This window comes from Talpa europaea (genome assembly GCF_964194135.1).
Source record: "Talpa europaea genome assembly, chromosome: 11".
Taxonomy (NCBI): Eukaryota; Metazoa; Chordata; class Mammalia; order Eulipotyphla; family Talpidae; genus Talpa; species Talpa europaea.
In genome coordinates this window covers 43608661-43680749 of record NC_140078.1, presented here as the reverse complement: position 1 = coordinate 43680749, position 72089 = coordinate 43608661, and positions in this window count along the sequence as shown.

Below are 72089 nucleotides of genomic sequence, written 5' to 3'. Positions count from 1 at the left end.
TATGAAGAGTTCACTGTTTTTGTTTAGAAATAATTTATATCCCATAAAATTCACCTTATTCAAACATACCATTCAATAGTTATACAACTCTATGGGTTTAAATACGTCATGTAATAATCACTCAATCAAATTGTAGAACTTTTTAATCATCTCCCCAAATAAGCCCTATTTGTTCATATTCTCTTCCTATTCTTCCCTCACCCCAACCCCTGGCATTCACTAATCTTTATGTCCTTACGAATTTACCTATTCTGCACATTTTATGTAAATGAAATTATATAATGATGTGGTCTTTTATGTCTAGCTTCTTTGACTTAGCCTAATTGTTGTCAAGGGCACCCTGCATATGCCTTCCCTGAAGTGATGATGCCCAAAAGGAAGGTCAGCTGGCTGAGTGGGTGGCCAAGGAGAAACCCAAGAGGAAAATTGGCAAGGTTGTTGGCTAAAGCTGCTCTTGCAAAAGTGGAAATGAAACCACTTGGTAGCATGTGCCAGAAGTCATTCATTTTTATGACCAAATAATATCCCATTTCATGGACAAACCACACATTGTTTATATTTTCATCATTGATAAGCATTAAAGTGGTTTTCAGTTTTTGTCTTTTATGAATGATACTACTTTGATATTCATATACAAGCTTTTGTGTAGACACTTTTTTTTTTAATTTCTCTTTTGTATATACCTAAGAATAAACATACGGAATCATATGGTAACACTCTCTCTAACTCTTTGAGAATCTCCTAACCTGCTTTTACAAAGTGACCGTACCATTTTCTGATCCCACTGCTAATCCCACCAGCAGTGTATGTGTTTTTCCACATCATTGCCAACACTTGTTATTGTTTGTCTTTGATTATAGCCACCCTAGCACATATGAAGTAGTATATCACTGTGGTTTTGAATTGCATTTCCTTAATAACTGATGAGGTTGAGTAACTTTCCATGTACCTTGTTTTTATTTGTGAATCTTCTTTCAAAGAACTGTTATTCAAGTCCTTTACCTATTTTGAAAATATGTTTATTTGTTTTTGAGCTCAGGGAGGAGCAGAGAGCTCAGAGACCTCACAACCTCGGTGAAAAACAACTGTCAGCCCCCCCCCCCAAAAAAAAAAAAAGTTCTTGTATGGTAACACTCTGTCAGGACTCTGTCAGGCCCAGCACAGTCAGATGAGATGTGGGACACACCTCAGGGAGGTACACAGAGCACCCAGAAACCTCATGACTGCAAGAAAGTGCAGCTGCTGGCCTTGACCAGATCAGCAGTTCTCACTGACTTCTGGGTGGCTTCATCAGCCTCAGCCCTGTCAGTTACCAAGTTAGGGAGTAATATAAATTAACCAGAGGACTCATGACCACCTGTGATACCCAACCGCTTGTTCACCCAGATGGACACCCACTGGTCCCAGCAGCTGGACATCCACCTGGACACTAGTAGGGTAAGGAAAAAAGTATCAGGCTTTTCTGCCCTCCTGCCATTAGGATAGATGACGGAAACCTGTGGTCCCGAATGCATGCCTGATGGTGGGCCCCTAGAATAGGGTGCGGTCATAGGAAGATGGGATTCATCTGGGCTAAGACTGGGCTTTTAAGGGCTGTGTCATGGGGACGCCAGCAGAAGCCGAGAAGCAGCAGAACAAACAGAAGAGCAGAGAAGCAGAAGAAGGCCAGAGAGCCCAGATTGAGTGAAGACTTGCTGGGGGCTGGGAGGACTGCCAGCCTCCCGACCCCCCAGCACTCTTGCCTGCCATATGCCTGGTGTAGGGTAAGGAAAAATGTCAGGCTTTTCTGCCCTCCCACCATCAGGATAGATGATGGATCCTTGCGGTCCTGAATGCATGCCTGATGGTGGGCACCTGGAATAGGGGTGTGGGCCTAGGTAGATGGGATTCACCTGGGCTAAAACTGTGCTTTTAAGGGCGGTGTCACGAGGACGCCAGCAGAAGTAGAAGCAGAAGCAGAGAATGCCAGAGAGCCCAGAGAGAGTGCGGATTTGCTGGGGGCTGGGAGGACTGCCAGCCTCCAGGCCCCCCAGTACCCCTGCCTGCCACATACCCGCTGAATCCAAATAAAAGACCTGCAAAAAACCACTGAGGACTCTGACTCTTCCTTTACCCGGTCTGCATGGGATCAGAAAACCTGCACTGTGGTCCAATTCTGCCCCTACACCTGGTAATCTAAATAATCAGCTTGCAAAAACCACTGAGGACTCTGACTACTCCTTTACCCTGTCTGCTGGATCAGAAAACCTGCACTGTGTCCGTTCCTGCCTCTACAACACCCTACACCCAACAGAACAAAGCAGAACATAAAAAATGGGGAGAAAGCACAATACAAATGGTCAAGCAAGGCCTCCTGGGAACAATGCAACACAGAAAGAAAATCTCCAGAACACAAAAACACAGAAGAATTTGTATGCTTTACAAAATTGCCGTAATTAAAAACTTAAAGATAGAAGATTTAGAAAAAGAAAAGAATGCTGTAGGGTCAATGATTTGGTAAATGGTTTTCAGGCTTTTCTGCCCTCCCACTATTAGGATTGCCCTGCTTGCTGGGGTACCTGCAGTTATTACATTGTTGCAAACTATTGTTTACTTCTGTGGGCCATGGGAGGAGTATTGAGATAGTCATCAAGAAAAGCAGAAGCAGGAGGAGAGGCAGGAGAGAGAAGAGAAAAGAAAGCCAGAGAAACCCAGAGTGAAGACTTGCCTGGGACCTGGAGGCCTCACAGCCTCCTGACCCCCAGGCACCCCTGCATGCCATGTACCTGGTTGCCGCTCTATATGTAACAGCTCAATAAAAGCCTGAGAAAGCCACCGAGGGCGCCAAGACTTTCCTTTACCCATCTGCTGGATCATGGATAACCTGCCCAGTGCCCTTCCTGCCACCACGGATGCTATGAGAAACATAATCAACAAGCAGAATAGATTTAAACTTTAAATAAGAATATAAAGGAACTGAGCATGTTAAAAGATCAATGATGGAGTTAAAATTTTTGGAAAAAGCCATAAATACAGAATACATGAGATGTAAGAATTAATCAATACACTCAAAGATGCAAAAACGAATCAAAAAATAAAGGAAACAGATACAAAGTAAAAATAAATGAAGAAATAGTTCAAGAATTATCTGATACCGGGCCTCCCTGGTGGGGTTAATGATAGCACAATCAAGCTATTGCCAGCCACTGCATATGAGTTCAGTCGTGGCTGGCCAGGCACAACCCACATGGCACAGCAGTCCTCTCCTGTCTCGCCTGCTGATCCCCTCAGCAGCATATTTCAGTAGATCTGCCTGTTCTGCTCCCCACTCTCTCTGGTGAATCCTCTCACCCCCTGCACCTCTGGCTTATACCCTGGTTCTTGTATGTCTAAATAAATAAATTTAAAAATAAAGAATTATCTGACACCAAAAGTAAAGGAAAAATAAGTCAAGAATCGGAGAAGGATAAGAGGGAGAAAAGAGAACTGGAAAAAAAAAAACTATTCAAGGATACAGAGAACTTCTCAAAATTAAAGAAAGAAATGGAAATAGACATTCAGGAGGCTTGAAAGATGACAAACTACCATAAGGAAAGGAACACTATAGCAAAAAACTTAATAGTAAAGCTTCCAAGAATCCAAGACAAAGAAAATAATAACAAATGTGATGAAGGAAAAGAAATCGATAACTTTAAAGGAAAACCCATTAGACTGATATTAGACTTCTCTGAAGAAACACTATGGCTAAGAAGAGAGTGGCGTAACATATTCAAAAAATTCCTAGAAAAAAAAAAAGACAGCCAATAATATTCTATATTGCAAAGCTCTCCTTCCTTCAGGAGGAAAAAATAAGGACCTTCTCAGACAAACAAAATCTTCAGAAATTTGCTAATACTAAGCCCCCACTCTAAGAAATATTACAAGAAACCTCAAAATCCGAACCAACAAAGGAATGAGCAGGAAGAACTGAACAAGGTATTGACTATAACCACAAAACATTAACAAAATGACAATAATAGATTTCCATGTAGCAATAATCACCCAAAATATGAATAGACTAAAATCACTAATTAAAGACAGAGTAGCTTGTTAGAAAACAGTATCCAAACTTCTGCTCTCTCCAGGAAACACACCTAAATTCTGAAGATAAACACAGATTGTAATTAAAGGGTTGGAAAACAATTCTACAAGAAAATGGCCACCAAAAGAAGGCAGGGGCATCCATACTTACATCAGCTAAAATTGATAACAAGCTAAAACATAGATGGATACAACATCAAGGTGACAATGTGAGACCAGAATCAAGCCTCCTCAGTGGCAGGAGATGCCTCAGCAGCAGGGAACCAAAAGTAGCCATGGTGGTCTCTCACCCTGCTTCTCCACAACAAGCCACTTCTATCTGTGGCTCCTCAGAACTCAGCAGCTGCCCTTTTATGCATACTTCCTGGGTTGTGGAGCAGACCAATCAGGTGCAAGCTCTGTCATGATGTGTGGCAAGTGGTCCAGTCAGCCACAGGATTGAAAATTGATCCAATCAGATTTGTGAGTGTGGCACCCTGAAAGGGGTTATAAGCCAGGGTCAGAGGGAAATGACATAGATTGTTCCAGCCTTGAAGAAAGAAGACGGACCAGAGGCTGAAAGAGGATAGAAAAAATGGAGAAAGAAGGAATACTACTAAATACATTTTATAAAACTAACATTACACTAGTACCAAAACCAGACAAATATAATACAGAAAAAGAAAATTACAGGCTAATCTCCCTAATGAGTATAGATGCAAAATCCTCAATAAAATCTTAGCAAATTGAATACAACAATGCATCAAAAGGGTTATACACGCTGACAAGTGAAGTTTAGTCCAGGCACACAAGATGTTTAACATCCAAAATCCACTTAATGAATTTCAACACACCAACAAAAAGAAAAAGAAAAATCATATGGTCATATTGTAGATGTTAAGAGTGCATTTGATAAAGTTCAGCTCCATTTATGATGACAGCCTTCAAAATACTTAAAATGAATAAACTGTGATGTAGAAAAAGCATTTATGAAAAACCCACAACTAATGTCATTCTTAATGGTGAAAAACTAAAAGTCTTCCCTTTTAGATCTGGAACAGAAAAAGAATGTCCACTCTCACTACTGCTTTTCAATATAATACTTGAAGTCCTAACTAGAGCAATTAGGCAAGAGAAAGACACACTTGGGATCCAAATAGGAAAATAAGTAAAATTATCATTATTTGAAGGTAATATGATAATATGTAGAGAGAACCCTAAAGAAAATTCCATGGAAAATTAATTAAAAAAAATAAACCTGCTTAGTAAAGTAGCTGGATACAAAATCAATACACAAAAATAAGTAGCCTTCCTATATCAAGCAATCAGTCTAAAGAGGAAGAAATTATGAAAATCATGTCATTTTCAACTGTCTGCAAAAGAATTAAATACCTGGAAATAAACCTAACAAAGGAGGTGAATAACCTGTACAGTGAAAACTACAAAGCACTATTAAAATATATAAAGGAAGACACACAAAAAAATGAAAGGACATTGCCTGCTCATGTATTGGAAGAATTAACATTATCAAAACAGCCATCTTATCAAAAGCAATTTACAGATTCAATGTAATTGCAATAAAAATATAAAAAAATGAACCAAATTATTGCTGAAATTTTATGGAATCATAAAAATGCTCAAAAAACCAAAGTTCTCCTGACTGAAAGGAGGGAGTGTGGAGTAATTGCATTATACTCCCAGACTTCAAAATATACTACAAAGCCATAATAATAAAAACAAAATAGTATTGGACCAAAAATGAAAAAACCAACAATGGAACTAAATTGAAAGTACAAAATAAAGCCACACATATAGGGTGAACTAATCTATAACAAATGAGTAAAGAATTTACAAGGGAACAAATATAGCTTCTTAAATAACTAGTGGGAGGTGAAACTGGATGCCACATGCGTCCAGTTAAGAATAGACTATTACTTCATGCACACACAAAAATCAATTCAAGATGGATGAAATATGTGGATGTAAGACCTGAAACCATAATATATAGAAGAAAAACAGGCAAAGCATTTCATCACATACACCCCCAGAACATCTTTGAGGATTCATCTCCAGAAGGAAGGAAAAAAAAGGAGAAGATGAAGAGCTGGGATTGCATCAAATTAAAAAGCTTCTGGACAGCAAAAGAGACAGTAACCAAAATGAAGAGATTACCTACTGAATGGGAGAAAATGTTTGCACACCACACAACTGATAAGGGACTGATAGCAAAGATCTAAAAGAGCTTACATAACAAACTCAAAGCAAACAACCTCCTCAAAAAATGGGAAGAGCTAAAAATATACTTCTTCAAAGACTAAATGCAATTAGCCAACAGACATGTAAAAATGTTCAACATCACGTATTATTGTGGAAATGCAAATCAAAATCACCATGAGATACCACCTCATATCTGTGAGAATGGCCCACATTAAAAATAAACTGGCAACAGAGCAATAAGACAACAGAAAGACATACAAGGAATCCAAATAGGAAAGGAAGAAGTAAAACTATCATTTTCTCAGCTGATAGGATCATATACAGAGAACCCCAAAAACTCCACAGAAAAACTACTCAAAATAAACAGATTAATAAAGTAACAAGATACAAAATCAACAAGCAAAAAATCAGTAGCCTTCCTATACACAGACAATCAATCTGAAGCAGAAGAAATCAAGAAAACCATCCCTTTTATTATTGAAACAAAAAAATCAAATACTTGGGAATAAACCTAACAAAAGAGGTGAAAGACCCATACAAAGAAAATTATAAAACACTGTCAAAAGAAATTGAAGAAGACACAAAGAAATGGAAATACATCCCCTGCTCATGGATTTGAAGAAATAATATTATCAAAATGGCACCCTACCAAAAGCGATTTACAGATTCAATGCTATTTCAATAAAAATATCAATGACATTCTTCAAAGAAATAGAACAAATATTGATGAAATTCATATGGAGCCACCAAAGACCCCAAATAGCTAAAGCTCTCCTAAAAAAAAAAAAAAAGAAGAAGAAGAAGAAGGGAATGGAGGCATCACACTTCCAGACTTCAAACTATACTAAAAAGCCATAATAATCAAAACTGCAAGGTATTGGAACAAGAACAGACATGCAGACCAACAACACCAAATAGAAAATTCAGAAATAGGGCTTCCCTTGGTGGCACAGGCAGTTGAGTTCAGTACTGTGAAGCTGTCTGAAGCCTCTGCAGTGCCAGTTCAATCCCAAATGGCCAGCGAGGGTCCCACATGGCATGGCAGACCTCTCCTGCCCCACCTACTGCTCCCCTTAGCAGTGTATTTCATCAGTCTGCCTGTTCTGTTCCCCACTCTGTCTCTGGTGAATCCTTGCACCCTCCCTCGCATCTGGCCTGTACCCCAGTTCTTGTATAAATAAATAAAAATCTTAAAAAAAAAGAAAAGAAAATCCATAAATAAACCCACAGATTTACAGTCAAGTATTCTTTGAAAAAGGAGCAAAGAATATGCAATGGGCAAAAGAAGTTTTTTCAATAAAAGGTGCTGGGAAAACTGGGTTGCTATATGCAAAAGAATGAAGCTTGACTACTACCTCACACCATGCACAAAAAACAACTCAAAATGGATTAAAGAACTAGACATAAGACCTGAAATCATAAAATATATAAAAGGAAATACAGGCGAAACACTGCACCTACACCTCAGTAATATCTTTAAAGACATCACCCAAAGCAGTGATAGTGAAGGCAAAGATAAACAGCTCGGACTACATCTAGTAAAAGAGCTTCTGTACAGCAAAAGAGACAGTACCCAAAACAAAGAGACACCCCACCAAATTTCAGAAAATTTTTCCACACAACACTAATGATAAAAGACTGATCACAAAAATCTGCAAAGAGCTGATGAGACTCAACAAAAACAAAGTAAATAAGCCCCAGTCAAAAAAATGGGCACAACAGCTAAAAAGAAACTTCTCCAAAGAGGAAATGCAAATGGCCAACAGGCATATGAAAAAATGTTCAACATCACTTGTAATTAGGGAAATGCAAATCAAAACTACAATGAGATACCATCTTACATCAGTGAGGATGGCACATATTAAAAAATCTAGCAACAACAAATGTTGGCGAGGATGTGGAGAAAAAGGAACTCTCCTACACTGCCGGTGGGAGTGCAAATTGGTCCAGCCACTAGGAGTGCTGTGTGGAGATCCCTCAATCTGCTAAAGATGGAGCTTCCATATGATCCAACAATTTCAGTATTTACCCAAAGGACACAGAAACATTAGTTCAAAAGGGTACCTGCACCCCTATGTTTACTGCAGCACTATTTACAATAGGTAAGCTATGAAACAACCCAAATGCCCAAAAATAGGTGACTGGATCAAGAAGATCTGGTACATATACTCAATGGAATATTACTCAGAAATCAAAAAAGATAAACTCATGCCATTTGCAGCAACATGGATGGAGCAGGAAGGGATCATGCTCATCAACATAAGTCAGAAAGAAAAAGAAAAATACCGGATGGCCTTACTCATAGCAGGAATTTAGAAAACCTAAATAAGGGGCCAGGAAAAAGACTAATTATAATAAAGTAAAAGTCAAAGTGAAAAAGCACCTATAAACCAGAGACACAGTGCAGGGGGGAGAGAAGGGAATAGTATCAAAATAAGTGGGGCTGGGAATTGTATGGGGACTATAACCAAGATGCAAATGTATGCATTGTGCAAAAACAATAAATGATGTAAACTACATAAAATAAAATTAAATTAAAAAGAGGTTAACAACAAATGCTGGTGAGGATGTAGAGAAAAAGCAATCCCCTTAAACTGCTGGTGGGAATGCAAAATTTTCAAGCCACGATGGAATGATGTCTGGAGGAGTCTCAGAACACTAAAAATGGATTTACCTATGACTCAGCAATTCCACACTTTGGAAACTACCCAAAGGACACAAAAACATTAATTCAAAAAGAAACTTGCACTCCTGTATTTATTGCAGCACTATTTAAAGTAGCTAAGAAATGGAAACAACCTAAATGCTGCAAAACAGATGCCCGGATCAAGAAGATGTGGTATATATCCGATGGAATTCTTTCAGCAACCAGAAAAGAAAAAATCACGGCATTTGCAGCAACATGGATGGAGCTGGAAGGGATTATGCTCAGTGAAATAAGTCAGAAGGAAAAAGAAAATACCTGATGATTTCATGTATGGTAGAATATAGTGAAACTGAAAAAAGGGTCAGGAAAAGATCAATACTTGCAGACAAACTATATATCTGAGGCATACAGCATGGGAGACGGAGGGAGAGGGGTCAAAACAGTAAGGAAGAGCAAAACGGTTTATAGTGATGGTTCATGAGTGCTTTGGTGGTGGGAGAACTACAAAGACCACCCACAAGGGGAGAAATCAAATATTGTACAAAAATGAACAATGATGTAAGAAAATAATTAAATATTTTTAAAACAGGGAAAACTGACATTATAACTATAATGAGTCTTGAAATCTCGAATGTGATGTGTCGTTGAATATTGGTGTCTTCTTTAATTTCTTGCATCATTGTTTCACAGATTTCAGTATATATATACTGCATGTGTTTTGCTAGATTTATTCATATGCTGTCTAAATTTCATTTCCAATGGCAAGTGTATAAAAATACAATTGATTTTTATATGTTCGCTTGCATCTGAAGACTTCAATAAGTTCACATAATAGTTTTAGGAGCTTTTTCATAGGTTCTTCAGTATTTCATGCATAGGAAATCTACAAATAATGCATTTTATTTATTCCTTTCCAGTCTGTATAATTTATTTTGTGTGTCACAGTGCAATAAGTTCTCTAGTACTAGGCTGAATAGAAGTAAAGGAGACACCCTTGCCTTGGCTCCAACCATAAAGGAAAAAAATCATTCAGTGTTTCACCATCAAATATGCTGTTAGCTGTAGGGTTTTCTTAGATACCTCTTACCAGATTAAAGTTCCTGATATTTCTAATATGGTAATATATTTTTCATAAATGGTTAAAATTTTGTCATATTTTTTGTTTTACTAACAGATGTGTGTGTTTTTTCCCTTCTATCATTTAATATAGGTTAAACTGATTAGTGACTTTTAGACTAACCATATATTGCTGAGATAAATCCCATTTGATCATATTTTCTTATTGTTTTTATATATTGTATTTGATTTGCTGATATTTTGAAGAGATTTATATCTATGTTCATGAGTGCTGTTCATTTATAGTTTTCTTTTCTTGTATGAAAAGAATGTCTAGTTTTGTTATCAGGGTAATGATGGCCTTAAATATGTGGAAAGTGTTTTATTTTCTGAGAGAAATTGTGTAGATTTGATATGATATATCTAAATGTTTTGTAGAATTTCCCATTAAAACCACTTGGACATAGAGTTTTGTTTTGGGAAAGAACTCAATTTTGTTATAGATATAAGATTATTATAGAAACTTTTTCTTTAGTGAGTTTCAGTAATGTACAGCTTCAAGAAAATGGTATATTCTTTTTTAAAATTTTTTTTAAGATTTATTTATTTATTTATGCAAGCCCTGGGTACAGTCAGAAGTGCTGGAGGGTGAGAGAATTCACCAGAGCCAGAGCGGGGAACAGAACAGGTAGACTGGCGAAATACACTGCTGAGGGGAGCAGCAGGAGTGGCAGGAGAGGTCTGCACGCCATGTGGGACCCTCGCCTGTGGCGGAGGGATTGAAACGGTGCTGCAGAGGCTGCAGACAGCTTCGCAGCTCAGCGCTCAACCGCTGCGCCACCATGGGAGGCCTGAAAATGGTATATTTTTATCTTACTTGTCCAACTTATGAGCAAAGTTATTTGTAATTTTTTTAACTACTTTTAATCACTTGTTAAGTCTATAGTGATGTACTCTTTTACCCATGACATTAATCATTCTTGTCTTCTCTTATTTTTACCTTATTCAGTTTGACTGGACCAACTTTATTGATCTTTTTATTTTTTATTATTTTTTTAAAGATGGCAGTTCTAATTCCAGTGCCTTTTTAAAATTTTTTTAAAGATTTATTTATTTATTTATACAAAAACTGGGGTGTAGGCCAGAAGTGGTGAGAAAAAAAGAAACAGAATAGGGAGCAGAACAGGCAGATTTACTGAAATACACTGCTGAGGGGAGCAGCAGGCGAGACAGGACAGGTCTGCTGTGCTATATGGGTCAGCTCCCTGGCCTGATTTGAACTCAGGCCATAGAAGTGATAGAGCTGATACTTAATCCCTAGACCACTAGGGAGGCGCTCAAAATGAAACAATAAACTTAATAATTCTAATTTTAAAATATATTATTTTTTTCTATATTTTTGAGTTGTGAAAGTTCTTTATATAGCCTGTATCCATGTTCCTTATTGTTGCAAATGTAGTCTTCCATATACCTTGGATTGTTCTGTCATACTCTTAACAGTGTCTTGTGAAGCACATTTTTTTTTTTTTACCTTTGATGAAGTTCAATTGAACTGCTTTTTTTCTTTGTAGTTTATACTTTTGGTGTTATAGCTAGAAACTTTTACCTAATTAAAGGTCTAATATGTAGAGTATTATAGAGCATTAACCCTCCTTTAAAAAAAAATATTACAGGGGCTCCCCTGGTGGCACAGGTGGTGCTGTGAAGCTGTCTGCAGCCTCTGCAGCACTTGTTCGATTCCCAGCCAGCCGGCAAAGGTCCCACACGGCAAAGCAGACCTCTCCTGTCTTGCCCGCTGCTCCCCTCAGCAATGTATTTCGTCAGTCTACCTGTTCTGTTTCTGCTCTGTCTCTGGTGAATCCTCTCACCTTCCCAGACATCTGGTCTGTACCCTGGTTCTTGTGTAAAATAAGTAAATAAATCTTAAAAAAAATATATTACAGTGTATTTTTTCCAAAGTGGTAATTTATAGGGACAAGCACAGGAAAATATGGGAAGTAGTGATAACTTACACTCAAAGACTTGTACTATCTCCTTGCACCCTGCTCTTTGAGTAGCCTAATCTTGTTGTAGCATCTCTTGCTTTGTCAGGGTTAATTTCACTTGAATAGTTATATTAATCCAAGGGATGGAGTCTACAAAGAAGTGTCAGTTATTAGCATGAGGGGATGTTCAGGTGAAGGGTTGTGATCCCCAGAAAGTCTGAAACCTCTGTAGAGGAAAGGGAGGGCTTTGTAGACCAAAATACCTCCAAACCTGAGTTTTCAGCCAAATAGGAATTAGGAGAGTTGGGATGGGATCATGACAGAATTAGGTGGTTGATTCTGAGCCGTTTCAAGTTGAGGTTTCCTGTAGAAGTTCATAGTTGCTGAGTTCCAAAATGACAAGTCTGTAAGCTGAAACAACCCTACCTCCATAGTTGGATAATTTTGGATTACCTGCAGCACCTACCAAAATGTGATTTGTTTTTCCCTCATTAATAATAATTGGAATAAAAACAGGTATGCAGGGCCTCCCCGGTGGCGCGGCGGTTGAGCGCTGGGTTGCGAAGCTGCCTGTGGCCTCTGCAGCACCAGTTCAATCCCCAGCTGCTCCCTGGCCACCGGAGGAGGGTCCCACATGGCGTGCACACCTCTCCTGCCACCCGCTGCTCCCTTCAGCAGTGTACTTTGGTCCTTCTGCTTGCTCTGCTCCCCACTCTGGCTCTGGTGAATTCTCTCACTCTCCCATGCTTCTGACTGTACCCAGTGCATGTATAAACAAAACAAACAAACAAACAAATAAATAAATAAATAAATAAAAACATGCCTCTATTTAAAAAAAATGTAAGTTTAAAAAAAAACAGGTATGCAGATTGATGAAATAGAATTGAGATATCAGATATAAAACCACATATATATGGACAAGTAATTTATGAAAGAGGAGGTAAAAAGCATAACATGGAGAAAGTATTCTTAATAAATAGTGCCAGAAATTAGATAGCTCCCTGTAAAAGATTTGAATTAGACTACTATCTTACACTATATACTAAAATTAATTCAAAATGGATTAAAGACTTGACTGTAGGGCCTGAAATATAAAATATTCAGAAGAAATCATAGTTGTAAGCTCTTAGACATCACCCTGAGTGATATCTCTGTGTATTTGCAACCAATCACAAGTGAAACAAAAAAGAATATAAACATGGAACTACATCAAACTAAAAAAAACTAAACTACATCAAACTAAAAAAAAACTTCTGCACAGCGAAAAAGAATCCCCAAAACTAAAAAGTAGAATATGAGACAATATTTGTAATCATATATAAGAAATCATATATAAGGAAAAGTAATATTCAAAAATAAACAAAAAATATACAAATCAACTTAAAAATGGTAGAGGATCTAAATAGGCATTTCAGCAATGAAGACATACAGATGGCCAACATGTAACAGGGTGGTCCCCAAGAAAAGAGGAGCTTCCGGGTTCCCTGTCTCACCCAGTGAAAGGTGGAGCTGAGCAGGGAAGAAGAGAAGCTGGAGAGGAGACTGGGGAAGGAAGGAAGGAAGATGGAGAGTCAGAAGGAGACCTGGAGGAGGCACTAGGAGCAAAGAGACATTCGAAGAAGCTGTGATTGCTTCTTGGTCTTGGGATGGTTGAAACAGATGTGGGTGAGAGACCCGTGGGGAGATTAACAATGGCAACTTTTATTTTTATTTTTATTTTTCTCCTCTGTCTCAGAAATGCAGGCCCCTTCTGCCCCAATCCTATGTGTCCCCAACAGGAGGTGCCTTAGATTGCAGCAGACTTTCAGGCTTCAATGGCCCTGCTTTGGGTCAATCCTGTTTGTCTGGGCATTTACCCAGGAGGTGATGGGTAACTTTGGGTGCTTGATTTGTAAGTTAAACTCTTTCCCTTCTCTTTTTGCACACTAATTGTATTTAACTTCCTTTCCCTTGAAAGTCCTATACACTAGAGTATGTTTTGTTCATGTGCAGGGTAGCAGAATATATTTGGAGTTGGGTCACATGAAAACAGATGTATGAAAAGACATCCTATATTGCTTATAGTTATGGAAATGCAACTCACAATCACAATGAGATTTTTATCTGATACCACTTAAAAGGGCTATTATCAAAAAGTTAAGAAATTATATTGCGAGAAATAAAAGTTGGTGCAACCACTATGGAAATAGTATGGTGGTTTAAAAAAAAACACTGAGGGCCTCCCCGGTGGCGCAGTGTTTGAGCACTGGGTTGCGAAGCTGCCCGTGGCCGCTGCAGCGGCAGTTTGATCCCCAGCTGCTCCCCTGCCACCGGAGGAGGGTCCCACATGGTGCCCAGACCTCTCCTGCCGCCTGCTGCTCCCCTCAGCAGTGTACTTCGGTCCTTCTGCCTGCTCTGCTCCCCATTCTGGCTCTGGTGAATTCTCTTACCCTCCCGCACTTCTGACTATACCCAGTGCTTGTATAAATAAATAAAAATAAATCTTAAAAAAAACTGAATATAAAACTACCATATGATATAGCAATTTCACTTATGGTTATTTACCCAAAGAATATGAAAATATTCATTTGAAAAGATACATGTATGCCTATGTTCATTGTAGCACTAGTCAATGTAGCCAAAATATGGTAGTCAATTTCCCATTGACAGATGACTAGAAAAAGAAATGTGGTATAGTATACAATGGAATAATAGCCATAAAAAGATGAATTCTTGTCATTTGTGACAACATGGACAGATATTGAGAAGATTATGCTGAGTTAAATAAGTCAAAAGGAGAAAGATAGATGCCATATGATTTCACTCGCTTGTGGAATATAAAGAAAAAAAGGAAAACAACAAATCCTTAAACTCGGACAAGAAGTATGAGATGGATGGAACAGGTAGAGGAGACCAATTGGTTGGAGGTGTACAGTAACTACATTTGATGGTGAGTGCTGCTGAGGTGAGAAACTGTATACCTGAAACTTATAGTGTTGTAAATTATTTATTATGCAAACTCATTTGCTTTGCTGTATAGCCCACCTCCTCTAGCACCCCCCCCACCCCGGCAACCAATTTTCCTATGAACTATCCCAGCAGATGAACATTTTGTCAACAAATGTGTGCTTAACTCATTACACCACCAAGTGTAGGTCTGTATAACTTATTTTAATCACCAGCTGTTATCCTTTTTTTTCCTGGTGGGCTCACACTAAGAGATTTGCCTTCCCCTCATGTGCTATCAAAGGGAAGTGTCTACTTCTTTCCTGAGATGTTCAGCCTCTGAACATTTACAACATTGTGTTTGTACTCTTAGCCCACACAAGGATTATACAACTGGGTTTAAGATTCCTTGCAGTGTTTTCCAGAAATAAGAACCTGTTTAGAATACATGCACCTTTGGAATTTTGATGAATGAGGATTGTATGATTTGGGATTAGGTATATATGCTCTTTATAAATGATTTTCCCAATAACTTGCTTAGTTTTAAGCCCACTGTGTCCATTTTCCAGAATGTTGGTGTGGGCCTCTGAAGGATGTGGAGAGGACTCCAGGAGCCAATATCAGAGAGAAAAGTTTGCAAGTATCCAAGTGACTGATTTTGCTGCTGTTTCATCCTGGCAGGGAAAGCAAAGATTGAAGATCGGAGCAGGTGCCTCACTGAGCTGCATGAGTGTGGGTCTTCTGTCAGGTCGTTCAGATGCTTTAGCTGTTTTGAGTGTCACTGTCTGGTGCTGTGCTGGGTCATCTTGGCATCTCCAGGAGCATCTCCTCTTGTACTTCTGTTGTCTTTGTGAGTTGGATCCTGGCCTATAGTCTGGCTGCTGTATGCTCCAGGTCTCAGTGGCATCAAGACACCATCTTGGGCATGTGGCCTACTGTTCTGGAGAGAAGCTCAGCATCCTCAGTGGTGGGAAGATGCCATCTTTGATGCTTTTTGTTTAGACTTAAAAACACTGGACATGGACCTCCCTGGTGGCACAGCGGTTGAGCGCTGGGTTGCGAAGCTTCCCCCAGCCTCTGCAGCACCGGTTCGATCCCCAGCTGCTCCCTGGCCACCGGAGCAGGGTCCCACATGGTGCCCAGACCTCTCCTGCCGCCTGCTGCTCTCCTCAACAGTGTACTTAGGTCCTTCTGCCTGCTCTGCTCCCCGCTCTGGCTCTGGTGAATTCTCTCACCGTCCCGCGCTTCTGACTGTACCCAGTGCTTGTATAAATAAATAAATAAATCTTAAAAAAAAAATCACGTTAAAAAAAAAAAAAAAACACTGGAAACTGTGTCAGGTGAGGTGAATGGCCATTTTTGGCCTCAGTAACTCTATGTTTTTCCCTGGTTTGTTAAAGACATCCCATTGTTGTTCTATGAGCCTGAGTAGTCTTGCAATTGTTTGCATGAGTAAAAAACTCAGACAGTGACCAGCAAACTATTTGGGAAATGTCCCTGGCCAATTTTATTGCCCCTTGCTGCCCTGTATCAGAATGACCCAGTATTTTCACAATGCTCAGATCTGTGCTGCAGATATATCATCTGGATAAAGGTGATGGCCTCCAATAACCATCATTCAAATTTCCTTAGGAGGGTTTTCCAGCCATGAGTCCTACTTCATATTATCACCATATGATTCTTCCTTATGATTCTTCAATATCTTCCTATTCCCAAAAAAGGTCATGTTTAGACATTGTCTATAATACTTAAAGTTCTTTGTAAATTTGGCCTCCCCTTTATCTTGTTGCTATTCAGTAGAATTGAATACTCCAGATATGGCTTCCTGGTTACCCAAGTTGGGTTTATTCAAGTGCCATGAGTTATTTGTGGCAGAAAGTCCACTCCAATTTTAAAATGGTAGATTATTTAGATATATTAAGCCACCAAATAGCTACAAGGCAAATACAGTACACAAACTGCCAATTTTCAGCCTAGAAAAGGAGCATGCTAAAGATGAAAATTTTCTACATTAGCGTTTATTTTACTTCTAATCACAAGTCAGAAAACACAAAAATTCAATAATAGTTGAAACTCCTCCAGAAAATTAAAGAGGAGGGAATCTGTCCCAATGAGGCCAACATTCATCATAACCAAAATCATGAGGAGTAAAAGGGAATAAAAAAGAGACCTACAACAACAAACCCTGATGAACATAGATGAAAAAAATCTTAACAAAGAAACAAATGGAATTCATAATAAATAAAAATAAAAAATATACAATGTGATAAAACTCAGCAACCAAGTAGATTTATCCTAGGAATATAAATTTGATTTAATATTAAGAAATCAGTCAATACATTTCACCAGATTAATAAATAAGAACTCTATTATGCTCTCAGCGCAGAAAAAGCATGTGGTAAAATTCAAATATCTATTCCTGATTTTAAATAAATACACTTAGCAAATCAGAGAAACAGGTGAACATACTCAACTTGATCAAGATTTTCTGTGAAAAATCTACAGGTAACACCACACTTAATTGTGGAAGGATAAAATCTTTCCCCTTAAAATTTTGAATAAGGCAAGGATATATAATCACTACTATTCAATGGCTTATGTAGATTATATCCACTCTAATAAAGTAGTAGAAAGAAATAAAAGCTACCCAGATTGAAAAGGAAAAACATAAAATTTTCCTTATACGTAGATAGGATATACATGACTATAAAAATCCTATGAATTCTATAATAAAATCTCCATATAATAAGGCGGTTTTAGCAAGATTTTGGAATACAAATTAATATAAATAAATTCAAGATATTTCTATTTTCTGGCAACAAACCATAGAAAACTGGAATTAATAAAACAATACCTTTTGAAATAGCAAAAGACATAAACATTTTCTGTTCAACATCACTTGTAATCAGGGAAATGCAAATCAAAACTACAATGAGATACCATCTTACACCAGTGAGAATGGCACATATTAAAAAAACTAGCAACAACAAATGTTGGCAAGGATGTGAAGAAAAAGGAACTCTCCTGCACTGCTGGTTGGTGTGCAAACTGGTCCATCCACTAGGGAGAGCAGTGTGGAGTTTCCTTAATCTGCTAAAAATGGAGCTTCCATATAATCCAGCAATTCTACTCCTAGGTATTTACCCAAAGGACACAAAAACATTAATTAAAAAGGTACCTGCACACCTATGTTTATTACAGCACTATTTACAATAAGATAAGGAAACAATAAAAATGCCCCCCAAAAGATGACTGGATCAAGAAGATGTGGTACATATACACAATGGAATATTACTCAGCATTCAAAAAAGATAAACTCATGCCATTTGCAGCAACATGGATGTAGCTGGAAGAGATCATGCTCAGCGAAATAAGCCAGAAAGAGAAAGAAAAATACCAGATGGTCTTACTCATAGCAGGAATTCAGAAAACCTAAATAAGGGGCCAGGAAAAAGACTAATTATAAGAAAGTAAATATCAAAATCGACAAGCAACTATAAACCAGAGACACACTATGGGGGCGGAGGGAGAAGGGAATAGGATCAAAACAAGTGGGGTGGGAATTGTATGGGGACTATAACCAAGATGAAAATGCATACATTGTACAAAAATGAAAAATGATGTAAAAATACATAAAATAAAAAAAACCAAAATGAACATTTTCACGTTTACATTTTGAAAATATGAAGCAGATGCTTTGCCTGAGATGTGCTTGGCTTAAGGGATCCTTTGAGATCTCCTAGCAGGGTGTGTACTTATTTCAGTCCTTTGGCAGTGGCTGCCACACTACGTGAGCAAGATGTTGATCTAAATTAGTAGCTCTTCTAGCTTAAGGCCCAGAAAAGTGACATTTACACCCCAAGCCACTTACTCTGAGCCCTATCTGTGCAAGAGTTCAACAGGCATGCTGGATATAAGCAAAAATACTCTAGGAGGTCATCAGGTTCTAAAGACATCAGAATTAGGCTCTTAATTACAAGGGCATAGGGATCCCCCCCCGAAGTCTGGGTGATGTAGTGTATTCACAGGGGCATTCATAGAGAACCTATTTTAAGGAAGAGAGGTAGAAAATGTTTTACTGTAAGGTGATGCTTTTTGGTAGGATCCTGTTGTTGCCTCTCTGAGCTCTTTGGTTTTGCCCTGCAGTGGTTTATTCCAAGTGACTCTCAAGAGTAATAGCAATCTGAGGCATACATTTGATAATAGTGGCAACAAACTGAAGGTGTGGTTCATATTGGTGACTCTAGAATTTACCTGATGACAGTTCTTATTCTGGGAAAGTTGGAGGCAGTAGCCTCTGCTTACAAAAGCTCAAAACAAAATTAACTGTTGCTAAGAAGGGAGCCAAAGCAGTACACTTGAATGGGTGCTTGCCATTAGGACTGTGCCAGGGAGGAAACGGACTTGTGGGCTGAACCCCTCAAGCTGGTTCTGGGCAAAAAAAAAAAAAAAACAAAACCCAAAAAACAAAAAAACAATGCCAAGATCACTTTCTCTGCTCTTTGATTGTCCTTCTCAGCCATGATTGGCCAGAGTTCATTTGGGGGAAATGTTTCAATATGGGATTCAACCAGCCTCCACCACCATCTCCCTATGAAATCCCTTATATTTGTTTCCCTGCAGCTGGTACTCCACATTTTCTTTAATGGATGCCTAGTTCACTGGAAGAAGCTGCTGAGTTGTCCCATGTTCATTGCCCAACATATCTTTGTGGCCTGGTTCAGGTGTTAGGTTGCTGAACACTGTTCTAGCTTCTTCTGCCCTCATTCAACACAATGTACCACAAATGTTCCTTATATATCAGGAACATAATAGGCCAGGGAAGACAAAAATGAATCAATCAGGAAAGATACATCTCCTGCTACAATGAAGCAAAAATTTCTTCTTTCAGAATCTAATGTTTAGGTAGGGCTGGAGACCACACAGCAGCCTGCACACTGGTGCTGGACATCTCATAACTTGGATGATCTTACCTGCTCCATACGCTTACAATTAATTTTTGTAGGAGCTAGATATAACTGAGGGCCTATACACTGCGCTTTAGGATTAACCCAAAAGTTCTTTTATTATTTTACAAAGGAGGGGAGAATGTAAACCAGTGTGATTTCCCTGAGGAATGAGGGTGCTCATGCAAAGTCAACACCTAGCCATTGTACTGGAAACAGAGTGGGGGTGTCATATATCTACAGACTGCAGGTAAAGCCAAAAGCATGTTCTGGAAACTGGGTTCTGAAGGGAACACACTCTAAGTTAAGTAAACCCCTTCAAAATGGAGTTGTAAAGCTAAAGGGGTTAGCTAAGAAGAAGACATAGGAACAGGAGATGATGGAGCAGAAAAATGGGAGAAAGGGAACCACAACTATGAATGAATGAAGATACAAAGCAGAGTAGATGTGGAGGCTACTGCACCTCCATCCCCAGGATAAGACCCTCACAGCTGCAGGAAAAAGGCATTGGTTTCAGCAGGTGAGTCCCATGTTAGGATATAGTCAATGCATCCTGACAACTTGGGATACTGGCAGTGTCACTTCAGTGGCCTTTACCTAGTGTCCCTATTTTGAGACTTAGAAATACAGGATATACCATCTGATGCCTATTTCCACTCAAGACTGGTGAGTATGAAAGGGAACATGTACAAATCTCTGCAATGAAAAGCAAACAACACTGAAAGGAAAATCCCCTAGGAAGTTTCATCTAAACCCAGGGAGAGGACAGTATACCACCATCTTCTTAGCTGACTCCAGGGCATAGGGATCACCCCACCCTGTTCCAGCCCTATATCCCTCCCATCTGCCTCCCTCACCAGTAGGACCTTGACTTTGTGCCTTCTCTCCCTGGAAACCCCCACCAAGGAAAATGAGCCTCTTTATGTATGGGGCTACGTACCTCAGGGACCCCCAGACCACAGAGTTTCTGAGGGATAGACTGCCCCCCCAGGAGATAATTTTAAAATCCTTTCCAACCTCTCCTGATTTTCAACCCCTTCCTTACCTCTCTCTCTTCATTGTCTACCTTGCTCATGATTTCACGAGAGATTTATCATCAGAACAGAATTTCTCACTTCCCCAATCTCTCACTGGACCTGACTCTGTGCCTGAGAACCTGTATCTGTTAAGGAGGGCACTGGCATTCTGAAGGCCCCTCTCCCACCCTTGGCTGCTTTGTACCTGCAATGTTCAACTTTTCCCTCTATCATCACCATTTTCTCTTTGTATGGGATGGTTCCTATCAGCAAAACAACATAGTCCTTTTAAATTACCTCTCTCAGTATTCAATGTCCCCTATGCTTCTGTACTTTTTCTTTGCTCCCCTTTATAGCAACTACCTTGAGATAGTGGTCCATGTTCCTGCTCCCTTCACCTACTCCACTCTCTTCAGGCAACTCCAATACAGCTCCTGTCCAAGTCAGGTGTCAGCAAACACATTGTCACAGTGCTCTATGAAATGCATGTGTTTAAAATGACAAAAATGGGGACTCCCTTGGTGGCACAGTGGTTGAGCGCTAGGCTGCGAGGCTGCCTGCAGCCTCTGCAGCGCAGGTTCAATCCCTGGCCACCAGCAGGGGTCCCAAATGGCACGGTAGACCCCTCCTGCCACGCCCGATGCTCCCCTCAGCAGTGTATTTCGTCAGTCTGCCTGTTCTGTTCCCTGCTCTGGCTCTGGTGAATCCTCTCACCCTCCCGTGCTTCTGACCCAGTGCTTGTATAAATAAATAAATAAATCTTTAAAAAAAAAGTAAAATAAAATGACAAAAATGTAAAAAAGAAGGCATCACTAACACAAGGAAAGAATAAGGTACCCCAGAAAATGGCAGATTTAAAAGAAACTAAATAGAAATTCAAGATTTTTAGTATTCAAATAATATTTAGCAGGCCTCCCTGGTGGCACAAGGGGTTAAGTTGCATCACTATTAAGCTATTCGCGGCCACTGCAGCATCAGTTCTATCTCTAGCCAGGGAGTTGACCCACATGGCACAGCAGACCTCTTCTGTCTTGCCCACTGCTTCCCTCAGCAGTGTATTTCAGTCAATCTGCCTGTTCTGTTCCCCACTCTGTCTCTGGTGAATCCTCTCACCCCCACATCTCTGGCCTTTCCCCAGTTCTTGTATGCATAGATAAATAAATCTTTAGAAAAATAATATTTAGAAATGTTTGCAACTAATTTCAGATTTACAGACAAGTTGCAAAATCAGCACAGAGTTCTTGTGTAATTATATTGTATGATATATGTTATATAACAATAGCACCATTATCAAAACCAGGAAACTGATATTGGCAGGGTGTATTAACAAAACCACAGAATTTAACTGATTTCTACTGATGTTCTTTTTCTATTCCAGGATTCTAGTTCTGCATCCCACATTGCATTTATGTGTCATGTCACTACAGCCTCCTCCAGTGTTATTATTTTTTGGTAGTATATTTTTCAATTCAGTTTGTCTGATGTTTTCTTGTAGCTGTATGAGAACAGACTAATTACTATGTGGCAGATAGTATTCTAAGTAATTTTATTTTTTTAAAGATTTATCTATCTATCTATCTATCTATCTATCTATCTATCTATCTATCTATCTATCTATCTATTTATTTATAGAAGCACTGGGTACAGTCAGAAGCGTGGGAAGGTGAGAGAATTCACCAGAGCCAGAGCTGGGAGCAGAACAGGCAGACTGACAAAGTACACTGCTGAGGGGAGCAGCGGGCACAGGAGGAGAGGTCTGCGCACCATGTAGGACCCTTGCTGGCAGCCGGAGATTGAATCAGCGCTGCAGAGGCAGCGGGCAGCTTCACAGCCCAGTGCTCAACCACTGCGCCACCAGGGAGGCCCTCTAAATAATTTTAAAAAACATGTTACCTTATTTAAGATTTTCAAAAAAAAAAACAAAAACAAAAAACCTCTGTGAAATAATGATGTACTCCCACTTTACAGATGTGGAAATGGGGTTTAACTCATTGTGGGAGGCCTCCCTGGTGGCACGGGATTTGATGGCAGCACTGTGAAGCTGTCTGCAGCCACGGCAGTGCGCGTTCTATCCCCGGCGGGCCAGGGAGATACCCACATGGTGAGGCAGAACTCTCCTGCCTCGTCTGCTGCTCCCGTCAGCAGTGTTTTCAGTCTGTCTACCTGTTCTGCTTCCTACTCTGTCTCTAGTGAATCCTCTCACCCTCCCGCATCTCTGGCCTGTACCCCAGTTCTTGTATGCATAAATAAATAAATCTTTTTAAAAAATTACTGTGGGAGTTCAGAGTTAGTGGGACAACCTTGTGCTTTGAGCCGCACCTCCTACTCAGAGGCTTGTCCTTGGCTATAAGTAGGGCTGTGCCATGACCCTGGGTTGCATCTTGGTGAGGGAGAAAAGATGCTGACAGTGCTTAAGAGACGGAGGTGTTTTCGGAGTGTGAGCTCCTCAAGGATGTGGGCTTCAAGAAAAGATGAACAACCCTGGGCAATTCTAGTCCCACTTAGAGTCCATCCCAAAGTAAAAATAAACTATGGATAATACTGCTTAGACCATGTACATTCTTAGGACATAACTCTTCAACTTAGCTTTCTATCCCATTTGTGTCTAGTTCTATTTTTTTTTTTGGTGGGAGTGGTAAACTAGGGAGATGACACTGGGTTAGAAGATTTTTAATTAGGAGCAGTTAGGTGGAAAACAATATGAAATAAAAACTCATGTAGAGAAAATGAGAAACCTGTAGTGGAAGCTCCCAGTTCTAACATCTTTGAAAATTAATCATAATACTCATGCTACAGAAAACCTATCAATTAATTACCAGTGGAGCTTGTTAATGAATGGAGAGTGAAGATTATGCTATTCAACACTGTGCTTTTATGCAACAATTGAGTTACTTTCTCCTAGATGCAAGACACATTAATGATTCCTCGTGATTTTTTGTATTTACGTAACAAATTATCTAACATTCCATTAAATATTAACCTATATTACAATTGTGCTTGTATCTTTCTTATGAAATATCTTGAATAAGCAGCACTTCACAGATAGATACATTAGGTCACATGCATTCCAGTGCCACTGGCCTGAAGTATGTACCCAGAGAGTAGCTATCAAAGGATCAGTGTTACCTAGAGTCACAGAACAGGTGTTCTTCAGCAGTTGGGACTGGGCCCAGTATTGTTTAACCTCTTTATCAATGACCTGGGTGAGATGGAATGGAAAGCATGCTCTGTACATGTGCAACTGATAAACAGCTAGGTGGGGACAGTAGTGCTCTGGAACAGAGGGTTATAATTCAACTTGATCTTGGCAAATTGTAGCTCCCATAATTCAGCAAAACACATTGAATAGATACCGTTGGTAGAAAGGAGTTCATGAGAAAGAAGGAACTATAAAGAAAGCAGAAAATACTTTATGTTCTTTAGCAGTTTGCCATCTTACTGGGAAGCAAAGCAAAAATAGTAGTTCCAGAGGGCAGGTGATAGTTTATTACAGTTGTATCTACTTAGTGACTAAAGAAGTGATTGAATTGAATGAAGGAAAGTTGGACAAGGTGTAGGTGACTTGACAGAGAGATGATGCCTCCCAAGGTTAGTCTGGGAGGAGCAGAAACTGGGCTATCACTGGTGGTAATGGTTATACAACTGAATAATACTAAACAAGAGGGTATGCCTCCATGGAAAAGAAATAACAAAGGTAAGCAAAAAACAAATGAATCAATCATTTAAGCTCATGTAAAGTAAGTGCCAATGTAGATAACAAACGAATTATATACACAAACAGAACTAAATGTAAGTAAGGTAGAAAAGCTCTAGATGGGAGTTGACATGTAAGAGAACCAAGTCTCTGGTATGAAAATGGTGGAGGTAAAAGTCTACTGTGAGATAATGTTTATTTTTATTTAGTTATGTATGTATGTATGTATGTATTTAAAAAGATTCATTTATTTATGCATACAAGAGCTGGGGTACAGGCCAGAGATGCAGGGGGTGAGAGGATCCAGCAGAGACAGAGTGGAGACTGACTGAAATACACTGCTGAGGGGAGCAGCGGGCAAGTCAACAGAGGTCTGTCCCGCCATGTGGGTTTCTCCCTGGCTGACGAGGGATGGAACTCGTGCTGCAGAGGCTGTGGATTGCTTCATAGTGTGGTGCTTAACCCCTTGTGCCACCAGGGAGGCCCTGTGAGATGTTTATATTAAATTCATTCTATTTCCTTTGAAAGCTAAGCAAGGAAGTACATATTACATAAATATCTGTGTGTAGGGTGGGAGCATCTTCAACAGTTTTTAAATTGGCCTATAATTTACATATCATAAAATTCACCTTTTTTTAATTTTTTTAATTTTATATATTTTTACATCATTTTTCATTTTTGCACAATGTATGCATTTTCATTTTGGTTATAGTCCCCATACAATTCCCACCCTCCTTGTTTTGATCCTACTCCCTCCTCCGCCCCCGCCCCCCGTAGTGTGTCTCTGATTTATAGTTGCTTGCTGATTTTTATTTTTACTTTATTATAATTAGTCTTTTTCCTGGTCATTTATTTAGGTTTTCTAAATTCCTGCTATGAGTGAGACAGTCTGGTGTTTACCCAAAAGACACAGAAACATTAATTCAAAAGGGCACCTGCACCCCTTTGTTTATAGCAGCACCATTTATAATAGCTAAGCTACGAAAACTACCCAAATGCCCAAAAATAGATGACTGGATCAAGAAGATGTGGTACATATATACAATGGAATATTACTCAGCAATCAAGAAAGATAAACTCATGCCATTTGCAGCAACCTGGATGGAGCTGGAAGGGATCATGCTCAGTGAAATAAGTCAGAAAGAAAAAGAAAATCCACCTTTTAAAGCCTTTCTCTTTTTCTTTTTTAATTTTTTAATTTATTTTTTAAAGATTATTTATTTATATAAGCACTGGGTACAGTCAGAAGCCTGGGAGGGTGAGAGAATTCACCAGAGCCAGAGCGGGGAGCAGAACAGGCAGAAGGACCCAAGTACACTGCTGAGGGGAGCAGCGGGCGGCAGGAGAGGTCTGCGCGCCATGTGGGACCCTCGCTGGTGGCCAGGGATCCCAACCGGTGCTGCAGAGGCTGTGGGCAACTTCGCAGCCCAGGCTCAACTGCTGCACCACCAGGGCAGGCCCTAAAGTCTTTCTTAATCTATGGTTAGACTAAAGCACTTCTTGGTCTAAGACCGAAGTAACAAAAATAAATAAACAGGATTTGGTTAGCAGGGAGAGCAGAAAAGCCTTGACACAGAACATGGAGTATTTCCAGAGTAGAACAAAGGATTTTCTTTTTGATTTTTCTTGGCCTTCTGATGGAAAGTGTTCAACTGCACTTTCACCGAAGCAATACCATGCTTTTGGAGTGGATTTACTAATGTAAGGATTACTAAAGTAGGTAATGAAATTCCCCCCAATAAAAAGACTTTTGAAATTAAGATAAATTCTGATTTAACTGGCAAGGCATACCTGTGGTCTTATAAAACAGTAAGATTATCCCCTATGATTTTAAGCCTTAGTGTGTGTATTATTTGATTTTGGCATTTGCCAGTTCTCTGTTTGCATTATGTTGAAGTGTATAAATTCATAGACAGGAAAAATCTAACAGTAGGGAAACCAAATTGTCACTAGTTATTTGGGTCAGTACGAATGTAATATTTTCTTTGATTTTGACAGACTAGCCAAATCAGTCACTGAGTGTCTCTTCTGTCCTTCACTGGACAGTAATGCTCAGTGTCAGAGTTTTTAATCAGCTGTCATGAAGTCAGGTAATGCAATACTAAACATCAACTAACAGGGAGAGAACTAAACTGTTATCAATTTCAAGTGAACTAGATGGAAAAAAACAAATATTTTGGTTGTGTTCCACTGGTTGATGTGATGGGTGTCCTGTCATTTCTGATATTGGGGACACTACCTTCCTGCATTGATAAGATGCAGAAGGCGCCAGAGGGTGAGAAGATTCACCAGAGACAGAGTGAGGACCAGAACAGGCAGACAGACAGAAAGCACTGCTGAGGGGAGTAGCAGTTGTATGATAATCATCTGAGTACCCTATAATTTCCTATCTTTCTGTAAAAGGCGAATGTCGACAATGGTTGTGGGAGTACTTCACAGATGGTGTCAACTATTTTCAGGTCCCCTGCTGACAGGCATGGATGGCCCAATGGATTCAGTGATCTGTAAGCTGATGATCCCCCTTTTTGAAGTTACTCAGAGTTGAGGGAGCTAATGGCTCAAGGGAAAGGAGTGCTTATTTGAGGGAAGAGGGATGCGAACAAGAAAGATCAAGTAGCTCTTCATGTGCTGTTCACCTAAGGTGATCAGAAACTAGACTTTCTTTTTTATCTGTTTCACAAGTAAAGATGATTCTCAAATTTTCTGTTTAGTTAGATGAAAATAGAAAAAGCTGCCAATTCTCATTAAATTGACAAATGAACCTTCCAGAATTTGCACGTCCCTCGTTGCTTCTACAACCATCAACCTTCACTTCCTTCATTTCTTTATTAATACTATTACAAGGCAGGGAGAGGGGCAGTTCAAACCCCGCAAACCTGCCTATTCTAAATGGGTTCTGCCATCTGCCTCATCAACACAAAACATATGAGAATTTAATGGAAAGGAACTTTAATACAATTTGGAAACAATACAGGAAAGGCAAAGAATCTAATTTCTAAATCAAGCACCCAAAATTACCTGTCCCCTCGTGGGTAAAACTCCATCCAAATGGGATTGACCCAGAGCAAGGCCTGCCACAAGTCTAAAGCATCTTCCAGTGGGGACCCACAGAAAAGGGTCATTAACAACCAGACAAGCCCGGAAGGAAAAGAGCAAACTCAAAATCAAGATAAAAGCTGCCATTGTCACCTCCCCATGGATCTCACCCACATCTGTGTCACCCAGTCCACAACCAAAAGACAAGCGCAGTTTCTTCATGTGTCTCTAGGCTCCTTGCGCCTCCTCCAGGTCTCCTGGCGAAGAATGCAAAATATCCACCTAGTCAAAATGGGCCAAATTCCCTCTCCAGTTCAAAAACTGATAAAAGTGCAAAAATTAATAAAAATAAAATATTTTTCCTACTCCCAATAAAAGCAGAGAAAATTAGAGAAAAGGGTTTTGTGTGGCACTGCTATAGGATTTAGGCTGCTTTCCTTTTTTTGCTACAAAATAATCGCAATGATGGAACAAGATGATCTCTGGAGCTTCATGTAGACCTTTATCTACAGTTAAAGGGTTGATTAATGCTGATCAATTATGTTATGTGGCATTTCTAAAAAAGATTAGGTTATTGTTTTTCGGTGTTACATTTGTACTTTGATGCTTCTTTAATATCTCATATAACTTCTAACCAACTTCTGAAAAGCAGCTGCAGATTGGAATGGTTGTATTATATAATTTTGGCCTTAAAAATAAATTTCCACTAGAGAATTTGCACATGACACTAGAACCCAATCTGAAATAATTTGTTAGCAATTAAATACAATACAGACCAGGTGTATTGGCTATTTAGTAGACGGATTTTTTTTTCATACAGATTTTTTTCATTGAATTATTTTAATGATATATCCATTATCTCTAATAATGATCCTATTTGTGTAACTTTATATAATATGTGCCTATATATTTACACATACCTAAAAACATACATACATGGAGAGAGTTAAGCTCAAAGAAATGTTGAGAGTTTACTTCTGATGGTGGAATTTGTGACTTTTTTTTTTAAGATTTATTTATTTATACAAGCATTGGGTACAGTCAGAAGTGCGGGAGGGTGAGACAATTCACCAAAGCCAGAGCAAGGAGCAGAACAGACAGACTGAAATACACTGCTGAGGGGAGCAGCGGGCGGCAGGAGAGGTCTGCACGCCATATGGGACCCTCAAACTGGTGCTGCAAAGGCTGCGGGCAGCTTTGCAACCCAGCGCTCAACCACTGTGCCACCGGGGAGGCCCGGAATTTGTGACTTTTAAACTTATAAAACTTGGGTTTCCCCGGTGATGCCGCAGGTTGAGCACAGTGGGTTGAGCACAGCACTGTGAAGTTGTCCACAGCCTCTGCAGCGTGGGTTCAATTCCAGGCCGGCCAGAGAGATTCCCACATGGCGCGGCAGACCTCTCCTGTCGTGAGCCCGCTGCTCCCCTCAGCAGTGCTTTCTGTCTGCCTGCCTATTCTGCTCCCCACTCTGTCTCTGGTGAATCCTCTCACCCTCCAGCGCTCTGGCCTGTACCCCAGCTATTGTAAAAAAAAAATTCTTTAAGAAAAAAATAAACTTATAAAAATTATTCTACTGCTTGCAAAATTAAAGTTTTTTTTAACAAAATTAAAAAGTTATTTAAAAAATACTTGAAATTATCAAATAAGATCCACCCTTCTTCACTGTGATGAAACTAAGGTGGTGAATATATCATTGAGACATTTTAAAGTGTTCAAATTGAGGAAACAGGTGAAATTTATTCATTTATCCATCCTTCCATTGTTTAGAAGTTCATTTGTTGTCCATTTATAGTATGGCTACTACAGGTCAAAGACAGAATAACCACCATAAATTGGAGAAATGAAGTCTTACTAAAGACCTCATGAAAATACATGTACTTCTCTTAGTGAATTATAACACATCCTCAAATGACATTGTTTCTTTATCTAGTCAATGAGAACAAAAGAATCCTGGCTGAAGTTGAACTTGAGGACATTATTTTATTATTTCGTAATTTTGCATAGTTTTCTGTTCAATTAAAATTGATATTATAACTGAAGAAATGATTTTTACTTTGAAAGCAAAAGATGAAAAGAATTAAAAAAATTCATACAAGTCAGTCCATCTTGTTTTACCATCTTTTGTCCTTATCCCTTACAGATTGGTGTGGAAATTTTCCCATCTTAGACATCACTTGTTCTCTATTTGGGCAATAATTTCTCGTTACATATGTTAGAATTGTTACCAAGGGGTTGGTATGATCGTACACTCTTTTCATAGATAGTGTTAAAGAAATATGCATTTTGGGTGCCATGTGACTATAATAGGGTGCTTTTTTATGAAATTTTAAATTTGGTTTTTAGACATATGTTTCTGAATAAGTACAACTATAAATTATCTCTTCCTTTTGGTGGAAGTGAATTTGAGAAGATAGCAGGACATAGGATCTCCGGCTTCTCAGGTCTGAAATATAGTAATTAAATTCCATTCTTCTTACTAATATGTAATTTAAGCACATTTCCAAAGAAAAGGGGAACAGATTTGATTGAATGGAAGTAGTTATTAATTAGCAATTGCTTTACATTGATGCTAAGAATAAAAGAAAAACATTAATGGTCATGCTTCATCTATAATCTGGGCAGCAATTTGCATGATCTTAAGTGTATTCACTGAAACTCCATCAGGCCAGCAGCCTGCAAGTCAGAGATTCATGGTGAGCTTTGCAGAATAATGAGCACATAAAAAGCCCAAGTGTCTCTTTCTGAATCTGATGTTCCCATGACACACAATACAGTCTGTCCAGTGGCTGGGCTGCTCACTTTTCAGGTCTGAGCTATGATAGCACCTTCCAAATAAGGAAAAGGAGAGCAGTGTGCACATTGTGAATGCAGGTATTGAGTTTCAATCCTTGAGGAAGAAAATATAGGATCCCTCGTGTCAAGTTAGCCTTGGCATCCTGGTCCTTCCAGAAATTCCAGGACCCATGCAGGGACCTAATTCCTTGTTCCATGAGTGGATGTTTCCTTAGGATGGAACAGCCCTACATGTGGGTTACACTCATGTAATGTATACTAAATTATTTTCTTTTTGTGTGTGTTTCAATCTGTAATACATACTATTATCCACACTAGTAATACTGATTTAAAGCAAACTGTTACACGAATGATTTGGGTTGCAATCACCTGTAAATTGTGAGAAGATAAATAGACATAATAGATAGGGTTTTTGTTTGCTGGCAAAAACACTGTATTTGAAGTAAGACTTTTCCTGGCCTAACACATAGCTGTAATGATCAAGAATAGAACCTAGGGCACATCACATACAATTTAAAACATAAGAGACCAGAGGCACCCGTGTGAATCTTAGCTCTATTGTGCATGAATGCTCAAGTTTTACATTAATTTCAACATTGACATCAAGTTGGAAGCAAACTCAAGACTTATAATGTCTAAATCAAACCCTGTATGCTAAAATGTTATAGATTTCATAACTGCAGTCCAAAAAAAGGTGACTATCTTGTCCAAGGTCATATAGCTAGCTAGTATCAGACTCAGCCAGGAATCATGGGAAGTATACAGGGTATTCATACTTTGAACTGTTCCTAAGAACCTTCCAGTTAGACCATGATAGTTCAGCAAGCAAAATCAATGTATCATAAATGAATCTACCTGTCTATAGAAATTTCCTTAAAGGATGAAAATGGTTGAATGTCCAAGAATCTGGGCCCATTCACATATGTGCAGAGTTAACAGAAGCAGCATGCACATACTTCAGAGAACCTAGAACAAGGTCAGACCTTGTGAGATTTCTCCTACTATGTGACCCAGGACTCCTAGCTAAAATTGTGGCCTCAGGCTAAGTCAACTCCATGACCTTTGCCTTCAGGCTGATAAATTATCTCTTACTCCTTTTTTGCTAATCAATGTTGCTTACCCATTAGAATTTCCAACAAGATAAAAGATATGTCCTGTTGGATATGACTAACATCTTATTATTGATACCTCTCATCATAATTTAAGAAGTTGATATCTACTTTCTACACCTGCCTGTTGTGAATTTGATTAATGTGAACCATTCAACAAATCAGTGTCAAACTCACACATAAAAATTCCACTTGAAAGCCAATGATGAGATAGAACTGAGATGACTCCATAGTGGTAAAAGAGTCTTGAGAGGCCACAAATCACAGCCCATCCACCATCTCATGGACATCTTTCTGCAACTTTATCTGAATCACACTGATTACAGTCTAATCCTCTCTGCTCTGCCATTGCTTCCATTGTTCTTGTAGACAGTGCTTAGCCCTCATGAAACACTTTTCAACTGAATCTGATACTTTCCACTCACCATAGCCACTGCTAGTGTCATGGTCATGCTCCTCTTAGTACAAGATCCGTGAGACGAGACCTGTTTGCTAGCCATACTTCCCTGCTCTTCCTCTTGTATAGCTGTGCTCATAAGTCTTTACAGTTGGAATGTTGGAGCCATCTAGACATAGCTTTTGCACGGAGCAGTGGAATATTCAGTTATTAAACCAAAATTTCACTGCCATTGGATGGCATTGTGTCATTGGATAACTCTGTTTCTCTTTATCCACTACGGTCATTTAATTTACCATTGTTCACTGTGGTATTGCCAATTTGGAGCCAAAATCAAAGATTTCCTAATTGAATTAAAGCTCAGTTTGCAAGATTTCCCAACTGTATCAGCCTTATAAGAATTTAAACAAATTTTATTTCAGCCACAATATGAACTTCAATCCCAACACAAAGGTAGAATTACTTAAAAATAAAGAAATATAAAATGAGTGAAAGATCAAGAGAGCAAGAGAGCTAAGTATTATTTTGCGTTGTTTATACTATTGGTTTAAACTCACATCTTAATTTCAAAGTTCTGCCTCTTTAAGTTACTCCAAAATCAACTACCTATATAGTTATTGAATGCTGATAATATTTCAGAAACTCTTTTAGGCAGTCTGAGCTATACCAGAAATAGCTTCTGCCATAAAAAGGCTTCTGATCCAGTTTCATTGGCTCATTTTTATGGGGTTCTGTTATTCTGTTTTCAAGAAAAAAGTCTCTTTCATCTAACAAAAATTTTGTCTCACTCTACAACTTCTACTTACCATCTTATTTTTTTCTTTCAATTTTTGTTTAAAAATCATGTCAAATGCAGCTCTTAAATACACAACTTCATGAATTTTTATAAATGTGTATTCTTGTCTTTTAGGGCTTTCCAGTCTGTGAGACCCTGTGCCTCTCCCCATGATTGCACCAGGGGAAAAACTGTACCCTCTGCGTGTGGCCTCTTTTTGCCATGAGATTCACCTATGGAGCTCTGTGACTTATCCATGGAAGAGGATCTATCATTCACAGTGTTGCTTGAATCACTGATATATGTGAAAAAATAACTCGTGGAAGTTCATGTATCACGCATGGAAATGCTTGTTTTGGGAGCTTGGGTTAGTCTGTGCCTTTACCATTCTGGCCTTTGCCTTGGTTATCCTGTGTGTTGACTATTCTGTGCCTTCTACCCAGAATATGAACAGGAAAAGTTTGAGATAAGGAACCTCTCAGGACAAAAGTCCTGTCTTCATGCTGAAACATGTGCTGAAACAGCATGTGCTGAAAACAGCAGTAGGTATTGTGCTTAGAGTAGCAAAAACACTGAGGCTTCCCTTAACTCTCTTCCTGATTTCCCAGGCTTGGCTTGTTCCAGAGTGTTACTTACCCCCCACCACCACATTTATTTATTCCCTATTTGCCTGTTTTCTTCTTTGATCTTTTTTTTAAATATTTATTTATTTATTTATACAAGCACTGGGTACAGTCAGAAGTGTGGGAGGGTGAGAGAACTCACCAGAGACAGAGCAGAGAACAGAACAGGCAGACTGACAAAATACACTGCTGAGGGGAGCAGCAGGTGCAACAGGAGAGGTCTGTGTGCCATGTGGGACCTTCGCCTGGTGGCCGGGGATTGAACCGGTACTGCAGAGGCTGCAGGCAGCTTTGCAGCCCAGCGCTCAACTGATGAACCACCAGGGGTGGCCCTTCTTTGATCTTTTCTTAGTCTTCTGTTTGATTCTAAATAAAAACAAGACTGCCCTTGGAGCTGGGCTATACCTTCTTGGTATAGTTTCTCTAAGCATCTCATTGCTCCAAACCCACTTGAATGTTGAGTAATCTTTTTTCATCCTGGACCACATGGTTTTTATCATCCATGGAGTTTATGAATCACCCATGGAGGTATGTGTATCATTCATGGAAGTACATTTACCATTCATGGAGGTATATGGATTGTGCATAGGGTCATATTATCATCTATGGAGGTGCTTGTAGCAGCTGCTTATTATTATATTTCTTTATAGTATTCTATTACATAAACATATCACAATATATTTAGCAAATCTATTATTCACTCACATTGGGTTGTTTTTAACTTTTGACTATTATGAATCAGGCTGCTGTGCCCATTTCAGTATGTGCATTTTGGTGGATACTAACATCCATTTCTCTTAGTGTTACACTTAGGAATAAAATTACGGGTCATAGAGTAGTCATATGTTCAATTATAGAAGTTGCTGACTGTCTTCCAAAGTAACCATACCAATTCATTTTCCCATCATCAGAGTGTGAGTCAGTTGATCAATACTCCCATCAAAACTGATGATGACTGATGTCATCTTCTCCCAGTCCAGCCCACCGCAGGACACCTTTGCTGTGGCTTTGTCCCATCAATGCCCTTCTATCAACGTTGTGATGGCTAAATAAGAGGGCACTTAGTGAAACAGTAGAGTGGCTAAGCAATGTGGCTAGCAGCATTAACTATCTAACCAAAGAGTTTAAACTGATAAGGGCAGGAAACTCTGAGCATGTTTGAACAAAGGAGTGATGTAAAAGGGACCATGGTTTAGAAATATGGTGGAGTGGCAAAATGAATGAAGTGACACTTGGGTAGTGTTGCTGGTGGGATTGTGGAACAGGGTAGGATGATGCTAAGGGAAGTGAGCGGATTTGAGGCAGAGGGGAAGAATGAATTGTCTATCAACCTAGTGACTGATACTAAGAACATAAAAGAGGACTCTAAATAGAATTCTGGGTTTGGTTCTTAGGTGATAATTTGTGACTATGTTGGCTGAATTTGAAGACTGAGGTCCTAGAGACACTTTTCATTCACTCCCAGACATGGATGGTTTGTTTTCAAGATTAAACTTGATTTTTTTTTTTCAAATTACCTTGGACATTAAACAAATTTGTTTTTTTTTTAACCAAAATATACATATTGAATCTAAGGAAAAAAATAAAGTTTTAAAGATGGATCTTGAACATTAGCACTGCGGGGTGTAGGGTGATGGCTCCTGAACTTGGGAGGCTTGGATGCCTCCCTGCTTGAGTCCTACAGCATCATCTTTTATGAATTTATATATTTAGGTTTCAGGCAAGACTTCACTTGAAAATGAAGTTTCAAATATTAGCCTAATTGTTATTGCACTCTTAAGCTATAAACTAGTAAGAACAGTAACAATATGCTTTTCTGTTTTATTCCATCCCACTGCATATTCCTGGACATGGATACCAGTCACTACTTTTAATATGTTTTACTTGCAACATTCTGTAACTTTCTCTATATTGAGAAAAAGATAGTCCAGGACACACCTGTGCTAATGTTGTCTTTTAAGACAGAAAACATTTTAACTTCTTCCAAGCTCAAAGGAACTGTAGGGTAAATGAATTAATCAGGTTTTTTGCACCACTAACCTCTGTGGGTATCACTTGTGGCCTTGATCCTGTTGATGTAGAAGGCACTTGGGAGGGTGGGTGTGGGGCACACGTGACTAATTGTGTACACCTAAGCCCAGAGGCAGGGATAAAAACAGCAGTAGCAATGAAAGGACAGCATACTTTTAGAAGAGGTGAGACCACAAGATATGAGAATGCCCGAGAAAGCCCAGAGAAAGAGTGTAAATATTCACTGGGGGCTAGGAGGCTTAGTTGCCTGGCCTGTTGCCTGCCTCCTTGCATGCCAGCCTCCCTCCCTGGTGTGCATGTGTACCTGGGAGCATTACAGTCTGTAAAATCCACTGAGGGCTCCAGGACTCTCTTTATCCTTCTGCCAGAATCCATAGTGAACCTGCCCTGGGTGTGCTGGCACAATAGGATGTATCAAGCTATTTGATTCTTTCACTTAAACACAAACAAAAATATGTTTTATCTTATACAATTGTTGGGAACTTTTATTTTAGAAAAATAAAGACATTTTCTCTGTGTAAAAGCACATGTATATCTTACAGAGATATTTTGCTTTTTGTGTCTTTTATGAGGACTGTAATTGGTATTACATAGGCAGAGGCATAGTGTCAAGAACAGAGGCCCGCAGATGAGATGAAATGTATCACTGTGTGCTTTTTTTATTCAGGAATTTCTATAGTTTCCTCATCATAAAGTTGGCAATGAGAAGTGGCTTCCTGCAGCTGAAAGGAGGCATCTCAGGGCCACAGTAGCCCAGCTTTCAGGGATTCTCTCTTGAGGAATTGCTCCTAACCATGGATCTTGTCTAAATCAATCTCATCCTTTTTCTCCATACATAATTAATCACACTGTAATTGTGAGACATCTCATCTCTTGTTGCTTCCTTCATTCCTTATATTTAACTTTCTGTAATGCTTTGTACCTGGTTATTCATTGCCTGGATGCAGCCTCTGGGCAGACAGCTCTCTTAGAAAACCAGTTACCTCTCACCTGCCCACTTCTCCTTTCTAGAAAACCGTAACCATGTAGATGGAGCTCTAAAGGTAACTCAGTTTCCTTGGAAATGTTATCACCTCATTCTTTTCTCTTAAGATAAAAGGACTAAACTTGATCATATTCTCCTTTACATTTTCTTGCATGCATTTTAACTCATAAAAACTGTAGGGAATACTTTGTCTGCCATTTGGATAAATATGGTAAGTACATAGTGGGTCTAACTCTTTTTCACTCATTTTGAACATGTTACTATTCAAATTGCTACTCTGGGGGGCCAGATCTTATGGATTACATAATGAAAAAAGATGTTAGTACAGTCTCGGTGGGATGGTCATTCTGGGACAGAACATCGACTCCTCATCAGTTTATCAGATTATGTTTTAAACTATTTTTTTTTATTTTTAAAAGATATTCAATATGAAAAAAATATATTGGCCTCTAGTGATCAAGTTTGCAAAAACTCAACCACCAAAGTGTTTCCTAGATATTTTGAGACTATATTTTAATCAGGCTCAGTGGTCTGCCCTGATCATATGATGGGGATGGGTTGTTGGTGGGGGGCATTTGGAACATGATGATAGGGATTGGCATTTGCCACATGACAGGCAGGGGGTGCTATGATTCCAGGACTTTCCATTAGGAATAAGAGGCCCTCATGGCAAGCACTGTAGTAGTAGTAGAGACCCATATCCTACTGTGGGCAACCACCGGAGAGTTTTACAATCCAACCAGTGATGATCAGGGTCACCCTCACTGCTCCCACCATGAGAGGAATGGGGGAGATGACATCTAATGATGTACATTTTATAAAAGGAGTATACTCCAAGAGGTAGTTGTTCATTTAAGACCATAGAAAGTGGAGCATACTGAGGTTGAAAAGAAGTGGTCTAAGTCCAGGGAGGCCAATCAGTTTGATGTCCTGTTAAATATGATACATGGCCAATTAGATATGTAGTGAGGATGGTAAGGCCTTTTCCAGACAAGGTGAGGAGGAGCACATACCACCCAGCTTCCTGCCACAGATATCCCAGAGATGCAGTAGATCAGTGTTGTCAAGCATGCACCAAACAGGCAGGTGTGGCTGATTAGTGTGAGCTGCAGTTAGGCCAGGGGTTGACATCTTAGCACCTTCACAAATCATATATGCTGGGCCAAGCTTCCCTTCAGGAACAGAACTGTCAATGGGGACAGCAGGAAACCCACCTGAGGACACAAAGCATGTTCAAGCAAGGAGGTTAGAATGTGTGTCTGAGCAAGACAAAGACCAGCCCAGCTGGGACCAGAGTTGAGGAATGGGGCAGACACACAGATTCCACACTTGAAGGTAAACCTGAGGCTGGAAGCTCAGGACCAAGCCCTACTCCACAGGCAAAGCTCAGGAATCCTCTGATGCCAGGGAGGTATTTGCTGACAAGACTTGCCTGGACAGGCATAGGCAGCCCTTGTCCATATGTCCCATGTAGCAACCACACCCCAGCCTGAGCACTTATTGGAAGTTCCTTGTAAGGGCAGGAATGACACAGTGCAGATTTTCTGATCCAGCAGACTGGGTAAAGGAGGAGATAGTCCTGGAGACCTCGGTGGCTTTTGCAGGTCTTTCATTTAGATTTACCAGGCATATGGTAGGCAGGGCTGCTGGGGGACCGGTGCAGTCCTCCCAGCCCCCAGCAAATTTTCACTCTTTCTGGGCTCTCTGGTGTTCTCTCGGCTTCCGTTGGTTCTTGGCTTCTGCTGGCGTCCCCGTGATGCCGCCCTTATAAACTCAGTCTCTCAGCCCAGGTGTACCCACTTTAGGTACCCAGCATCAGGCATGCATTCAGGACCACAGGTTTCCGTCATCTATCCTAATGGCGGGAGGGCAGAAAAGCCTGATACTTTTTGTTACCCTACATTCCTCCTCTGCCATGTGGATCAATAATATGTTGGTTTCAGAGGGTTTTTCTGAAGTAGGGAAAAATTAGTATGTGTGCGCACCAGACCAAGCCTTGACAAAGTTAGCACTTAGTACTTCTGAGACCTGTGCATTAGGTTGCAGGGGACAGACAACTCCCACTTATAGGAAGAAGGAAGAAGCAAGTTGTTCTAAGGAATAGGGATCATGCCTGATGCAACAATGGGATAAGTTGAACTTGTTCCCTTGCACCTCTGACAGCAAGAATTTGAGCAAGAACAGTGCCTCCTCAGAACACGGGAAGCTCAGGCTGAGAAGCCACCTCCATCTAGTGGTCACAGGGGCATACTGCAGGCTGGGGAATGCAAAGCTTTCTAGCAGTGCAGGTGAGTCATGAGTCTTTTCCTGGGCTCTCCTTTCTTAGGGCTGCGTGGTTCTCCAGATGAGCCCATGAGGAAAATCACTGGCATCAGTATAAAAACCCATCAGTACAATGCAGATAATCATAAAGGCAGGTTAATAATAGATTTATAGATAAGCAACAAAGCACGAGTGGTTGTAAATCTATTTTAGATTAGGCAATAAGTGAATTATAAATAATACAACTAAACCTATTTAATAATGACTGCAGGCTGTCCTTTCACAGCTTGGAAACACAGACATCCCATTTGGTCAGGAGCATGTTTGAGCATTTGTGCATTTGAGTAGAAGTGATTCTTGTACTTACTTTGGTATTCATAAGGGAAATTCTTAAGCACAGCAAGCCAAATTCTCCCCCCTTGCCAACCTGGCACCTAGCAACTGCACTCTAGCTAGGATATCTTTGTACTCAGTGTGATATTAAGAATCTGCATTCCATCACAGGGCAGGACTATAGATAAAACTTCATTTCCTTTTGCTTCATTTTTTCTAAGGCTAACCATTCTTTGTTCTTCCTTTCCTTTTCTTAAATCCATTATGCAATTTTTAAGAACTATCTCCCTGTCCCACACCCATTATTCCCATAATGACTATTTTTTATTTTATATATATTTTACACCATTCTTCAATTTTGTACAATGTATGCCGTCTCCTCTTAGGTGTAGTCCTGTGAAATTCCCACCACCATTTCACCAATGTCCTGTCACCATAATCCCTTGTGCTCTTCCCACCCGTTTTGATCCTTCTCCCTCCTCCTCCCCAGCAGAATTTTATAGTCACCTATTGATTTTGATTTTAATTTATTAAAATTACTTTCCCCCCCATCCCTTATTTGGTTCCCCTATATTCCTCCTATAAGTGAAACCATCCAATATTTTTCTTTTTCCTTTTGACTTATTTCACTAAGCAAAATCCCTTCCAGCTCCACCCATGTTGCTGTAAATGACATAAGTTTATCTTTTTTGATTGCTGAGAAATATTCCATTGTGTATATATACCACATCTTCTTGATCCAGTCATCTATTTTTGGGCAATTGGGTTGTTTCCATAGCTTACTTATTGTAAAAACTGTTTCAATAAACATATGGCTGCAGGTGCCCTTTCGGATTAATGTTTTTATGTCCTTTGGGTAGATTCCTAGGAGTGGAATTGCTGGATATGTGGAAGCTCTATTTTCAGTAGACTGAGGAACCTCCACACAGCTTTCCACAGTCATTGGACCAGTTTGCACTCCTACCAGCAGTCTAGTAGAGTTCCTTTTTCTCCACATCCTTGCCAACATTTGTTGTTGCTAGCTTTTTAAATATGTGCCATTCTCACTGGTGTAAGGTGGTATCTCATTGTGATTTTGATTTGCATTTCCCTGATTATAAGAGATGTTGAATATTTTTTTTTATATACCTGTTAGCCTTCTGCATTTCCTATTTGGAAAAGTGTCTTTTTAATTCTGCTCATTTTTTTTACTGGATTGTTTGCTTAGTTTTTGTTGAGTTGTGTAAGTTCTTTGTACATCTTTGTGATCAGTCCCTTATCAGATGTATAAAGTGCAAATATTTTCTCCCAATCAGTAGAGTGTTTCTTTGGTTATTGCCTCTTCTGTTATATAGAATTTTTTTAGTTTGATGTTATCCTACCTCTTTATCTTTTCCTTCACTTTCTTTGCTTTAGGGATGAGTCTTTAAGATGTTTCTGAGATGTATGTCAAGGAGTGTTTGCCTATGTTTTCATAAATCCATATTTTATGGTAGTAGGCCCTATGTTCAATTATTTTATCCATTTTGAGTTGGTTTTGTACATGGTGTGAGGTAGTAGTCTCGTTTCATTCGTTTGCATGTGGCAGTGCAGTTTTCCCAGCACCATTTATTGAACAGACTATCCTTGTGCCATGGCATATTCTTTGCTCCTTTGTCATAAGTACTTGTCCATATACATGTGGGTTATCTGGGTTTTAAATTCAATTCAAATTGTTCTGTGTGTCTGTTTTTGTTCTTATACCATACTGTTTTAATTATGTCTTTGTAGTAAGGTTTAAAGTATGTGAGTGTGATGCCTGCATTCTTCTCTTTATCAGAAGAGCTTTGACTAGTCATGGGTTTTTTTTTTGGCGATTCTTTATGAATTTTAGCAATATTTGTTCTATTGCTTTGAAGAATTCCATTCAGATTTTTATTGGCATTGCATTGATTCTGTAAATTGCTTTCAGTAGGATGGACATTTTGATTATGTTAATTCTTCCTATCCATGAGCAGGGAATGTCTTTCTATTTCTTTGTGTCTTCTTCTATTTCTTTTAATAATATTTTATAATTTTCTTTGTATAGGTCTTTCAAACCCCCTTTGTTAGGTTTATTTCCAGGTATTTGAACATTTGGGATGGATTTATAAAATTTCTTCCTCTTCAGACTGATTGGTTGCATATAGGGAGGCTACTGTTTTTTGTGTGTTGATTTTGTATCCTGCTACTTTACTAAACTGGTTTATTGGTTTAATTGGTTTTTCTTTAGAAGATTTAGGATTTTCTATGTATGTTGTGTATTCTGTACATATATCTACAAATAATGATACTTTTATGTCTGCTTTCCCTATTTGGATTCCTTGCATGCCTTTCTTTTGCCTTATTGCTCTAGATAGGACTTCCTGTATTATATTGAAAAGCAGTGGTGAGAATGGACATCCTTGTCTTGTTTCAGATCTTAAAGGGAAGGCTTTCAGCTTTTCACCATTGAGGATTACATTGGCTGTGGGTTTGTCATATATGACTTTTATTATGTTTCAAAGTCTTTTATCATAAATGGATTTTGAACTTTGTCAAGTGTTTTCTCAGCATATATATATATATATATTTAAAGATTTATTTATTTATGCAAGCACTGGGTACAGTCAGAAGCGTGGGAGGGTGAGAGAATTCACCAGAGCCAGAGCGGGGAGCGGAACAGGCAGAAGGACCGAAGTACACTGCTGAGGGGAGCGGCTGGTGGCAGGAGAGGTCTGCGCACGCCATGTGGTACCCTTGCCCAGCGGCAGGGGATCGAACTGGCACTGCAGAGGCTGCAGGGGATCAAACTGGCGCTGCAGAGGCTGCGGGCAGCTTCGCAACCCAGCGCTCAACTGCTGTGCCACTGGGGAGGCCCTCAGCATATATTTATAATATCATATGGTTTTCATTTTCCCTTTTGTTGATGTGTTGAATTACATTAATTGATTTTCAGATGTTGAACTATCATTGTCTCCCAGGAATAAATCCTTCTGGGTTATGGTGTATTATCCTTTTGATGCATTGTTGGCTTCAGTTTGCTAGGATTATTGAGGATTTTTGCATCTGTGTTCATTAGGAAGAATGGCCTGTAGTGTCGCCTTGCTGGTAGCAGCATTGGGAGCAGTGAAGCACAGAGGAAAGACAGACCAAAGTCCAAAGAGAGAAAGAGGCAGAGGGAGGGAGAAAGGGAAGGGGGAGGACAGCGAAGGGGAGGGGGAGAAGAAGAGGAAAGAGACACCCCTAAAAGGGTTTACACCCCAGCGAGCATAGCACCTATTTCCAGGGCAGTCTCACATTTATTCATTTATTGGAAATCAGATTCAGGGAAAGTGGGCAAGTACTTGGAAGAATGTGTGGAGGAATGTGAGTGGTGGGGATGTGGACTGGGGATGTGTAACTGGGCCCCTAGCTGAGGCACAAGCTAAGGGGCAGTGAATAGGGGCTGTTGCCTGGGGGCTCCATTGTTGCTGCTGTTCAAAACATCCTATATCTAGTCCCTGTTTACACTTAACTTCCTGTCAAGGTACTCTAGCTGGTTATGCTAATATGGCCATAAAGTCTGCCTGCTGTTTTCAGCAGATACCTGTTTTCCAGTATGTTACTCACACCAAGACTTTTATCCTGGTAAGAGGACCCCTGCCTGACTCCACATTTTAGCTTGACAAGCAGGAACTCTGAGCAGCAAGAGAATATTTCAAGAACAACAGGGACTGGGGTATCGACACTGTAGTTTTCTTTTTTTGTGTTGTGTTTGTTTGGTTTTGGTATTTGTGTAATGTTGGCTTCATAAAACATATTTGGTAGTATTCCTTCTTTCTCAGTTTTTTGAGAGTTTTTGTGGGATTGGCACCAATTCATCTTTGAATGTTTGGTAAAAATCATTGAGAAACTGGTCCTGAACTTTTGTTTTGGGGGAGGGTTTTGATTACTGTTTCAATTTCATTGCTTGAAATTGGTTTGTATTGGTTTTCTGTTTCTTTCCAATATCTTCTTTTCTGAAATGATAATAAATGTCTAATATATTTTAGTGCTTCTTCATTTGGTGAGTATATATATTGATGAGTGTTATATCCTCCGGGTGTACTGTCCCCTTGATCATAATGTAGTGACCGTCTATGTCTCTTATACCTTTTTCAGTTCTATTTTATCTGATATAATCATGGCTGTTCCTGCCTTCTTTTAGGGTGCTTTTGCTTGTAGAATTGTTTTCTAGCACTTTACTTTCTTTCTTTTTTTTTCATTTATACTTCCTTTCATTAGAAAATGGGAACTGGAAAGTCCAATGATGTTACCTAATGAGAAGTTCAAAACATATTTGTGTTGCATTCCTTCAAGGGGTCAAGTCTACATCCCTATCAATCTTTATTTTCCTATTCTATTGAAAAGTATTTCAACATTATGTTTTTGATTTTTAATTTATTATAATTAGTCATTTTCCTGGTCCCTTATTTAGGTTTTCTAAATTCCTGCTATGAGTGAGACCATCTGGTATTTTTTTTTCTTTTACTTTGTGGCTTATTTCACTGAGCATGATCTCTTCCACCTCCAACCATGTTGCTGCAAATGGCATGAGTTTATCTTTTTTGATTGCTGAGTAATATTCCATTGTGTATATGTACCACATATTCTTGATCCAATCATCTATTTTGGGGCATTTGGGTTGTTTCCAAAGCTTAGCTATTGTAAATAGTGCTGCTATAAACATAGGGATGCAGGTGCCCTTTTGAGTTAGTTTTTGTGTCTTTTGGGTAAATACCTAGGAGTGGAATTGCTGGATCATATGGAAGCTCCATCTTTAGCAGGTTAAGTAATCTCCACACAGCTTTCCATAGCAATTAGACCAATTTGCACTCCTACCAGCAGTGCAGGACAGTTTCTTTTTCTCTACATCCTCGCCAACATTTGTTGTTGCTAGTTTTTTTTTTTTTAATATGTGCCATTCTCACTGGTGTAAGATGGTATATCATTGTAGTTTTGATTTGCTTTTCCCTGCTTACAAGTGATGTTGAACATTTTTTCATATGCCTGTTGGCCATTTGCATTTCCTCTTTGGAGAAGTTTCTTTTTAGCTCTTCTGCCCATTTTTTTGACTGGGTTATTTACTTTGATTTTGTTGAGTCTCATCAGCTCTTTGTAGATTTTTTGTGATCAGTCCTTTATTATTAGTGCTGCATGCAAAAATTTTCTCCCAATCAGTGGGGTATCTCTTTGCCTTGGTTACTGTCTCTTTTGCTGTGCAGAAGCTCTTTAATTTGATGTAGTCCCTGCTGTTCATCTTTGACTTCACTATCACTGCTTTGGGTGATATGTCTTTAAAGATGTTACTGAGGTGTATGTCATGTAGTATAAAGGACCTATACAAAGGAAAACATAAAACACTGTTAAAAGAAATAGAAGAAGACACAAAGAAATAGAAAGACATTCCCTGCTCCTGGATTGGAAGACTTATCATTATCAAAATGGCCATCCTACCAAAAGAGATTTACAGATTCAATGCTATTCCAATAAAAATTTCAATGACATTCTTCAAAAAAATAGAACAAATATTGATGAAATTCATATGGAACCACCAAAAACCCTGAATAGTCAAAGCTCTCCTGAAAAAAAAAAATAAGAAGGGAATGGAGGTATCACATGCCCAAATTTCAAACTATACTACAAAGCCATAATCATAAAGGTATCACATGACCAAATTTCAAACTATACTACAAAGCCATAATCATCAAAACTGCATGGTATTAGAACAAGAACAGACACACAGACCAATGGAACCAAATAGAAAATCCAGAAATAAACTCACAGATTTATGGTCAACTAATCTTTGACAAAGGAACAAAGAATATGCACTGGAGCAAAGAAAGTTTGTACAATAAATGGTGCTGGGCCTCCCTGGTGGTGCAAGGTGATAAGCACCACACTATGAAGTAATCCATAGCCTCTGTAGCATGAGTTTGATCCCTGACTGGCTAGGGAGAAACCCACATGGTGAGGCAAACCTCTTCTGTCTCGCCCGCTGCTCCCCTCACCAGTGTATTTCAGTCTGTCTGCCTTTTCTGTTCCCTGCTCTGTCTCTGGTGGATCCTCTCATCCCACACATCTCTGGCCTGTACCCCAGCTCTTGCCTGCATAAAAAAATAAATCTTTAAAAAAAATGGTGCTGGGAAAACTGGATTGTTACATGCAAAAACTGGAAGCTTGACTATTACCTCACACCATGCACAAAAACAACTCAAAATGGATTAAAGAACTAGACATAAGAACTAAAACCATAAAATATATAGAAGGAAACATAGGCAAAACTTTACTTTCTTTTTTAAAATTTTGTTAAAGATTTATTTATTTATGCATATAAGAACTGGGGTACAGGCCATAGGTGCGGGAGGGAGGGTGGCAGGTGAGAGGATTCACCAGAGACAGAGGGGGGAACAGAACACGGAGAATGACTGAAATACACTGCTGAGGGGAGCAGCGGGTGAGGTAGGCGATGTCTGATGCGCCATGTGGGTGTCTCCCTGGCCGGGTATTGAACTCATGCTCTAGTGGTTGTGGATAGCTTCATAGGTTGTGTCTTAACCCCTTGCACCACCAGGGAGGCCCCTCTAGCACTTTACTTTCTTTTTAAAAAGATTTTTATTTATTTATTTATACAAGCACTGGGTACAATCAGAGGTGCAGGAGGGTGAGAGAATTCACCAGAGCCAGAGTGGGGGAACAGAACAGGCAGACAGATGAAATACACTGCTGAGGGGAGCAGCGGGCACAGCAGGAGAGGTGTAGAGCCATGTGGGACCCTCGCCAGCAGCTGGGGATCAAACCAGCGCTGCAAAAGCTGCGGGCAGATTTGCAGCCTAGCGCTCAACCACTGTGCCACCAGGGGAGGCCCACCAGCCCTTTACTTTCAATCTATGTTTGTCTTTTGCAGTTAGATGTGTTTTCAGTAAACAGCAGAAGGTTGGATTCTGTTTTTTTATTTTTTTAATCTAGCCTGCTATTCTGTGTCTTTTTATTGATCAGTTTAGTCCATTTACATGTAGGGTTATTATTGATACCCTGGAGTCTGTGCTGGCATTTTGTTCATCATTTGGTGGTTCTGTTCCACAACTTAGTTTGTTCTTCCTATTCATTTCTCTGTTGGTTTAGACTTTAAGGTTTCTTGTAATATTTTTTGGAGTGGGAGTTTAGTGCTAATGAATTTCTGAACATTTTGTTTGTCTGAGACAGTCCTTGTTTTTCCCTCATAGAGGAAGGAGAGCTTTGCAGGTTAAAGTATTCTTGGTTGGCCTTTTTTTTTTTTCTTAGAGTTTGTTGAATATGTTATTCCGTTCTTTTCTTGCTCATAGTGTTTTTTTCAGCGATGTCTGATGTCAGCCTAATTGGTTTTCTTTGTAGGTTATCTGTATCTTTCTCCTCATCTGTTGCATTATATTTTCCTTGTCTTGGACTCTTAGAAATTGTGTGTCTGTAAGGTAAGGTGAAAAGTATCAGTTCTTTCTGCCTTACCACCATTGGGTTTGATGATGGAACCCTGTGGTTCTGAATGCATGCCTCATGGTGGGCACCTGTGCTAGAGTGTGGGCATACGTAAGTGTGTACACCTGGGCTGAGAGGCTGGGCTTATAAGGGCAGCGTCATGAGGATGCCAGGAGAAAAGCAAAGCCAAAGAAAGAGAGAGCAAAAGGAGTGGAGGGCCACGAGAGAACATCGGTGAGCACAGAGAGAGTGAAGACTTGCTGGGAGCTGGGAGGCAGGCCACCCCTGGCACCCCTGCCTGCCATGTACCTGGTAAATCCCAATAAAAGCCGGCAAAAGCCACCAAGGGCTCCAGGACTCTCCTCCTTTACCATGTGCGCTTTAATCATAGAGCTCCTGCTCCTGTCCCTGTCCTGCTGCTACAGTATCTTGCTGTAGTTTTCCTTTACAGCCACCACTATGTAGTCAAGCCTGGGGTAGTCAAGAGTCTTGTGTGCACTATCAAGCACATAGCGAACCACAATCTACTAGGAGGGATGTACTTTTGTGCTGGTGTTCTCTCGAACCCTCTGCTTCTCTGCTGGTTCTCCTTCTGATGGCTCTGCTTTGTTCCACTCCCCTGGTATCCCATGATGCCACCCTTATGAGCCCAGTCTCTCAGCCCAGGTGTACCCACCTACATATGCCCACACCCCACTCCAGGTGCCTACCATCAGGCATGCATTCAGGACCATAAGTATCCATCATCAATCTTAATGGGAGGGGGGGCAGAAAAGCCTGACAATCATTTACCCTACAATGACCCAGTCTCAGACTCAATATTCCTGAATGTTCCAAGGTAAAACTGCTAATCTGGTTTTTGGTGGCTGGAATTGTCTTCAAGTCTCCAGATTTTCTCAGGTGGAACTAGAGAACTTAAGATTTTTGCTTTTTTCCCCTAATTATCTACTTGTTTCTGCTTTCACATAAGTTTACTCCAGAATAGACTTAAGACAGCTTTCACAAAGAAGAGGAAATAAAAATTGTATTAGCAAGTGGGACTATGAAGACCAAATGTATTGCATATGTCAATGGAAGAACACAGCCACATTTATTTACTAAACAGCTCCATAATGTATGTACTAAGATGCCTAGAAGCATTGCCTCTATATCTTTGAACAGACTGTGGAGCATTAAAGTGCACAACCTTTTAAGTATGATATTTTGTGCAACTGATAAGACTCACAACCACCTTTTGGTGTTCTAGCTCCATCACATCTTTCCTCTTACTAAAGATAATTACTCTCAACATCTGCGATAAACAATTCCTATTTTGCCTTGTATCATTCTTAGTGATGGAGGGAGTGACCATGTGAGAAGGATATCACTTAAAAATCTATTTTACAGGGCCTCCATGGCACAGGTGGTTGAGCGCAGTGCTCTGAAGCTGTCTGCAGCCCCTGCAGCGCCTATTCGATCCTGGCCAGCCGGCGAGGGTCACACATGGTGTGGCAGACCTCTCCTGTCTCACCCGCTGCTCCCCTTAGCAGTGTATTTCAGTCAATCTGCCTGCTCTGTTCCCCACTCTGTCTCTGGTGAATCCTCTCACCCCCCACACCTCTGGCCTTTACCCGAGCTCTTGCATAAAAAAAAAAAAAAATCTATTTTACATCTCTCACAGTTTTACTTTCACATTATCTTCCTAAAATTTGACAAAATTGGAGATCACATTGATACCAGATTAAAATTATTAACATTTCTTCTTGAAAGAATGCTGAACGTTATGTTCTAGTATCAGCTGTCACCACTATAGTGCACACATGATAAGAACAGCAATTGAAACGACCTGAGTCACACTTACTGACCAGTAGTAGTGGTTTGTGCTTCATAATTAACTATGTTTCTTCCAGGAAACTTTTTATTTTATTTTATTTTACATATTTTACATCATTTTTCATTTTTGCACAATGTATGGATTTTCATCTTGGTTATATTCCCCATACAATTCCCACCACCCTTATTCTGATCCTAATACCTACTCCTCCCCCCCTCCACCCCCGTAGTGTGTCTCTGGTTTATAGCTGCTTGTTGATTTTGATTTTTACTTTATTATAATTAGTATTTTTCCTGGCCCCTTATTTAGGTATTCTAAATTCCTGCTATGAGTGAAATCATCTTGTATTTTTCTTTTTCTTTCTGGTTTATTTCGCTGAGCATGATCCCTTCCAGCTCCATCCATGGTGCTGCAAATTGCATGAGTTTATTTTTTTTTAAATAATAAATTTTATTTTTATATTCCCCCATACAATTGCAACCCCCCCATTCTGACCCCAATCCCTCCCCTCCCGCCCCCCTCCCACCCAAAAATTGTCTCTGGTTCATAGTTTTTTGTTGATTTTGATTTTCACTTTCTTATAGTTATTCATTTTCCTGGTCTCTTATTTAAGTTTTCTAGATTCCTGCTATGAGTGAGACCATCCGGTATTTTTCTTTTTCTTTTTGGCTTATTTTGCTGAGCATGATCCCTTCCAGTGCCATCCATGTTGCTGCAAATTGCATGTGTTTATCTTTTTTGAATGCTGAGTAATATTCCATGGTATATATGTACCACATCTTCTTGATCCAGTCATCTATTTTTGGGCATTTGGGCTGTTTCCAAAGCTTAGCTATTGTAAACAATGCTGCTATAAACATAGGGGTGCAGGTTTTCTTTGGAATTGATGTTTCTGTGTCCTTTGGGTAAATACCTAGGAGTGGAATTGCTGGATCATATGGGAGCTCTATGTTTAGTAGGTCCAGAAATCTCCACACAGCTCTCCATAGTGGTTGGACCAGTTTGCACTCCCACCAACAGTGCAGAAGAGTTCCTTTTTCCCCACACCCTCGCCAACATTTGTTGTTGCTAGTTTTTTTAATATGTGCCATTCTCACTGGTGTAAGATGGTATCTCATGGTAGTTTTGATTTGCATTTCCCTGATGACAAGTGATGTTGAACATTTTTTCATATGCCTGTTGGCCATTTGCATTTCCTCTTCAGAGAAGTTTCTTTTTAGCTCTTCTGCCCATTTTTTTGACTGGATTCTTTTCTTTGTTGTTGCTGAGTCTCATCAGCTCTTTGCAGATTTTTGTGATCAGTCCTTTATCATTAGTGTTGTGTGCAAAAATGTTCTCCCAGTTGGTGGGGTTTCTCTTTATTTTTGTTATTGTCTCTTTTGCTTTGCAGAAGCTCTTTAATTTGACGTAGTCCCAGCTGTTTATCTTTGCCTTCACTATCACTGCTTTGGGTGATGTGTCTGTAAAGATGTCTTTGATGTGCAAATCATGTAGTGTTTCGCCTATATTTCCTTCTATGTATTTTATGGTTTCAGGTCTTATGTCTAGTTCTTTATGTTTATCTTTTTTGATTGCTGAGTAATATTCCATTACATATATGTACAACATCTTCTGTTCCAGTCATCTATTTTGGGGCATTTGGATTGTTTCCATAGCTTAGATATTATAAATAGTGCTGCTATAAACCAGATAGAGTGAAGACTTGCTGGGGGCTGAGAGGACTGCCAGCCTTCCGGCCCCCCAGCACCACTGCCTGCCATGTACCAGCTAAATCCCAATAAAAAGACCTGCAAAAACCACTGAGGACTCTGATTCCTCCATTACGCGGTCTGTTGGATCATAGAACACCTGCACTGTGTCTATTCCTGACCCTACACATCCTTCCTCCAGTGCAAGCCTGAAACTCTCATAATGAATTCTTGCATATCTGAGTAAAATTTTTTTTTTTATAGAGGCATGTTTTTATTTATTTATTTATTTATTTATTTATTTATTTGTTTGTTTGTTTGTTTGTTTATACATGCACTGGGTACAGTCAGAAGCGTGGGAGGGTGAGAGAATTCACCAGAGCCAGAGCAGGGAGCAGAGCAGGCAGAAGGACCGAAGTACACTGCTGAGGGGAGCAGCGGGCGGCAGGAGAGGTCTGCGCGCCATGTGGGACCCTCCTGTGGTGGCCGGGGAGCAGCCGGGGATCGAACCGGCGCCGCAGAGGGCGCGGGCAGCTTCACGACCCTGCGCTCAACCGATGCGCCACCGGGGAGGCCCTCTGAGTAAAATTTTGCAATGATGGTGAGCCAAGGTGCATAAATCTACAATTGCATAACATATTGCTTTCTGGTCCAAAGGTACAACTGAGGACAAAGCTGAGGTCCATGTTCTTTCTCAGTTTGTCTATAAATGTCCAGGAAAGCAGAATGTCCTACCAGTTCAGTGTACTTAGGCAAGCTGAAGAGAAACCAGGGATTGGTAATTTTTTCAATAATTAAGGCACAAAAAAGATACAGGCCATCTGAGAAATGATATGCTTAGCTGGCATAGTACAGGTAAGGGTTTTGATTCATCATGGGTTCAGTTGTTTCTGCATCATTGGACAGCAGAAATGAACAGCAGAAGCATCACTTAGAAAAACTCCATGTATTAATGACATTACGTTAGTGCTTTGCTTACTTTTTATTCTTAAATCAGAGCTTCATCTGTTATCGTCATGCTTATGGATTCAAATACATTTATGTAGTGGCAGGATGGCACAGAGCGGGTTTTCTATGATTGGAGCAGATGGGTAAAGGAGAGTCCTGGAGCCCTCAGTGGCTTTTTCAGGCTTTTATTGAGTTTACTAGATACACGGCAGGTAGGGGTGCTGTGGGGCCAGGAGGCTGGCAGACATCTTAGCCCCTAGTGAATCTTCACTCTTTGTGTCTCTCTGGCATTCTCTCATTGTAGGATAAGGTAAAAAATCAGGCTTTTCTGCCCTCCCGCCATCAGGATAGATGAGGGAACCCTGTGATCCTGAATGCATGCCTGATGGCAGGCACCTGAAGTGGGTACACCCGTGCTAAGACTGTGCTTTTTAAGGGTGGCGTCACGGGGATGCCAGCGCCAGCAGTAGAAGCCGAAAGAGAAGAAGCCCGAAGCAGAAGCAGAGAACGCGAGATAGCCCAGATAGAGTGAAGATTTGCTGGGGGCTGGGAGGCTGGCAGTCCTCCCAGCCCCCCAGCACCCCTGCCTGCCATGTACCCGCTGAATCCCAATAAAAGACTTGCAAAAACCACTGAGGACTCTGACTCCTCCTTTACCCGGTCTGCATGGGATCAGAGAACCTGCACTGTGGTCATTCCTGCCCTTTACACTCATGGACTCTCATTTTCTGCTGGTTCTCTTTCAGTCTCTTGCTTGTTCTCCTTCTGGTCTCCACTACGCCGCCCTTATAAGCCCCATCTCAGCACAGGTGAATTCCATCTATGTATGCCCACACCCTACTCCAAGTGCCTGCCATCAGACATGCATTAAAGAGTGCAGGGATCCATCATCAATCCTAATGATGGGAGGGCAGAAAAGCCTGACATCATTTACCCTACAATTTATGTGTTTGTGATAACAATTTGAGGTGATGATGATCTTGGTTTTCAAAATTTGAACAAAGATCCCTTCCAGTGAGAATCCCCAGGTGTTTTCCCAGATGCAGTGCAATCTGGCTTTAATGGATAGGGCACCAGTCTATGCCTGTCATTCCAGATGAGCTGCATGTGAGGCAAACCAATACAGTGCACTGATGGTGGTGATTCTACAGAAAAAATAAGCTCTTAATTTCCCTACCTAAACACCAAAATTTATAAATAAAAAACAAACACCAGTCTATTAACCTTGTTATAGTATGTATTATGCTGATAAAGAACAATCAGCAGCCCTGGTGGCGCAGGCGGTTGAGCGCCGCACTGTGAGGCTGTCTGAAGCCTCTGCAGCGTGGGTTCGATCCCTGCCGGCCATCGAGAATCCCACATGGTGAAGCAGACCTCTCCTGTCTTGCCCGCTGCTCCCCTCAGCAGTGTATTTCTTCAGGCTGCCTGTTCTGTTCCCTGCTGCGTCTCCGGTGAATCCTCTTACTCTCCTGCGCATCTGGCCTGTACCCCGGTTCTTGTATAAAATAAATAAATAAATTTAAAAAAAAAAGATGTGGTATGGTATATATGGTATATATACATAGTGGAATATGATTCAGTAATCAAAAAAGATAAATTCATGTCATTTATAGCAACATGGATGGAGCCGGAGGGGAAGTAAGTACTCAGTGAAATAAGTAAGAAGGAAAAAGAAAAATAGAGGATGGTTTCATTTATTGAAAGAATATAGGGAAACAAAGTAAGGGATCGGGGGAAAATACAAAAATAGAAGGCAACTATAAATCAGAGACATTGGGCAGTAAAGGGGAGGGAGAATGTTCAAAACAGGGCCAGGAAAAGCACAAGAAACTATGGTGATTTTTCAAGGGGAATGACTTTTTGTCAGTTACGCAAATATGGTGCACTCTCCCCTCCCCTTTTGGCACTTATTAAAATATAGAATTATGAACCTCCCAATGCTGTTTGAGCTTCCCTGGGTGTCAGTCAAGTAAAGGACCAATCAGGTAAAAAATGTGGGCACCCAGGAGAGTATTTAAGTCAGGCTCCAGTCAACTTGAAAGGGGTATATGAAGAAACTTGGAAGAAACCTTGAAAAAGACTTGAAGAGGCAGCTGGAACAGCAGTCAGATTCATCTTGAAAACATTTGCTGAGCTATATGACCCTGTCCTTCTCAAGTCTGAAACAGTGTTGAAGCACAGAGCAACACAGGTAAAAGGACAGTGCCAAGAATGGGACAGCTCACTGTCAATGGGTTCCTCCTCATGTACTCAAATGCAAGACCACTTAGGCTCAGGATTGAACTCCAACAGGGTTTATTTACACCATAGCAAAAGAGAAGTTGGGAGAGAAAGAGTGGCAAGACTAGAAGCATTAGCAATGGTTCAAACATTATGGAGGTGTCAGGTCACAAAGGTCTCATGTCATGAAGATCTCAAAGTTCTCAGTGAAGGTGGGTGGCATCAGAACAGTCAGCAACAGGGCCTCCCTGGTGGTGCAAGGGGTTGAGAACTGCACAATGAAGCAATCCACAGCCTCTGCAGCACAAGTTCGAAACCCGGCCAGGGAGCAACCCACATGGTGCAGCAGACCTCTCCTGTCTCGCCCACTGCTCCCCTCAGCAGTGTATTTCAGTCAATCTGCCTGTTCTGTTCCCCACTCTGCCTCTGGTGAATCCTCTCACCCCTCCACACCTTCGGCCTGTACCCCAGTTCTTATATGCATAAATAAATCAATCTGTAAAAAAAAAAAAAAATGAACAGTCAGCAACAGCAATCCAAATGCAAAGAATGGGCCAGGCAGCACTGAATACCAGATAACACCTGGGGATGATGCCAGATATGTCAGAGGCAGGGACCTGAGTTATTGCTCTCAGAGAAGCTAGGCATAAATACAACAACAAACAGCTCTTTTAAGGACACCTAGCACAGGACCAATGATGTCATTCAGTGTGGAATGTCATGTCCGAGGCAGCATATATCCTGATATACTGATATAAAAGGGAAAAGCTTGACCTGAGCCCATACTGGACTGAGCCTTAGGGAAGGCTCCTGGTCTGGAGAGCCCCAAGTAACTGAGTGGCCTCAGCAGGGCCAGAGGCAAACTGCATCTGACACCCCTCAGGGGGCTGGGCCTAATAATTAAGGGGTCCCTGTGTCAAGGGCCCTTCTTCATTCCCAGAATACTTTTCATTGTCCTTTCCCCAGGGGACAGCAAATCACCCACATTATCAAGTCCATCAACTGGATTATTTTCTAAAGTTTTATTTTATTTTATTTTATTTTATTTATTTTTTTTTTTAAATAAATTTTATTGTTATATTCCCCATACAATTGCAGCCCCCCCATTCTGACCCCAATCCCTCCCCTCCCGCCCCCCTAAAAGTGTCTCTGGTTCATAGTTTTTTGTTGATTTTGATTTTCACTATCTTATAGTTATTCATTTTCCTGGTCCCTTATTTAAGTTTTCTAGATTCCTGCTATGAGTGAGACCATCCGGTATTTTTCTTTTTCTTTTTGGCTTATTTCGCTGAGCATGATCCCTTCCAGCGCCATCCATGTTGCTGCAAATTGCATGTGTTTATCTTTTTTGAATGCTGAGTAATATTCCATGGTATATATGTACCACATCTTCTTGATCCAGTCATCTATTTTTGGGCATTTGGGTTGTTTCCAAAGCTTAGCTATTGTAAACAGTGCTGCTATAAACATAGGGGTGCAGGTGTTCTTTGGAATTGATGTTTCTGTGTCCTTTGGGTAAATACCTAGGAGTGGAATTGCTGGATCATATGGAAGCTCTATGTTTAGTAGGTCCAGAAATCTCCACACAGCTTTCCACAGTGGTTGGACCAGTTTGCACTCCCACCAACAGTGCAGAAGAGTTCCTTTTTCTCCACACCCTCGCCAACATTTGTTGTTGCTAGTTTTTTTAATATGTGCCATTCTCACTGGTGTAAGATGGTATCTCATGGTAGTTTTGATTTGCATTTCCCTGATGACAAGTGATGTTGAACATTTTTTCATATGCCTGTTGGCCATTTGCATTTCCTCTTCAGAGAAGTTTCTTTTAAGCTCTTCTGCCCATTTTTTGACTGGATTATTTTCTTTGTTGTTGTTGAGTCTCATCAGCTCTTTGCAGATTTTTGTGATCAGTCCTTTATCATTAGTGTTGGGTGCAAAAATGTTCTCCCAGTTGGTGGGGTTTCTCTTTGTTTTTGTTATTGTCTCTTTTGCTGTGCAAAAGCTCTTTAATTTGATGTAGTCCCAGCTGTTTATCTTTGCCTTCACTATCACTGCTTTGGGTGATGTGTCTGTAAAGATGTCTTTGATGTGCAAATCACGTAGTGTTTCGCCTATATTTCCTTCTATATATTTTATGGTTTCAGGTCTTATGTCTAGTTCTTTAATCCATTTTGAGTTGATTTTTGTGTATGGTGTGAGGTGGTGGTCAAGCTTCATTCTTTTGCATGTAGCGACCCAGCTTTCCCAGCACCATTTATTGAACAAACTTTCTTTGCTCCAATGCATATTCTTTGCTCCTTTGTCAAAGATTAGTTGACCATAAATCTGTGGGTTTATTTCTGGATTTTCTATTCGATTCCATTGGTCTGTATGTCTGTTCTTGTTCCAATACCATGCAGTTTTGATGATTATGGCTTTGTAGTATAGTTTGAAGTCTGGGAGTCTGATGCCTCCATTCCCTTCTTTTTTTTTCAGGAGAGCTTTGGCTATTCGGGGTTTTTTGTGATTCCATATGAATTTCATCAATAATTGTTCTATTTCTTTGAAGAATGACATTGAAATTTTGATTGGAATAGCATTGAATCTGTATATTGCTTTTGGAAGGATGGCCATTTTAATAATGTTTATTCTTCCAATCCATGAGCAGGGGATGTCTCTCCATTTCTTTGTGTCTTCTTCTATTTCTTTTAACAGTGTTTTATAGTTTTCTTTGTATAGGTCCTTTACCTCTTTTGTTAGATTTATTCCCAAATATTTGATTTTTTTTGTTTCAATAACAAAAGGGATGGTCTTTTTGATTTCTTCTTCTTCAGATTTATTGTTTGTGTATAGGAAGGCTACTGACTTTTGCGTGTTGATTTTGTATCCTGCCACTTTACTGAACTGATTGATGAGTTGAATTAGCTTTTCTGTGGAGTTTTTGGGGTTCTCTATATATAATATCATATCGTCTGCAAATAGTGATAGTTTGACTTCTTCTTTTCCTATTTGGATTCCTTGGATGTCTTTCTCTTGTCTTATTGCCCTGGCTAGGACTTCCAGTATTATATTGAAAAGCAATGGTGAGAGTGGACATCCTTGTCTTGTTCCAGATCTTAATGGAATTGCTTTCAGCTTTTCACCATTGAGAATGATACTGGCTGTTGGCTTGTCATAGATGGCCTTTATGATGTTGAGGTATGTTCCTTGTATCCCAAGAATTTCAAGGGCTTTTATCATGAATGGGTGTTGCACTTTGTCGAAAGCTTTCTCAGCATCTATTGATATTATCATATGGTTTTTATATTTCTTTTTGTTGATGTGTTGGATAACGTTGATTGATTTTCGGATGTTAAACCATCCTTGTGCCCCTGGAATGAATCCAACTTGGTCGTGGTGAATTATCTTATGGATACATTGTTGGATTCTGATAGCTAAAATTTTATTGAGGATTTTTGCATCAGTGTTCATTAGGGAGATTGGCCTGTAGTTTTCCTTTTTTGTGTTGTCCTTGTTCGGTTTTGGTATTAGTGTAATGTTGGCTTCATAAAACGTGTTTGGTATTATCCCTTCCTTCTCAATTTTTTGGAAGAGTTTGTGAAGGATAGGCACTAATTCGTCTCTGAATGTTTGGTAGAATTCATTTGTAAATCCATCAGGTCCTGGGCTTTTGTTTTTGGGGAGGTTTTTGATTACCATTTCAATTTCGCTAATTGTAATTGGTCTGTTTAGGTGTTCTATTTCTTCTTTATCTAGCTTTGGGTGATTGTAGAGTTGTAGGAATTTGTCCATCTCCTCTAGATTGTTGAACTTGTTTCCATATAACTGTTCATAGTAGTTACTGATTATTCTTTTGATTTCTGCTGTGTCCTTATTTTATTTTATTAAGATTTATTTATACAAGAACTGGGGTACAGACCAGATTTGCAGGAGGGTGTGAGGATTCACCAGAGACAGAGTGGGGAACAGAACAGGCAGACTGACGAAATACACCGCTGAGGGGACCAGTGGGCGTGACAGGAGAGGTCTGCTCGCCACGTGGGACCCTCGCCAGCCAGCTGGGATCGAACTGGCTCTGCAGAGGCTGCCGACAGCTTTACAGCGCTGTGCTCAACCACCTGCACCACCAGGGGAGGCCCACAACTGGATTATTTTCTTTGAGGTAACATTGATTGACATCATTGTTTTAAAAGTGTAAGATCTCCCCCTTCACGTGTTATTACTGAAATTGGGCTTACTGTTGAGAGACCAAAAAAAAAAAAAGCCAAACCAAGGGCTATAGTGATATCTATACAATAAGGGACTATAGCTAGTCAAAGCCAGTGCCCAGCAGAAGACAGATGCACAATTGCAAGATATCTCTGGCTCAAAGAGCAACAACGGGGTTTATTTTATGAACAGGGGGAAAGAAAATACTTTCACTACAAGTGGCCAACCATCTCACCCCAAATAGTGTCCACCAGAAACAAGCAGAGTGCTGGTAGGCTGTCATCAGTGCTGGACAATACTAGTCAATATGTTACTGGAACCTGGCTGTCTTAGTGGTGGGAACCGGCAGGACAGTGATGTCCTTTAGACCCTGCTGCTCCACTTCCTGGATCTTAATAACTGCTATTTGTAATGGACTAATCGGGTGCGAGCTTTGCGCTGATTGCTGCTAAATGGTCCAATCAGACTTGTGAGTGAAAGAGGGTTGGAGGGAGCTGGGACAGTCCCCACAAAATGGAGACTACTACCCCAGCCTGAGAGACAAAGATAAAGGAGCCCCCGAAGGAAAGGAGATAACGACCAGGCAGGACCCCAAAGGAGAGACACCTGCCTCTGAAGAAAAGAAGAGGGTTCCAGCCTCTGAAGAAAGAAGAAAACAAGCATCCAGCAGCCCCCTCTCCGAGGAGGGAAGAGAAGCTGAAGGACTCTCTCACAGACTGGGCCTCAGTCCTGTCTCTGACGTTGCCTGAAAGGAGCACCAAAGGCCCTGGGCCTGGTGTCGCAAGAGCTGTTTATTGTTGGTGTAACCTGACAACTCACAAATAGCTGTTAACACTGAGTGTCTCTGACACCGCCTCTGTGGGACCAGTAGTGGCCATCACTACTGGCTGGTGCTATCCAGCACTCCTAGTGACCAGTGGCGACCATCGCTGATGGTACCTGGGTGAGAGAGCAGCCACTTGTGGATACAGTGAGCTCTTTGTTTCCCGTGTTTGTAAATAACCCCCCTGGTTGTTATTCCTGGAGTCTAAGGTCTCTTGCAATTGGGCATGTGGGTAAGAACCCACAGACAGTGACTTGTCCTCTTATAGGGCACTGTCCTTTGTTAGTCTATAGCTCTTGGTTTTGGTTTTTGGCATCAGAGCTGTTGGGACCTCTCAGAAAATATGTTTCTATCCCAAGCCATGACACTGGTCCCTGGTACTAATCACAAATCTACCTTTCCTGACTCCTTCACTGTCTGGTTTGGGCTTTGACTGAGACTGTGGCAGAACTAGGGACCCCCAGTGGGGAACTCCTCCTTTCCCCTTGATGCCGGAATTGTCAGGCCTAGTCTCCCAGCCAGGTACGGATTCCAGGCTGCAGGGCAGTGCTGAGCCCCTCAGCCCTGGTTTCCTTTTCTTCTCTTTCAGAGTGAATGTGAATTATTTGCTCACTCACATCTCAGTCTCCTTCCTTTGGGCAACACTATTTATGACATGTGAAATTGTCGGGGGGCAGGGGCTGCAACAAAAAGCTATGACTTGGGTGTGGGAGAAGGGCCTGGTGCGGGAGAAGGGCCTGGTGCGGGAGAAGGGCCTCCTCAGCTGTGTTTTTCAAGTTATAGCTGTATGAAGTCGTGTTTTACAAAGTATAAAGAAGGATGAAAAAATCGCAAGGGGTGATGCTGGACTCAGGGAACAAGGTTTTGTGGGCTGGAGAACATTCTATGAATTTTTTAATAAGAAGCTACAATGTAAGTTCAACATCTGGGGCTTCCAAGTCTAGCGTCTGCATGGGACAATTGCCCACAGACCACACCTCCTTTTCTCTTCTCAGGGTGGGTATCCTGGGGGCTTCCCCTAATTGCTCGTCCAGCATGAGGGAGTCAGGAGGAATTTTGTTTTCCTTCTCCCTCTCTCAAAAGTCTCCAACTAATTTATTTTTAAAAATTCATGGCTGAATAAATGATAGTCTGTTGGAGAAAATTAGTTCCTTTTAGAGCATTTAAAATTGCTACAGGGAATAAGCAGTAGGTGCAGCTGCATTGAGCCACTGGTGTGGTAACTTTTCAGTTTTGTGGGAGCTGGGATGATAAATCAAAGATAAAAATTAGATGTCTCTTAGTTTTTTCAACTCTTAGAATCTATGCTTCCACAAACTAAAGTTTCTGATTCTTGGAAGGATGGGCACTAACAAACTGTAAATATATCTAAACAAAATTCAGTGAGGCTAATCCTGAAAATTAAATAGGACTTCGATGTTCTCAGTGCCTCTTGCCTTCTGAAATGCACTTCTGGTATCTGTTGGCTGGTTCCAATGTGATGGGAATTCCAGGTGTCCAGGAGACAGGGATTGGAGGCTTTTCCAGTTCTTCTTAGACAATTTTTTTTTTTCAAACTCCTCCTGACACGGAAAAGACTGGGATCTATTCACATCAAATGATCCCCAGTAATTCCCATGCTGGCTGTGAAAGTCATCAGATATTGAATTTTTAAATGAATTTGCTGAGTTTAACTAGACTGCTATTGGCTGCTAAACAACTCTAGTTGGCAGTTACATTCCATGAACTAACTCCCATGTTTATTGCACCCCCATGTTTATTGCACTATTTACAATAGGTAAAACCTGGAAACAACCCAAATGCCCCAAAATAGATGACTGGATCAAGAAGATATATGTGTATATATATATATATATATATATATATATATATATATACACACACACACACACACACACAATGGAATATTATTCAGTGATCAAAAAAGATAAACTCATGCCATTAGCAGCAACATGAATGGAGCTAGAAGGAATTATGCTCAGTGTAATAAGCCAGAAGGATAAAGAAAAATATCGGATGGTTTCACTTATCGGAGGAATATAGGGGAACCAAATATGACATCAGTGTAAAAAAATAACAGTACAAAACACAGCAAAGCAAACACAGACAATTATAAATCAGACATACTGCAGGTGAGGAGGAGGGAGAGCGATCAGAGGGAGGTAGGTGATGGTGCATGGGTACATTGGGGAAGGAAATTCTGTGGGGACTATACCTGAGGTGGTGGGGGGAAGCAAATATTGTTTAAAAATGAACAATGATGTAAAAATTTTTAAAAATTAAAAAAAATTAAGAATTAAAAAAAATCCTTTCTTTTTTAAATGAAGGTGCCTGGCCTCCCTGGTGGTGCAAGGTGTTAAGCACAGCACTGTGAAGCTATCTGCAGCTTCTACAGCACAAGTTAGATCCCCAGCCGGTCAGCCAGGAGCTACATAAATGGTGTAGCTGACCTCTCCTGTCTTGCATGCTGCTCAGCAGTGTGTTTCAGTCAATCTGCCTAGTCTGCTCCCCACTCTGTCTCTTGTGAATTCTCTCACCCCCCACACCTCTGGCCTTACCCCAGTTCTTATATGCATAAATAAATAAATCTTTGAAAAATAAATGAAGGTGACAATAATGTTCCATGAAGATGAGGGGAGGAGACATGAGCTTATGCAAGTGAACCCCGATACAGTGTCTGTTAAATTATCTCTTTTTTTGTTCACTTTCTGGTATTAGACCCACTGAACTATACAACCTAGAGTTCCAAGTCATCTAACAAATGAGCAAAGTCTCCCTCATTAAGACTTACCATCAGATATATCTTTATTTTCTCATACTCATGATGAAAATGCTGAATTTTAAAAATTAAAACAATAATAACAACAAGAAAAACAGTACAGGAGCCTCCCTGGTGGTGCAAGGGGTTAAGCACAGAACTTTGAAGCCTCTGCAGATAAATACTTAGCAGTGTATTTCAGTCAGTCTGCCAGTCTGTTCCCCTCTCTGTCTCTGGTAAATCCTCTTACCCTCCGCACCTCTGACCCGTACCCCAATTCTTGTATGCATAAATAAATAAATCTTTAAAAAAAGCGGTACAGAAAGGGACATTTTCTGTACATTGTGCCACCACAGGCAAACTTTAATTCAAAACCAAAAGCATGGGCCTCTCCAGTGGTGCAGCGGTTGAGCGCTGTGTTGCGAAGCTGCCCACAGCCTTTGCAGTGCCGGTTCGATCCCTGGCCACTGGGTGAGGGTTCCACATGCCGTGCAGACCTCTCCTGCCGCCTGCTGTTCCCCTCATCTGTGTACTTCGTCAGTCTGCCTGCTCTGCTCCCTGCTCTGGCTCTGGTGAATTTTCTCACCCTCCCTTGCTTCTAACTGTGCCCAGTGCTTTTGTAAATAAATAAATAAATAAATAAATCTTAAAAACAAAACAAAAAAACAAAACAAGAGAAAACAAAACAAAACAAAACAAAAACAACAAAAAAACCCACCAAAACCAAATGCAGATGGACATACTAATTCGGAAAGCTGACACAATTGTCTTAAATGTCCATGTACTTTGTCATTAAAGATCATTTATACTGTCTACCACAGTGTTTAAATTTAGGGGCATATCCTGTGTGGGGGACTTATGAATGGGCATTGCAGGGTTCCCTCCCATACTTCCCGATTTAGATGGACTTTGCATTTCTTACAGGGAATTCTGGAAAGTCTGGTTCAAGGAGTATAAACCACAGCTTTAACCTCTTGGCACTGCATTCAATTCTATCTGTGCTGCTGTGGCACTATGTTGGTGTGAACTGCTCATATTCATTAAGGAGCACCCAGCTGATTCTCCTGCAGATTGACCATGAATTTATTTTGTGAAACACTGTCAGAGGTGTGAACAGGAAAGGAGGACATCATCTCAAGAGAGCAGACACATTCAGAGTTCATTAGACATGGTCCTGGGGTAAAAGAAGAAGGAGAAGCTCCTTCAGTCCAGGCCCTTCATTTTTCCTCCATTATACCCTTGCCCCACCTATTGCCCTTGTCTCTTTTTTTTTTTTTAGAGGCATGTATTATTTATTTATTTGTTTGTTTGTTTGTTTGTTTATTGTACATGCACTGGGTACAGTCAGAAGCGCGGGAGGGTGAGAGAATTTACCAGAGCCAGAGCAGGGAGCAGAGCAGGCAGAAGGACTGAAGTACACTGCTGAGGGGAGCAGCGGGCGGCAGGAGAGGTCTGCGCGCCATGTGGGACCCTTCTCTGGTGGCCGGGGAGCAGCTGGGGATCAAACCAGTGCCACAGAGGCTGCGGGCAGCTTCGCAACCCAGCGCTCAACCGCTGCGCCATAGGGGAGGCCCTGCCCTTGTCTCTTTCTTCAGTTTCTGCTTCCCCCTTCATCAGCTGATTTGTGGCCCTGGTCTTCACTCTAGCAGGCCTCTATGTTTCTTTGATTTCTCCATCCCAGGGAATTGAAGGGCCACATGACTCGTATTCCAGACTCCCGAGCCACTCCCATTGCAGAGCCAATGCTGCAGTTGGAACTCCAATTACTCCCAAACCCTAGCGAACCTCAAGATCAGGAGAAGAAGCAATATAGTGTCAACATCCAAATTGTGCTTTAGTGTCAAAGCAAATAAAGCTTAATCTTCACTATTAAGAACTCCACAGGGAAGTTTTTAATGTAAATATCTATCTACAAAACTGTGGCCCAAAGAAAATCCTACACTTTGCTCTGTTGGAAAATATCTACCTCAGCCCTAACAGGCCAGCTCAGAAGATACTGAAGCCAACAAGACAATAGATTTTTGTTTCTTTGTTTTAATGTGATGAACCCCATGTTTCAAAGCAAGGGAAACATCTGGATACTCCACAGTCCAAGTCATGTTTACCAGTTGCTGGGTGAAGAAGCACAAAGACAACTGTTTTCTCACTTCCATAGAACAATTTTTAGGATGAACTATTCAAATGATTGTGTGGCAACGAACTTAAGAGTGCATAGATACCTTTAAATTAGTGTCTCTGCATTCTTCAGGTAGATCCAAAGGAGATGAAATTCTGTGTCACATAATAGAGACACATTTAATATTTTTAAAACCCTCCACATTGTTATCAGTAGGGGTTAGACTAGTCTATATTCCCATGAACAGTATAAGAAGACTCATTTTTTCCCTCTAAATCCTTGCTAAAACTTGTTTATGATTTTTTTATAGGGGTCATGCTCACAAGTGTGGGTTTGTATTTTCTGGATGATAAGCAATGATGAACAACTTTTCATGTGCTCATTGGTCCTCTGTATGCCTTTTTTGAGGAAAAGCCTATTCAGTTTTTCTGCCCATTCTGGGATTGGGTTATATATATTTTCTTGGTTTTGATATGTATGAGTTCTTTGTAGATCTTGGATATTAGCCTCTTGTGAGTTTATGGCATGCAAAAAATCTCCCATTCTTAGGGTCTCTTTTTTATTTTAGTGACAGATTATTTTGCTGTACAGAAACTTTTACATTAGATGTACTTCCAATTGTTTATAGTCTCTTTTGTTTCTAGTTGGAGATGAAGCCACAAGATATTGAAGATAATTTGGTTTGTTTTCCAAATTTTTTTTATTATTTTATGTATTTGTGTTTGTATGTTTCAGGTTTTACATACAAATCTTTTAACTTTTATGAGTTAAATTTTGTGTATGTCATAAGATAGTTTCATATTTTTTAATAAAGATGTATTATTATTATTTTTGTTATTTATGCATACAGGAATAGGGGTCTAAGCCAGAGGTGCATGAAGTGAGAAGAATCACCAGAGACAGAGTTTGGAACAATTAGCAGATCTGCTGAAATACACTGCTAAACTAGCATATCTGCTGAAATACACTGCTAGCAGATCTGCTGAAATACACTGCTAAAAGGATCAGTGGGCGAGACAGGAGAGATCTGCTGCACCATGTGGGTTAGCTCCCTGGTCAGGGATTGAACTCATGTTGCAGTGGCTGGTGATAGCTTGATATATATCACTGTGATTTAACCCTTTCACGAACAAGAAGGCCTGATCGTTTCATTGTTTTGCATATGGCTGTCCAGTTTTACCAACATCATTCATTGAAGAGACTTTCCTTTCTCCAATGCAGATTCTTTGCTCTTAAGTTGTAGATTAAATGTTCATATATGTGCGGGTTTATTTCTGGGCTTTTAATTCGATTCCATTGGTCTATGTCTCTCTTTTTGTTCCAGTACCACACTGTTTTATATATTATAGCTTTAGGTGAGATATCATCATCTATCTTTTTTTATTTTTTATTTTTTGGTCAGATTGCTTTTATTATTTGACCTTTTTTTTGTGGTTTCATATGAATTTCATAACATTTGTTCTTTATCTTTGAAGAATGTTATTGAAATTTTGATAAGAATTTCATTGACTCTGTATATATCTTTGGGTAACTGGCCATTTTTACAACATCAGTTCTTCTCCATGAGCAGGGAATGCATTTCCATTTCTTTTTGCCTTCTTCTATTTCTTTAGTAATGCCTTAAAGTTTTTTGTTGTATAATTCTTTCACTTCATTTGTTAAGTTTACTCCTAGGTATTTACTTATTTTTGATGCAATTGTAAATTTGTTTGTCTTCTTCATTACTTACATTGCTATCCCATTGTTTGTGTATAGGAAGGAAAATGTTTTTTATACATTGAATATGTAGCCTGTCAGTTTGCTCAACTAGCTTATTTTTTCAAGCAGCATTTTAATGGAGTTGTTAGGATATTCCTTCCCTTGCCAAAAATGACTTTCTCATGGTTTTGGAAATCAAATAAAATCATCATATTCAACATAGAAGGGGTAACTAGACCAAACTTGACTTCTAAGCTGTTGTTGGTCTCTTGACAGTTGGATAGGATATGACCAAGGCCATCAAACAAAAATATAACATATCTTAAAAGTCTGAAAAACAGTTAATAAAATATGATTTTCTAGAAGACTCAAATTTAATCAATGTGGAATTAAGGACCTGTGATGACTCTTGTGAACATTAACTTGGAACATTCAATATGATGATACACCAAATTAGCATCCAAACCCTATCCTCAAACAAAGACTTGGTCATGCCAATGGAATCAAATACAAATCCAGAAATAAACCCACAGATTTATGATCAACTAATCTTTGACAAAGGAGCAAAGACTATGCATTGGAGCAAAGAAAGTTTGTTCAATAAATGGTGCTGGGAAAACTGGGTCGCTACATGCAAAAGAGTGAAGCTTGACCACTACCTCACACCATACACAAAAATCAACACAAAATGGATTAAAGAACTAGACATAAGACCTGAAGCCATAAAATACATAGAAGGAAATATAGGCGAAACACTACGTGATATTCATATCAAAGACATCTTTACAGATACATCACCCAAAGCAGTGATAGTGAAGGCAAAGATAAACAGCTGGGACTACATCAAATTAAAGAGTTTCTGCACAACAAAAGAGACAATAACAAAAACAAAGAGAAACCACACCAACTGGGAGAACATTTTTACACACAACACTAATGATAAAGGACTGATCACAAAAATCTGCAAAGAGCTGATGAGACTCAACAACAACAAAGAAAAGAATCCAGTCAAAAAATGGGCAGAAGAGCTAAAAAGAAACTTCTCTGAAGAGGAAATGCAAATGGCCAACAGGCATATGAAAAAATGTTCAACATCACTTGTCATCAGGGAAATGCAAATCAAAACTACCATGAGATATCATCTTACACCAGTGAGAATGGCACATATTAAAAAAACTAGCAACAACAAATGTTGGCGAGGGTGTGGGGAAAAAGGAACTCTTCTGCACTGTTGGTGGGAGTGCAAACTCGTCCAACCACTATGGAGAACTGTGTGGAGATTTCTGGACCTACTAAACATAGAGCTCCCATATGATCCAGCAATTCCACTCCTAGGTATTTACCCAAAGGACACAGAAACATCAATTCCAAAGAACACCTGCACCTCTATGTTTATAGCAGCACTGTTTACAATAGCTAAGCTTTGGAAACAGCCCAAATGCCCAAAAATAGATGACTGGATCAAGAAGATGTGGTACATATATACCATGGAATATTACTCAGCATTCAAAAAAGATAAACACATGCAATTTGCAGCAACATGGATGGTGCTGGAAGGGATCATGCTCAGCGAAATAAGCCAGAAAGAAAAAGAAAGATACCAGATGGTCTCACTCATAACAGGAATCTAGAAAACTTAAATAAGGGGCCAGGAAAATGAATAACTATATGAAAGTGAAAATCAAAATCAACAAAAAACTATGAACCAGAGACACTTTTTGGGGGGTGGGGGGCGGGAGGGGAGGGATTGGTGTCAGAATGGGGGGGTTGCAATTGTATGGGGAATATAAAAATAAAATTTATTATTTAAAAAAATGAAAAAAAAAAAACAACCAAAGACTTGGTCTTTGTTTGGTCATGTCTGAAATAACCACTGACAGGGAGTCTGTTCATTCATTTGGTCATCAGAGATATGACCAAAAACCAAAATACAACTTTTCTTGGAAAAAGGGAAGAGGATGAGGCCATATTGAATTCCCGTTAAGGGAAGAAGGCTTTCTGGGAACCTGACCAGACAAGGATACTTGGGAAGAGAATAAAGGGTCACTTCTACAGCTCAAGATGAAGATTGGAGGACCTGTGTATGGTTGGTTAGATGAAAAAGAAAGGTCCCCGTCATTGTGCTCAGTGAACCTGGTGTATTTTCCTTATGCAGAATGTAAAATAGTCTTGGTGGCTGCCCAGTAGGGTGGGTGGGTGGAAATAAGCATTTGCAGCCACTGTCCCTGCTCAGGTAACTCTGAGTCACACCAGGTGTCTGTCTGTGGCCACTGACAAGTGTCACTTAAACTTCTGACCCTCCTTCCTTTTCCTCATCAAGACTACTATGGACCCTTTTGATTCCAACCATGTTGTCTGACAATATTCTCATCAGTCTTGATTACTAGCAGTCATTTCCCTTTGAATTTTCTGATTGTTCAAAAACACACTAGCTCAATGCCTTGAGAGGTTGTGCACCAGTGTTTCTAATTTGGCATGACTCTGCTTCCAGCCTATCAGTTACAATTGCTAGGCTGACTTCTGCAAAGCCACAGAAAGCCTCAGTGAATACTCTGAACCCTAAATGAAGACATTGAAATCAGCTGCAAGCTGTGGGTTAATGAAATTATGTATTCATTGTTCTGGATCAGAACAAGAAAAAGAATTGGACACAAACTACATATCATGAACAAATGGAGTCATGCAAAAATAACACAAAGTAGAAAAATGACCTTGCTTCCTGGCTTGCATCTTCTGTGAGCTATATGCAGACACCAAGTTGTAGTACAACTTTCTCTTCTGACAATTTCCTACATTGATTTTTGGCATTTGGAAGTTGTCAAACGCTCATGGAGAGCAGAGGAAATTCATTTCAATCAGACAACTAGACCCAGCACCAGCATAAAGAAAAACCTTGGCTTACTTTCCCTGAATTAAACATGTGTGTTGAAAATAAAAAAAGTCATACATATTATAGACCTACAGGCAGTAAAAGAATCAGGGTGATTGTACATTGTTCATTAAGAGAGAGTGATCACTCTTTAATATTTTCCATTGATAACTGAATCATTTAGTCAATTTAATGGCCTCCATATCTCTTTCTTCCCAACATCCTGTTGCTCTCTATCAGCGTTTTAATCTAGAGAAAAATATGAGGAAAATATTGGGATATGCAATGAACTTTTCTTTAGTGCCCAAATTCTGGAGGGCTGATTTGATGCAGTTCAATATGTCTATCTCTGGCTCAAAGTTCCTAGACCAAACATTTGCAGGATTAATCTCATTGTGGAACACAAACAATGAAAATGACTTTCTGAGATGTGGTTCCTATTGACAGAGGCGATAACAGTAGTAGGTCAAAGTCCATACACAACTACAAACTGTACCAGTGTGGTATAGGATATGCCAATAGCTCTTGATAGATCAAAGATCTCTGCAAATTTGACCCTGTAGTTCTGAAGTCCCCCCTTGCTATTTGTTTTGAACTTTCCTCTATTGAGATCCCTCTTCAAGAATTATATAGTTTCTCAAATGTAGTTACAAATCTAGGGCTTGTCTAGCCCAGAGAAAGAAGACATTATGTCATCAGTAGCATGTTCCTGCTGTGTGGGCATATGGCTTCAGTGCTAACCAGGTTAGTACTTTAGTACTAACCAGGCCCAAGCCTGAGAGAATCAGACCAGATTGGGTGTGTTCAGGGTGGTATAGCCATAAGCTTATATAATATGTTCTTTGTGTCTTATGCTCAACTAGTTCTAGCCTTTAAAATAAGAGATAGAGCTTCCCCTGTAGCGCAGGTGGTTGAGCGCCACACTGTGAAGCTGTCCACAGCCTCTGCAGCGCTGGTTTGATCCTGGCCGACTGGTGAGGGACCCACATGGCATGGCAGACCTCTCCTGTCACACCCGCTGCTCCCTTCAGCAATGTATTTCGTCAGTCTTCCTGTTCTGTTCCCTGCTCTGTCTCTGGTGAATCCTCTCACCATCCCGCAAATCTGGCCTGTATCCTAGTTCTTGTATAAATAAATAAATAAATCTTAAAAAAAAAAGATAAAACTGACATTACCATATTTTCTACTTGAGTGTTTTTCTCACTCAGTCTTTAGCCATCTTGATGCTAAATAAAAATAATTCAGAGGGAATTTTGATAAAAATAACCATGAGATTTACATTATATCATTGATGTTCTGGTCAGGACACATCCTTGCAGTTAGTAAGTGGTTTAGCTTTCTTCACACCACAGATTATAATGATTCCATCACCATGGATTGCTAGGTATTGCTAATAATAGACATCCACCTTCAATTCTCTCTTTTATTCTTAGAGCCCCAGGATTTTTGATGTTAAGGAAACAAAAGCTGTAGTTCCCTTAGGTCTGCAATTTAGGAAGTGGCTTCCAAAGATATCATGTGCGTCAGTAATGATCTTTTTCAGAAATATACCCGAGTGGAAAATACTGAATATGGTATAATCAATCCCAGTTTATGGCTTTCGAAGCCAATGATCCCATATTCTCCTGAATTTTCTCTTCTCTTTGTTCCTCCATACAATATCCACAAATCTTTCACAGGTAGCACAACTGGAACTTCTTCTTTGTTTGTTACTGTTTTGTTTCCCCTGAACTTGTTTCAGCATATTTAGCTATGTCTAAAGTGTATAATTTGAAAGTGAGCAGGATCATAGTCCATGTAGGGGTTGATGAATCCTGACCTTCTTTCAACGGCACATTACTTACAAACATATTAAGTTATGATGTGACCACTTTTCAGGGATCTGAGCTTCTAATAAAAAGAGGCTAATTATAAAACTAGAAAGCTCATACCAACAAACTCCAAGTTGAAAAATTGCAATGATAAGAATATGGCCAAGAGCCAAGTCATTAGCAAATCCCAGCTTACCTGCTACAATGGGAGAGGTGGAAACACGCACCTGAATTATCAAACATATACCAGGCACTGTGTCAGTCCCTTTGTGCCTCAGCTCATGTACATGCACAATCCCAGTGAGAGAGTGGCATTCCTATCTCCATTTTACAAAGAGTAAGTAAAGTTGAGAGAAGGTGGTAACTCTCAAAAGGTCATAGCCCAGATTCAAACGTTTTAAGTTATTTCTTTTAGAACACTGAAAATACTTAAGCTATTTAATTGCTGGACTGTATTTTATGAAATGAATTCCCCAAAGCACAGGGCTGCTTGAGACAAAATAGTTTTTCTCATCAGCTTTTGCATCCTCAAGTCTGGAGTTCTAATTCTGAACATTTTCCATCTTCTTTCTGGAGAGTTATCCTTCCATTAATGTTTTTAGGAATATATCTTGAGCTATTTCTCTTGTAAAGCAAGGATACGAGCTTCTTTCTCCAAACTGTAAAGTAAGGATACTAGGTTCTTTCTCCAAATTGTAACCAAGGGCTAAAGCAAAAGACTTACAAGTGGTACCCCCTGGAGGGGGGTGCTTGTGAGAATGAATAGCCCCAGAAAAAATATGAATAAAATATGGATGGGGGTGGAGATTCTGATAAAAAAATATATTCTGATAAAAAAAATGTCTGCAGAAGCAGGTCGAGGATTTAGCATTCAGGATTTCACCATTTTTGGATCTTCACCAATTCTTGGGTCAGCCATTTTTGCCCCCACCAAGCCAATTTTCCAGAAGGCTGTTGTGGGCCTCTGAAAGATGTGGAGAGGCTTCCAGCTATCAACTTCAGTAAGAAAAGTGTAGAGGCTTTGCAGGTAGCCAAGTGACTGAAACTGTTTCCAGTTCTGTGGCCACTATAGCCTGGAAGGGAAAGCTAAGGCCCAGAGGTGGGCACCTCACTGAGGTGGATGAGCGTGGTCCATTTGTCAGGTAAGATGCTGCAGCTGCTGTTTTCAGTGTCAATTGTCTGGTGCTATGTTGGCAGCTCCGGTGAGCATCTCCTGTTTCATCTTCTGCTATCTTCGTGAGTTCAAACCTGGCCTATTGTCTGGTTGCATGTTCCAGGCCTTATGTGGTAGGAAGATGCCAACTTGGGACGTTGGCCTTTTGTTTGGGATAGGTCTTTAAAACACTGCTTTAGGTGAGGTGAACAGCCATGTGTGGCCTCAGTGACTTTTGCATTTCCTTGTTTGTTAAATGAATCCCATATTGTTCTCTGAACCTGAGTACTTTTGTAATTGTGTGTGAGTGAAGAACTCAGACCGTGATCGGTAAACTATCTGGGTAGTGTCCTTGGCCAGTTTTAGTGCCCCTTTCTGCCCAACACCAAACCATTAAGGATCCTTTGAGGGTTTGTGGTTTTCCCAGTTTTAATTTTTCTACCAAATTATCCATCTCTACTCTGCAACTTTGCTTCTGTGAGTTTATATTCTCTTCAATTGAATTCAACTAAAAGGAGATTACAGTGTGCCTTTCCTTTTCTTTCCAGTTGACATATCACTAGAATAAGAAATTGTGTAGAGACAACATTGCTCAAGGTGGTGAAAATGGAGGTGATTGGAAATATATCATAAAATAGCTAACAGTATGTAATTTAATATTGGCATCATTCGTTTGAACAAAACTTTAGAAATAAATATTCATGAAGTAAAAATGATAAAATACAGGGTCTCCCTCTTGGCACAAGGTGTTAAGATGCAACCTATGAAGCTATCTTCATCCACTGTGGCATGAGTTCAATCCCCAGCCAGAGAAATACCCATACCACACTGCACAATAGACCACTCCTGACTTACTCGCTGCTCCCCTCAGCAGTGTATTTCAGTCAATTTGCCTGTTCTGTTCCCCACTATGTCTCTGGTGAATCCTCTCACCCCACCCCACACCTCTGGCCTATACCCCAGTTCTTGTATGCATAAATAAATAAATCTTTAAAAAAACAGTAATAAAGTACAAATGCTACATAACTTAGTAAAACAAATATGGATTTCTGCCATTCTTTTAGATACTCTATGCTGTATAATTTTTCCCTAATGAATATTTATTGCTTTCATTTTAAGAAAAATGAGACTAAATGGGTATTATTTTTAGTTTAGAAAGAAATAATGCAAATGATTTCATGTTTAAATAAATCTGCGCCAGAAATAATCTTTATTACCTAAATTTCACTGCTGGCTCTCTAACCTCCAAATGCTCAATGTTTCATTCTTCTTTCTTTTTATGGCTGAGGAGAGTGGTCTAGTAGGGTAGCTGATTAAATAATTTGAAAATGGAGTTTTATATGTGAAACTTCCAAGACTCCTAGAAGAGAACTATGATCAACAGCTTATAATTGCTCCAGATTTCAGGCAAGACAAGACTTTCCCACTCAGGAAGATAAAGAGCTTGCAATTCTAAAACACATTCCAATAGCTGATTAGTCTTTTCCGCCTCCTCTTTAACTCCAATGAGGCTTCATATACTCTATTTCTATGTTCAATAAAAATGATAGCAGAGATTGTTTTGTCTTTTTAAGATCTAATATAAAAATTGTATATCTTTGATCACTCCATGTGTGGTCCAAGCCATATCAGATTTCTTATACTGAGGTTCAGTATAAGGTGTCTCAGGTCTTTCACACTAAAT